The sequence below is a fragment of the Physeter macrocephalus genome, unplaced genomic scaffold (genome assembly GCF_002837175.3).
Source record: "Physeter macrocephalus isolate SW-GA unplaced genomic scaffold, ASM283717v5 random_389, whole genome shotgun sequence".
Classification (NCBI taxonomy): Eukaryota; Metazoa; Chordata; class Mammalia; order Artiodactyla; family Physeteridae; genus Physeter; species Physeter macrocephalus.
In genome coordinates this window covers 1-68618 of record NW_021145675.1, presented here as the reverse complement: position 1 = coordinate 68618, position 68618 = coordinate 1, and the positions used below count along the sequence as shown (strand labels likewise).

At 59.6% G+C, this 68618-nt stretch overlaps 2 protein-coding genes across 9 annotated transcripts; one reads left to right on the top strand and one right to left on the bottom strand.

Annotated features, from left to right (window-relative positions):
• The first annotated feature begins 1315 nt into the window (after positions 1–1315).
• Positions 1316–4092, top strand: LOC114485045 (mitochondrial cardiolipin hydrolase-like). The gene has a single exon (XM_028485425.1). The coding sequence runs from the start codon at positions 1347–1349 to the stop codon at positions 1656–1658; it is 312 nt and encodes a 103-aa protein (XP_028341226.1). The 5' UTR covers positions 1316–1346; the 3' UTR covers positions 1659–4092.
• A 10745-nt stretch (positions 4093–14837) lies between these two features.
• On the bottom strand, positions 14838–63243 carry LOC102994000 (myosin phosphatase Rho-interacting protein). 8 transcript variants are annotated; one of them, XM_055082961.1, is made up of 22 exons: positions 63069–63243; positions 58336–58420; positions 52991–53204; positions 51671–51830; positions 47644–47785; positions 46713–46817; positions 45140–45196; positions 44871–44939; positions 42598–42687; positions 38627–38736; positions 35711–36269; positions 34054–34170; positions 27715–31431; positions 24808–24955; positions 24018–24135; positions 22735–22894; positions 21753–21872; positions 20992–21078; positions 20333–20495; positions 19222–19307; positions 18663–18727; positions 14838–15521 (listed from the first exon to the last, which is right to left on the bottom strand). In XM_055082961.1, the coding sequence occupies exons 1-21, from the start codon at positions 63188–63190 to the stop codon at positions 18695–18697; spliced, it is 6462 nt and encodes a 2153-aa protein (XP_054938936.1). In that variant the 5' UTR covers positions 63191–63243; the 3' UTR covers positions 14838–15521; positions 18663–18694. The 8 variants fall into 8 exon arrangements, with proteins under 8 accessions (XP_054938936.1, XP_054938935.1, XP_054938934.1 ...); XM_055082960.1 differs by having other exon boundaries at positions 18667–18727; XM_055082959.1 differs by lacking the exon at positions 18663–18727.
• Positions 63244–68618: the final 5375 nt, after the last annotated feature.

Genomic DNA, 68618 nt, shown 5'->3' with positions numbered 1-68618 from the left:
GAGCTATTCGGAGCCTGAACCTCGTGCCCTTCTCTTGATCACTGAGGCAGCCAGGAAGGACATTCTGCAACAGCATCTGTTTGACCTGTCAATTCTGGTGGCCGCTGTGGCCGAAAGACGCGTGGGGCCTTTAAGAACCGTCCAGGCTGCTCTCAGCCCAGCTTGCACGGGCCTCTTGCCCGCTCTCCTGGTGGGAACACGCTTCATTCTTTTGCCGCTTTTCCATCGGCTTCCGTGTGGGCGGGGTTGGAAACCTAGTGCAAACGTACCGTTGACTTCCGCTCTTCCTGGTAGCCATGTGTTGTCCTGTTCTGTTGGTTCTTTTGATAGGGAAACTTGGCTATGTTTCGGCATAGCGGTTTTATTTTGCTTAGGTTTTTAGAGAACCGTAGAACCTCGGGTTTGGGAAGAACCTTAAAGGGCCCCGCGACCAGACTCCGTCTAAACCTTGATACCCCTCTGAGGGCATCCAGGCCGTCATTTGTCCCTCACTGTTGAACTGGTCTCTCTGTGAGCCGGTATTTGCCTGGACCGGTTCCGGGCCCTGGGGACACAGTGCTGAACAGCACAGTCCCAGTGGGAGGCTGACTGGAGCAGGAGTTCTGGAGGTGCCAGGAAGGGTCAGGAGATGTCGTAGGACAGCTGCCCCGCGGCGTGACACGCATGAGGGCCTTTGCTGTAGTGTGAGGAGTGGCAGGCGATCCTGTGGTCCAAGGTGGGAGTCACGAGGAGGGGCCGCCGGGTGCACCTAGGGCTCCGTGAGCTCCAACAGGCAGAGCGGCTGTGCGAGCGGGGGGGTCACAGGGCCAAAGCCGCGGCTTCAGGTCCAGGGCCGGGTGTCTCCTGCGCTGTTCCCCCCGCCAGGCTTGTCCCCCTTACAAGGTGCTGACGGCAGGGAGATCTGCTTCTGGGCCCGAGTGAGACCTTAGGGGCAAGTGAACCCAAGCAGATGGGTTTTGCACCAGTCACCACTGGATCGTCCTGGAACCAGTAACTGAAGGATGATGCGGGTCGTATGCCCTGGAGGGGGTGGGGAGCCTGCCCCGGATCAGGCGCTGGGAACAGGGCATGTTTCCAGAGGAACCGAGTCACGCGTCCCTGCCGCCACCCGGCCCTCGGCTCTGTCGTCCTCCCCATCCCGATGCCTCTGTGTCCTCCACGCCTCCTCCCGGGGATGGTGGGGCGGGTCCCTGCCTGGCTCAGCCGCTGTCACCGTCCAGACGTGATGGTGCCCGCGAAACCGGACGCAAGCACGATCAGTCATGTGAACACATCCATGCTGCAGAAGGAGCCTGAACTCTAGTGATGGGCGGTGAGAGGAGGGGCTCCAGCGTGGGGGTGATGAGATGGAGCCCCCAGCCGGGGGCTCAGTCGGGGTGACAGGCAGCAGTGACGTCTCACTTTTTGCAGGGATCCAGGTCCGGCACGACCAGGATCTGGGCTACATGCACCACAAGTTCGCCATCGTGGACAAGAAGGTGCTGATCACTGGCTCGCTGAACTGGACCACCCAGGCCATTCAGAACAACCGGGAGAACGTGCTCATCATGGAGGATGAGGAGTACGTGCGGCTCTTTCTGGAAGAATTTGAGCGTATCTGGGAGGAGTTTGACCCTACCAAGTACAACTTTTTCCCTCAAAAAAAGAGAAGTCGCTGAGACGCCTGCACGTGGGGAGGTGGGGCCGGCGTCCCTCGAGCTGGAGCGACCCTCGGGGGCCACGGCGACGTTCCCGCTAGGAGCCGCGCGCTTCCGGGGCCGGGATCCACATTCTGTGCAAGGAAAGCCAGTCCCGTTAAATTCTCCTTTGTTAAATGGTACAGTTCCCTAGAGAGTGTTGGGGTTTACGAGGAAGAGGCCATGCTGCAGCGGAAGGGCGGGTTTTTGGACCGAGTGCCGGGTGCCTCCGTCAGGGTTGCGCCTGCAGGGAGGGCCGCCGCCTCATCACGGAGGCCGATCCGAGCCCCTTTCCTGGTTCTGGGGCCTCCCCGGCTTCCCCTGACCCGTCGGTCCAGCCCTCGGGCCCTCCATGCTCCCTCAGCCCCCATCCAGCTGGCGGAACCTGGGTGGCCAGAGGGTGACGGTCCGTCCCTCCCTGCTGTGTGCAGCTCCTGGGGGGAGGGGCGGGGGATGGCCCGGTGAATCACTCAGTAGAAGGGATGAGCTCTGAGAGCTTGGTGCTTGGCAGCCCCTGGTGTGTGTGAGGTGAAGTGAGCAATCGTAACCGTGGAAACAGGAGTGTCCAGAAGCTGCTCCTGTTTCCACGTGTTAGGATTTTAATTTTTAGCATCCTCGCGTTCAGAGAAATTCGGTTGTGCATTCAGAATTGACCTTCACCGTGACCCTCATGGCTTTGCTCAGTATCACCGAGGCGAGGCGGGTCCCAGGGGTGGCCTCACTGGGCTGTCCTGGTTCCCGGGGCAGGGATGTGACATGTTCGAACTGTCCCGGAGGCAGCTCCGAAGACATCTGGACAGCAGTTGCTCCGTCCTGTCCCTCAGGCCCGGTGGGCACCCCTGGGTCTCCTCCCTTATCTCCCAGCCCCTGGGGACCCCTCCCCACATGGCGTGTTCCTCTCCACTTAAAGTTATCTCTGACTTAGAGTGTCAGATAGGTAAACCCGAAACTTAGCTTTTCTTACCCAACCAAAGCTGTGTTCTCAGATTGGAAGTCACAGATGTGGCTTCACAGTGACCGTGTTTCTACCCCTGAGCTGGGCCCGCCGCCTCGAATAAACGCACTCTCCCCTAGTCGACTGGCGTTGTGTGTTTCTGCCTTTTGTTCATTCAAATGGTGACTACTTATTAAACAAAACTTCCTTTGGTGGGGGGGGGGCAACATGCAGCTGTTTAGAAACCGTTGGCCAAGGCAGGAACCTCTCGAGGAGTGAAGACTTGGGGGTGTTGCTTGGGGGACCCCCAGTGTCTTCCGAGTGTCCGCCCGGCCCGCGCGGGGCCTGTGCCTTCCTTCCAGGAGCAGGCGGTGTCCGGAGTCCCAGCCCCACCGTCGAGGTTGATGTTGCAGAAGTTGTGAAATGAGCTCATCTCACATAGCTTTTTACTTAATGTGATTTTATTTATATTGTTTTAGTTATTGTCATCTTAGCGGTGGGAATTTGAATCTGATCTCATCAAGTTCCAGATTAACAGCCTTTCTGAAAGGAAAACAACGCTTTCTCTGAGGGCCTGGGTGCTGACGAGGCCGGAGCACTAAGATCAGCCTCCACTTCGGAGGCTGTTCTGTCCCCTTGAGGGTGGGTGACCATACGAGGTGAGCAGAGCCCTGCCCTGACAGGAGAGGCGTGAGGAGGGGCAGCTGGGCTGGGGGCAGGGCACAGGCCCACCCCGGCGTGTCCGGTCCTCCAGGAGAGCCAGACGGGTTCACGGCCGAGGCTGCGTGGTTCCCAGGTCTCCGGGTCGTGAAAGCAGGTGAGCTGAACCGTTGGCGTTTTCTTGATTCAGAAGGTAGTTCAGGCCAAGTCAGCGGCTTGTGCTGAGCGGCAGTTGTCTGGGGGTTCATCCAGTGATGGGCAGGCACACTGAGGAGACCCCCAGAAGAGTGGCTGACATGCTGCGGGCAGGGGACACCAGGCAGTGACCTGAGCACGGAGGGGGAGAGGCTGGGAAGGGACTTGTGTGGCGTGTCGTCCGAAGCTGCACGCTTCGTCCACAGGATTCTGTCACGAACGGAACCATTACAGGAGGGAATGAACCCCCAGGAGGCTTGGCAGTTGCTCCCTGAGAGGCATCGAGGTCGGCTCCCCTCTTACGGCCCCCGCCCCGCCCCCCAGGCTCCTGGCCAGCCTCGAGATTTTGGTTCAAGGTCGTCATTTTAACTACGGGGCAGTGATGCAGCTTAACAAACCTGACAGGCAAAGTTAATTAAACATTGGCACAGTTAACGTGTAAAATATTTTAAACTCATGCAACCCGTGTGGTAAAAAAAAAAATGTCCTGGGAGTAGTTTGTCCCGTAGCTGTTAAATACACGAGAATGTTGGGTTCAAACAGTGCAGTTCCGTTGTATTTAAAGCACTGTATTGGTTGTACTGAATTGGTTTTTAAAGCAACTGACTAGTTTAAAAAAACACTCAGATTCACATACCATAAAACTCACCCTTTTAAAATATGCAATTCGGTGTATTCACAGTATATTAAGAGAATATTAGTTATGAGTATATTAACAGAGTTGTTATTGTTAGTTACTATATTAACAGAGTTGTGCAGCCATCACTACTATCTGATTTCAGAGTGTTTTCTTCACTCCAGAAAGAAACCCTGTTTCTGTGCATTTCCCTGGTGTGGATGTTTTACATAAATGGAATCCACAGCATGCGGTCTCTGGTATCTGCCTCCTTTCCCTGAGTGTAGTGCTTTTGAGGGCTATCCATGTTGTAGCAGGTGTCAGTATTTTACTTCTCTTTATAGCTGAATAATAATGCATTGTTGGGCTTCCCTGGTGGCGCAGTGGTTGAGAGTCCGATGCAGGGGACGCGGGTTCGTGCCCCGGTCCGGGAAGATCCCGCATGCCGCGGAGCGGCTGGGCCCGTCAGCCACGGCCGCTGAGCCTGCGCGTCCGGAGCCTGTGCTCCGCAGCGGGAGAGGCCACGACAGTGAGAGGCCCGCGTACCGCAAAAAAAAAAAAAAAAAAAAAAAAAAAAAAAGGAAAAAAAAAAGCATTGTATGGACAGAACACATTTTGTTTACCTGTTCGTCAATTGATGGACACTGGGGTTGTTTCCACCTTTTGTCTGTTACAGATACGATGCTGTGAACATTCACATACAAGTGTTCGTGCGGACGTGTTTTTGTCTCTCTTGAGTATATACCTGGGAGTGGAATTGTTGGGTCATATCACTCTGTTTCACCATTTTAGAAAATGCCAGACTGTTTTCCAAAGCGATTGAATCATTTTACATTCCCACCAACAGTGTATCAGGGTTCCTTTTTCTCCACATTCTCACGAACAGAAAGCTATTATTTGACTTCAAAAAAAACTAGTCTTAAAAATGGAGGTATAATTGAGGTACAATATTATGTAAGTTTCAGGTGTGCGACAGTGACTCACAGTGTTTAAGGGTTATATTCCATTTGCAGTTATTATAAAATATTGGCTATATTTCCTGCGTTGTACTAAATATCCTTGTAACTTATTTTGTACATTGAAGTTGGTACCTCTTAATCCCCTACTCTTATCTTGCCCCTCCCCCTCCCATCTTCCCACTGGTAACCACTAGTTCTCTAGATCTGTCTCTTCCTTTTTTGTTATGTTCACTAGTCTATTTTATTTTTTAGATTCCATATATAAATGATATCATACAGTATTTGTCTTTCTCTGTCTGACTTATTTCACTGAGCGTAATATTCTCCAAGTCCATGCATGTTGTCGCAGATGGCATTATTTCGTTCTTTTTTATGGCTGAGTAGTATTCCATTGCATATATGTACCACATCTTCTTTAGTCATTTACCTATTGATGGACACTTAGGTTGCTTCCATATCTTGGCTGTTTTAAATAGGGCTCCTATGAACATTGGGGTGCATGTATCTTTTCCAATTAGTGTGTTCATTTCCTTTGGATATATACCCAGGAGTGGAACTGCTGGGCCACATGGTAGCTCTATTTTTACTTTTTTTAGAAAGTACCATACTGTTTTCCATAGTGGCTGCACCAGTTTGCATTCCCACCAACAGTGTACGAGGGTTCTCTTTATTTCACATCCTCACCAAAGTGTGTTATTTGTGGTCTTTTTGATGATGGCCATTCTGACTGGTGTGAAGTGGTATCTCGTTGTGGGTTTTTTTTTTTTTTTTAGTTTATTTATGTATTTATTTTTGGCTGCGTTGGGTCTTCGTTGAGGTGCACGGGCTTCTCATTGCGGTGGCTTCTCTTGTTGCAGAGCATGGGCTCTAGGCACACAGTCTTAGTTGCCTCGCGGCATGTGGGATCTTCCCAGACCAGGGATCGAACCCGTGTCCCCCTGTGCTGGCAGGAGGATTCCTAACCCCTGCGCCACCAGCGAAGTCCCTCATTCTTTTTTAATGGTTGAGTAATATTCCATTATATATATGTACCAGCTCTTCTTTATCCATTTGTCTGTTGATGGGCATTTAGGATGCTGCCATGTCTTGGCTATTTAAGTAGTGCTGCCACAAACATTGGGGTGCATGGATCTTTTCGAATTAAGAGTTTTTGTCTTTCCAGATACATGCCCAGGAGTGGGGCTGTAGGATCATATGGTAACTGTTTTTAGTTTTTTGAGAAACCACCGTACTGTTCTTTATAGTGGCTGCACCAGTTTACATCCCCACCAACAGTGTAGGAGGGTTCCCTTTTTTACACACCCTCTCCAATAGGTCTTTAATCCATTTTGAGTTTATTGCTGTATATGGTGTGGGAAAATGTTCTAATTTCGTTCTTTTACATGCAGCTGTCTGGTCTTCCCAGCACCTATCTGACTTTAATGATAGCCAACCTGTTGGGTGTGAGGTGCTGCCTCATTGTGGTTCTTTCTTGTATTTCCTGGATGACTAATGGTGTTGAGCATTTTTTCATGTATTTACTGGTCTTTTATATATCGTCTTTGGAGAAATGTCTATTCAAATCCTTTACCCATTTTTTAAATTGGGTTGCGTTTTTATTGTTGAGTTATAAGAGTGTTCGTATATTCTGGATATAAGTCCCTTATCAGAAGTACGATTTGCAGATATTTTCTCCCATCTTTGGGTAGTCATTTCACTTTCTTGCTGGTATTATTTGCAGCATGTATTATTAATTTTGGTATAGTTCAGTTTATCTGTTCTTCACCTGTTTGTGCTTTGGTGTCTTAACTAAGAAACCAATGCCCAACCCAAGGTGACAAAGATTTGCTCTTACTTTTTTTTCTGAAAGTCTTATATTTAGGTCTATGAACCATTTTGAGTTATTTTTTTAAATATATTTTCTTTGAACTTTAAAAAAAATATTTATTTATTTGGTTGTGCTGGGTCTTAGTTGCAGCAGGCAGGCTCCTTGGTTGCGGCTCAGCTGGCTCCCCAGATGTGGCATGCGGGCCTCCTTAGTTTTGGCATGCGAACTCCCAGTTGAGGCATGCGTGTGGGATCTAGTTCCCTGACTAGGGATCGAACCCTGGCCCCCTGCATTGGGAGCACGGAGTCCTATCTGCTGCGCCACCAGGGAAGTCCCATTTTGAGTTAATTTTTGTATATGGTGTGATGTAAGGGATCCGACTTCATTCTTTTGCATGTAGGTAGCTAGTTGTCTCAGCACCATTTGTTGAAGAGAATATTTTTTGCCTACTGAATGGCTTTGACACCCTTGTCAGAATCAGCTGACTATAAATTAAGGGCTTACTTCTGGATCTCAGTTATCTTCCATTGATCTGATCTGTATGCCAGTGCCACGCTGTCTTGATCACTGAAGCCTTGCCGTGTGTTTTGAAACCCAGTGGAATGAGTCCTCCAACTTTGTTCGTCTTTTCCAGCGTTGCTTTGGCTGTTCCAGGTCCCCCGTACGTTTCCCTATGAACCTTAGGAGCAACTGACCAACTTCTGCCAATAGCAGCTGGGATTTTGATAGGGATTGCCATGAATCTGTAGATCAAATTGGAGAATATTGCTATTTTAACAGTATTACATCTTCCAACGCATGAACATGGGTACTTTTCCATTTATTTAAATCTTCTTTAATTTCTTTAAATAATGTCTCATAGTTTTCAGTGTACAAGTCTTACACGTCTAAAATGTACTTGTTTCAGATTGTTTACTAGTGTAGAGAAGCGCAGTTGGTTTTTGTATGAGTCTTGTATCCTGCACACGTGCTGAGCTCATTTGTAGTTTTAATATATACATATATATATATATATATATATATTTTTTTTTTTGGTGGATTCCTTAGGACTTCCTCTATGCAAGATCCTGTCATCTGCAGGTAGAGGTAGTTTTACTTCTTCTTCCATATGGATGCCTTTCCTTTTTCTTCCTAATTGGTCTGGCTAGTCTCTCAAGCAGTGTTGGACAGATAAGGCGTGAACAGACATCCCTGTCTTGCTCCTGATCTTAGGGGGAAGCTTTCAGTCTTACATTGAGTGTGATGTTAACTGGGTTTTTCATAGTTGTCCTTTATTTATTTATTTATTTATTGGCTGTGTTGGGTCTTCATTGCTGCCTGCAGGCTTTTTCTCTCCAGTTGTGGCTAGCAAGCGGGGGCTACTCTTCGTTGCAGTGCACGGGCTTCTCATCGTGGTGGCTTCTCTTGTTGTGGAGCACAGGCTCTAGGCACATGGGCTTCAGTAGTTGCAGCACGCGGGCTCAGTAGTTGTGGTTTGCGGGCTTAGGTGCTCTGCAGCATGTGGGATCCTCCCAGACCAGGGATCGAACCCCTGTCCCCTGCATTGGCAGGCAGATTCTTAACTGCTGCACCACCAGGGAAGTCCCTATCCTTTAATATTGAGGAAGCTCACTTCTGTGCCTAGCTTGTTGAGTGTCTTTATCACTTTCCCAAATGCCTACTGGTTTTTAAAATTGCACATACATAGCTTTAAAAAAATAGTGTTAAAGCTGTTAAAACACCATTATATTAGACCAGTGTCCTGAAACTATGCTTGACAAGAATAATTTTTTTAAATGGGTGAAAAACAACGGAAACATCTTTGAACAATTGGAATAGTACTGAAAATGTTTCTTTTATGTGTCTGTACTCAAGTTTATTTTTGTTATGTTTTACAGATTCCACAAGTTGATTTCTAATAGGTAGAGTCAGACTTGAATTTGTTTGTGTTTATCTGAGTAAAAGTTTGGATTCTGCAGTCATTTTCACATGTTTTACTCCAAAGGTTGTGACAATATTGGGGGAAAAAAAAAAGTTTCTTATTTTAAATTTATTTAGTGGGTCACAACCAGAATTTTAAAAAATGAAATGGGATAGAGACGTCAGTGTGTGTCCTAGGAAGGGTGCATTATTTTGTGAAATTTTGGGTTGTGGCTGGGGTGTATGTATGTGTTTACTGGGTCATGATGGAAAATGCATTTTCTTTTTTAAACAAAAAGTAAAAATATTGTAAATAAATCTACGAATGAAGGGGCGGGTATGGGGGAGTTAGAGTTCTTTTTCTTGTGTTTCTTACTGTCTTTTTGGCCCCCTGAAAGTTTCTGTAACAGAGCCGATGTACCTTAATTAGATTACGGATGTAAAATATTTCTAACTCTTCGTTGTGTGTGAACATGTGAAGTCTCCTGATTTTAAAATGTTGACAATCCAAAAACTTAAAAAGCAGATTTTGTAAAAGTAAAAACAAACCAAAGTTCCATTATAAATCTCTAGGTTCCTGACCAGCCTTCTGACTTTTGACCTAAATGTCTATTTTGCGTCACGTCCTTCCGTTAAAGAAAATCTCGTTCACAGCATGCCAAGGGTGATGCAAAAATAAGTTTATTATGATATTGTTTATGTAAAGTTAGGTAATATTTACAGTAGAAATGATCAGCTACATCCATGGGAATCTAGCATGTCACACAAAGGAATAAATATTTTGACAAAGTAACACTTCAGTTGTAGTGAGCGGTTGATCAGAAATTTTGTTTTTAAAAAAGAGCCTCAAACTAAACCGTAAAAGTCTTGAATTGTCAGAGAGCAGCGAGCTGACCAGGCTCTTCTTCTCTTCAAGAGGCCCCTGCAGTCCCATGGGAGATGGGCCCCTCCCGGGGGCCGCCAGGGGTGGGGGTGGGGCACGCGGTGGGTCTCCATGCCACTTCAGCCTGGCGAACGTTATTGTTCAGGTTAGTACAGAAATTAAACACCAGTTAAAATTATACAAGCTTATTCTCCGAACATGTACCACCTGTGAAAAATCAGCTGTGGCAGAAGTGATCGTTGCTGTGAATTATTCCCGAACTTGTCACCGTAGAAGAAACTACCTACGCTTTCCCACTTCGTTCGCATGCTGCCCCCGCCCGCCAGTAGCGAGGCATAGTATGCTTTTGTCTCAAGTAGCTGGATTGAGACACTCACCCCGACAGAAGAGCATATTTGTGAGAAAGATCACTGAGGATTCTAACTGTTGAGGAGCCACTTAGAAACTTTACGTTTTATAAATATTACTTAGGAAAAGTCTTAATCGCTTAACTGGTTTTGAATCCTAACAGTAAGTCAGTAGATATGTTGTTAATACTAAAGGTAAATCCTAAAATCCATTTTAATCGGTTTTGTGATACAAGCATAACACAAGCATGAATTCAGTGTTCTCTGTAATCTATTCCTAGCTTTCTATAAAGTAAAACTGGAACACGTGACATAGCTACTGTAAAGGGGAGAGGGCGGGTGGCTGGAAACGTGGCGGGCAGCAGGCGCCCGTGGGTCTGAAGGCTGCTCTGCGTGAGCTCAGACTGCCCTCCCGGCTCATCCCGCAGGCCTGGACGGTCCAGTTCTCAAGGATGCTTACCAACCTGACGGGCACACCGTAGAGAAACAGCATTACGAGTTTTGCAACGTCCATGCCGTCGCACACAGCCACCCAGCGCTTGGCCGGACTCCCACGCAGCCCCCAGCCGGTGGCCACAGGTCACTGACTCGGACCCCAAGGCTTTGGGTCTCCCGCAGGTCCTCAGTCACTGTGTGCGGGACGTGCGGCTCCTCCTCCTGATCCTCCCCGGCACTCTGAATGGCTCTGCCGAGAATGAGGAACAAGTACCACCGGGATCTTTCAGGGCAAAACAAAACCGCCCGATAAACGGCCAGAGCTTTATGAAAGGTAACACAGGTCATTAAAAACACTTCCTCGTAATGCTGAGTGGGATCCAATGTACCCAAAGCTGCTCCTCCTGCCTTAGAAAGCAATGCTTGTATGGGCCAAAAAGAAAAATACCCCCCCCCACCCCAGACTTGGTCACAGAAATCCACGCAGTAACCTCTGAGCGAGACTTACACGGCTTGCTCTGAATAATATCCCGGTCTTTCTAAATGCAGAGGAACTGAGAGCCGCGCGGCGTGTGCGGGGCCCCGAGGGCCCTGGAAGGAGTGGGCACGGTGTGTCTGAGCTGCTCTCGGGGACACAGGTTGGGCCTGCTCTGCTGACGGTCTTCTGTTGATGACAGACCTCAGGGAGGGGAGACCACTTCCCTTTACAGAAGAACAGGAAGAAACTCACTGTTCTCAAAAGGGCAGAAGAATGAGACCGGTCTTTTCCAGCAGACAAAACTTGAGAGACTGACAGAGTTCATCTCCATACTGGGTTTCTGTCCTGTCTTCCTAGCAAAGAACCCAAAACACGTGGTTTCTGAGACCTCACTTAAGGCTGCTGCTCATGTACGTTTGCAGCTGTGGAAAGTATGGCCTTGCGAAAGCGTACACATGCGAAAACAGGCAAAGCTAAAGTGCAACCCCGCCTCCCGAGAGCAGGCCGAGGAGGGCCGGGCTGGGCCTGCTGCGGCGGGAGTGTCCCCAGCGTCCTGCGCTCGGTGCCGAGAGCAGGGGTGGGCGCTACGTTCCACCTGACCTCTGCCGAGGAAGACCTCTCCCAGGCTTGGGAGCCCGACACCTGCGCTCGGGCCTCTCGGCGCCCTGGCGGTTACCTCCGAGGCTCTGGAGCCGTCCAGGATCCCCTCGCAGCATGGCAGGACAAAGGAGTGCCCAGGATCACAGGTGGACAAGGTGGGGGTGCAGATGCCTGCAGTGAAAACCTCTGGAAGGAGTCGGTTCTCAGCAGCACCTCCCAAGCCCTCTCCTAAGGGTGGGGCTGCAGCACCAGGACACCGGGACCCTCGTTGGTTTCGGCTGAGTGGGGGAAATGCTAGGGCAACAGGTAAAATCTGGTCATAAAGCAAATCCCTATCCAACAGAAAACACCAAGAGCTCAACCGTCCAGGACTTTGGGGTGTGAGACATTCCGAATGACTGCGGTCTCCAGGGGAGAGAAGCTTCCAGTTAAGGCGCCAGATCTTTTTTCCTTCTAGTAGTTCATTCTTTTTAAGTATCATACTACACACTTCCCAGTCCTTTGTAAAACTTTGGCAACACTTACATTTCCTCCCCTTTCTAGGTGATAAAGGGCTAGCGTCTAGTATTTTTGTTTTATTGCGTCTTGAAAGCAAGCTTTTTGAGAACAGTGATGAGCAGACTTCTTTTCAGGAAAGAGAACTGCTGGCGGGCCGTGTTCATTTTACTCTCTAATGGAAAACAGCTGTGAGTCCCTGGAGAAGACCGTGTCACGAGCGAGCAGCGTGGGGGAAGCCTGGCTGTGGTGCTCCGGCGGGACGCCGCGGCCTCAGGGAGGAGCGGGAGCCAGTACCTTCGCGAGGGGAACGCGCACACCTGTCTGCCTGCTCCTCCCAGCGGGGGACACCCCAGGGGCGCCCGCGCAGGGCTCACCGGCTAGAGCTGGGGGACCCCGGCACCTGGCACCCAGCTGGAGAGGAGGTTCCAGGGTGAGCGCTCACCCTCCAGGCCCCTCGGAGGGGGCAGGCGCTGTGCCGCCCCACCCCGAGGATGTGGAGGGGGCCGCCAGGCGCAGCGATGGAAAGATGGTGTTTCCTTGGCAGGGAAACGGCGTTAAATCGACGTCTGTGAGAGCGCTGACACCACAGGTCTCGTCTCGTGGCCTCATCTGTCAGAAGCGCTCTCAGGCAGTTCCCCGTCTTCCCGAGCCTGGCCTGCACGAGGCCTCGGTGCCCAGTTGCCGGCTCAGTGAGCCGCTGCCTGCGTCTGGACACCGCGAATGACAGGCTGCCCGAGACTGGCCAGAGGCTGGGCCTTCCCTCGCCCTCGGTCTCCGCTGGTCACCCCAGCACAGCCATCGCTTCGTCCCAGAAAGCCCCGCCGGCTCTCACGCGCCATGGCACGAGCCCGCGAGGCGCGCTGCGGCCGGCACGGTCACCCGGAACACCGGCCTTCCGACCTGCTCAGGCCCCGGCGGCACGCGGCAGCGGAGGAGGCCGCGAGCCCGGCGCACTTGCGCTGCAGTGACGCGGCTGTTCACGGAGCCGTCAGGTGGCGCGAGCCTGTCCAGCCGTCCCGTCGGTCTGCCCGGCTCGGCCTAGCTGCGGGTGCTCGCAGGTCCCAGACGAAGGAGAAGCGTTGACAGGAAAATACCGCCGCCGTGAAGAGCCGACCCAGGGGAACCTTTTCCTCCTTGGCGACGTGGGGACGCTCCGCATGCCGGGGGAGTGCCAGGAGCACCCCGGGCTCGCGGTCACCTGCGCCTCCCTGTCCACAGCCCCCCGCGGGCCCGTTCTCTGCCAACGCAGACACCAGCTCGATCTCCGCGTACGCGTTCTTCCTTTCCTTCCGGAGTTCGGCAGCTGAATTGCTGCCTGGGAGCTTGGGTGCTCGCAGGGAGAGTCCGGAGGACGCTGCGTGGCTGGGGCTGAGGCGGGACGGTGAGATGCAGAGCAGAGACCCTTGCCGTCCTGTCCTGCCCGCTCACGGCAGCCCGAAGCTCAGACCTGGTTCCGAAGCGGTCGGCGGCCGTCACTACGTGCTGATGCCCGGCGCTGCCGGGGGTCGTTGCTCGGCTGGTGGAGCTCTCGCAGTGCGTTTCCTGGCCACCTCTGCCTGCAGGCCCCGGAGGCTGCTGCCGACACCTGTTCCCCAGGACCCCTGAGGTCAGACCTCAAAGGATAACCGATGAGGACGTGTGAATAAAATGCTCTTTTGACCTCACCAGGGGCGCTGCACAATCCAAACGCTCCCGCCTACGGGCAGACGAAACCCAACTCTGTGCGCAGACCCTGCCCTTCTGGGAGGGCCGGAGAGCCCCCAGGGGCAGCAGGGGCAGCACAGGGCAAAGCCCGCCTGACGAGGCGCATGCTCGGAGGAGGGACACGGAGCCACAGTCACGGCACCCGAACGGCCGCCTGCGCCTGGGAGAGGCCCGCCCAGCAGAGCCCCAGGGCCCCTGTCACGCTGCCCTCGATGACGCGCTCACAGACCATTCTGGAGACGGCGCCGGTCTACGTGGCAGGGGTGTCTGATGAGCAGAATTAAAGGAGCCGATATTCTCTGCTTTTAAAAACGTGGAAGGATAGCAGCGGAGGAGTGACTGGTGTGGTGTGAGACCCTGCACAGCTCGCGAGCAGGGAAGGCCCGCTGCAGCCAGGAGCTCCGAGACCATCCGGTGAGGCGCCGGCACGGGAGCTGCGCTTCTGACACACCCCAGGGCCTCTGTCCTGCCCTTCCAGGACTCTCTCCAGGCGAGCTCGCGCGTTCACTTAATCTCAAAACCGAGCAAGATGATCTCTACGTTTTCACGCCCGAAGCACCCACGTACCGAGACCGCGGTGCTCACCCGAGCAGTGAGCAGAGCGGAAGCGCGCCAGCAGGCGGCAGGGTGCCGACACATGCCCTGGGGCCAGGAGGCCTTGCCCCGCAGCGCCCGGGCGTCTGGGCTGCCTCCCGCCTGGTGCGCTTCCTTCACGCGCCCCTTCCTAACGGGGTGAGGCGTTTTCATGGGGCCGTCGCAGAAACCCCGATTTCAGAGGTTTTCAAGAGTGCTGTGGAGTGTCTGGTGGCGGTTAAGACGTTGTTACTCAGACCACTAAGGAAGCAGAGCCGTCGGTCCAGGCCCGGCGCAGGCGCCCCCCGAGCCGCATGGCCTCAGGCCTCAGGCCTCAGACCTCAGGTGAACTGAAGGAGACTTAGGAGCACGTCCCACTGGCCAGTTCTCATCTGGTTCCCACCTCTGCTCTAACCTTCTCGCCTTAACACGGGGTCTCCCGTCTCCTCTTCATCATTTGTGATCCCCGTCTGACACCACAGGCTGCAGGCCAGCATCTGCCGAGTATGAAGGGACCGGGGTTCCTGGTGACCAAGAAAGGAACGAGCGTGGGAAGGAACGAGAGGGGCCTGGTTTTGTGCAAGATTTAATAAAAAAACAAACAAAAGTAGGAATGGCTGCTTGCAACATCTTCCAGGTTGTGAAAGGTTTACCACGAGTATCTGGGGTGTGGTTCTAAGCGGCATTAGTGGAACAAATACAAAATGCGGTCCTCCCCTGAAGCCCAAAGGTGGTCCATCCAAGGTTCGAGGCCACGCTCCCCCCCGCAGGCTACCAGCTGTCAGCGCTGGGGCCGCAGCACACGCCTCCACGCCTCCACGCCTCGTGGCTGGTTCTCTCCCAGGGACCCGCCCGGGCCCTGACCCCACCGCGCACTGGGCGAGACACAGCTGGCTTATCGCAGGCTGCTGGGCCTTAATACTGACGTGAGCGCGGGGGCGACGGGGGAGAGCCGCATGCGCTTGGGCACCGGGCCCCTCGGCCGGGCTGGTGGTAGAAAACCATGGGGAAAAGCTTCGGTAAACACACAGGGAGTGACGGGAGCAGCCCACAGACCAGTCTCTCGTGCATCCATACCACAGTTACTGAGGACGGTAACAACGATAACAATAACAGGAATCGAAGGTAGAGACGAGGGCGGCGGCCGCGGGCCGGGGAGGGTGCGTCTGAGCTGCACGGGAGCAGCTAGTCGCGCTCCAGGTCCCTGGACTCACAGAGCTTCAGGCGATCTCGCACCGTCAGGCCTTCCTTCAGACTCTGGTGGAGAAACAGACAGGCCGTTTAGCCGGCGGCCCCGCTCGGCACGGGCAGCGGTCGGCGCGAGGCGCGGCTCGGGGCTCCCGGAGGGTTAGTGGGCGTGCTGGAAGGGCCACGACCCCCAAGGTGGTGGTGTTACTAGATGAGAAGGAAAAAGAAACAAGACCAACGCTGAGCTTAGGGCTCTCTCCACAAGCAGGGATCAGACCAGTGGAGCCAGGAGGGGAGACCCTGCCAAGACCAGGAAGACGCCCGCTACGTCCGCATCCACGTCTGGTCTCGCGCGGCCGCACGCTGGCAGCACCTGCTGCACCGACCACAGACCCTGCTGGACTCGCTCACTGCCCCGGGGATTTGGGAACGTGGCAGTGGAACATGTCGGTTTGTCTACTGAGACTCTGAGAACGGAAGCCCATCCTTGTCCACGTGGGACCGCGGCGAAGGTGGGGGACAGAGGACTTCCTGCTTTACCGTGGGAGGCTCTTCACAGAGAATTTCTGGATGAGAAAAGGAGCATCACCTCAGAGCACGACTGGGAACGAGGGGGCCTCGCTGCCATCGGATCTGCGTGGCAAGTCCAGGCTTCACTGAGGCTGCGGAACCAGGGCCGGCCCACAATCAGCGGGTGAGACTGAGCCCAGCCTCCACCTCAGAGCAGACCCGCTTCCCCTGGGGCCCCAGCTTCACCCAGGACAGCTCTGCTTGCCTGTATTTTTAACTTAGAGGCCACCGGTCAGAGGAAGAGGACAAGTCCACGTCCACGTCCGCATGCTGACATCCACTGACGCACACGACTGCCTCACGTGCCCTCGGGACTCTCTTCCCAAGTGCGCCTGCTTCAGGTCAGGGCTGCCATCTACACGGCCGCCGTCTACACGGCAGCCAGTCTCATCCAGGGGCTGGGCCCCATCACCTGCCACACGGCACCGCTCTAGCTGGGGACTTCCCCTTGGGTGGCAGCAAACCGCCACTGCTGCGTCCTGAGGGCAGACATGTTCCCTCCGTGCGCTGTCACACACGCTTGGTGATCTCCCTGCCGCGCAGCCGCTCACCACAGCTGTGCGGGCAGAGCCTGAGCCGACCCCGCGCTGCCCCGTGACCCCACGCTCTAGACGACCAGGTGGGGGCCCCGGGAAACGTCCTCTCTGGTCTCCATCCCAGAAAAGCCCAGCCGCTCTTAGGCAATGAGCTTTCTGACGTGATGGGGGCTGAGCCTTTCTATCCTTCTGAGGGAGGCAGGTACCGAGACAACACACATGAAAGATAGACATCCGTACACGTCAGACCCTGTATCAAAAAGCACCAGTGACAGATGGTTTCGGGGCAACTTAGTACCCGTCTGTCTTCCCACGGGAGGTGCGACAGTTTCCAAATACAATCAGAAAAAAAGGGCAGCACAGAGTCGCGCGAGTGTCCGTCGACAGCACGTTACAGGCACAGCATCACGGCTGGCGTCCCCGAGGGTGTGAACCATTAAGGGCCCCAGCTCCCTCCTTGGGCCGGCAGGGCTGTCCCCACACACCGAGAGCATTGCTCTAACGTCGCAGACTTGCCAAGGCAAACTCGGACTCAAACACACACAACTCCGGGAAGCCCAGCTCCTGGGCTCCTCCCCACGCTCATCTGGGTCCCGGCCTTGCAGAGCCGCAGGCAGACCCTCGCGGGCGTGCCTGACCGTTTCCTCCCTCGTTCCCGGCCTCTGCTTTAGCGAGCTCCTGGCCAGTGTAGAAGCTGCCATCTACGCGGCAGCACACGTGTGCCAGCACATCTCACGGCCAAAGGCCCTTACTGACAGAGGTCTTTCCGCTGATCTTCTGGCCCTTTGTCCAGAGCCCAAAGTACCGTGCGGCTTTTGGGATCTTAGTTCCCCGACCAAGGATCGAACCCAGGCCCCAGCAGTGAGAGCGCCAGATCAAACCCAGGCCCCAGCAGTGAGAGCGCCAAGTCCTAACCACTGGACCACCAGGGGATTCCTGCGAAGCACTTTTCTTTATTTCCCTCCCCCGACACACGGTCGGTCCGCCTGACGGGGCGGGGCGGGCTTGCTGGAGCAAGGCTTCCCTGGAAGGGCCCTAGCAGAAGTGTTTTGACAAACGTCATTCGTCATTTAGAGGCAGAAGGCCCAAAGCACTCACAATGAACTTGCAGCAGCTACAGTTCAGCCTCAGGTGGAAGTAAAAATCATCAACAAGAAAAGCATGAACCAAGAACACGTTTCCCTTTTGTTAAGCAGAATGTTTCTCACGTTTAAAGAAAAAAGCCCGAACTAAGTTTTGAACAGGCCTAAAGCATTTCTGGTGGTAAGGGAGCCAGGACTGTAGGGAAATAAACATATTAAGTGCAAACGGCAAACTACTTGGATTTCCTTCCGGAAACTCTCCCTAAACCAAACCCCTCAGCCCGCAAGCGAGCCGGGCGCACCTGCCAGCGTGTCCCCTGTTCTGAGCCCTTCGGAGAATCAGAGAGATCAGGTCAGCCGAGCTGATGAACCCACTAGGGAACGAGTACTGTGTGCCCCGGACGCCTGGGCCTCGTGGGAGTCGGGAGTGTCCGGCAGGGTCGGGGTCAGACAGCCTGATGTTCCTGAGCCAGCGCTCAGCCCCTGCTTCCTGTCTGTGGAGGCACCCGGGGTCCTCGGGGCTGGCAAACGCTCAGCCCCAAGCGCTCGCAGTTATCTTGCTCTACTGAGTGGTTTCCGGAGCTGCGTGTGCGAGGTATCAGCCCCCTGGCTTGCTGGGCCCGGGCCTCCTGGGCCTGTTAACAGGGCGGGGGCCGCGGGGCGGGGGTACTTCAGCAGTGGGCGGCTCCGTCAGGTCTGCTTCCCGACAGAGGGCAGCGGTGCCCCCAGAGAACGTGAGCGCACAAACCATTCGACATGCAGGTGACGGGGCCGAGACGCTGGCCCCACGGGCAGCCCACCAAGCTGGGGTGGCGGATCTCCCCTCTGTTAAGGGGTTACAGTGCACTTAACGCCCCGGAACAGGTTAAGAAACTTCACGTGGATCGTGTATGTGCCGGCTGGAGCAGGAGGAATGAAAGTAACCAGAAAACAAGGAGCTCGCTATGGAGGTGTGAGCAGTGCATGCAGGTAGCACCCCCTCGAGGGTGGCGGGCGGGTGGGTGGTGGTGAGAGTGGTTTACCTACACGACAAGGGACCGGGAAGCGGGTCGTTTCAGTTATCCCATGAGACCTGCTCAATTACGGACTGTCGGGGGGGGGAAAAAGAGCAGAAAACAAAAGACACACACACAATAAATCCTAAATGCAACATGCTGGTCACCCCCACCCTCCAACCCACCTTCCCACAGAGGGGCACGCGGGGGCGGAGGGCACACGCTGAGGGCTGGCAGGTACACGCTGCGGGGGGAAGGGGCGCGGGCAGCTTTGTCTCTCGGAGGCAGCCGGCGTCAGCATGAACGAGGGACGTGCAAGGAGCGGGCCAGATGGGGCAGGACCGACCCAGCAGGGCGCCGGTCTGAGGGGATTCACCCGAGCCCTGCCTGCTGTGGGCCTGGCCCTCCGCTGTCGCTGGCAGGAGATGGTCCCACTGCTGGGCGAGGGACACACGCAGTGTGAAGCCCCCAGAACTGGCCCAGCAGGGTAAGCGCGTGGGGCCGGTGAGTTCTGGGACCCTGGGGACCCTCTCTGCTGCGGCCCTAGGTGGGCTCTACATACCCAGGGGCTGGACCCCAGACTCACCTTGGACCTGATGCTTCTGAGCTGTCGGCTGACACAGGATCTGTCTTTCTTCAAGAAGTCAGGGTTGCTTTTAGACTTCATTATATCTGAGAAGACAAGCAGACCCGGTGCCTGTTTTGTAAACCCCCTGGGAACAGACTTGGGTTTGAAGGCTTCCAAGGCTTATCATCCTCACCCACACGTGAGACGTTTCCTTCAACAACCCAAGAGAATCCCAAACAAAGAACTGTAAAGCACTAGATCCTTGGAACAGCTCCGGGCGCTGGGAGACCTGGAGGAGGCACGCGAGGCCCCGGGCCAGGCTCCTCCTCCCCGTTGGCCGGCCGCACCACCCGCTGCCCCTGGGGTGCTGGGCACCCCTGCCGCCCTCCTCCTCCTGAGAGCCCCGGGCTGCTCAGGGTTTTTAACTTCCCATACTTAACGGCGCGCTCCCTCACTTGCTGAGAGCTGGGTAGTGACCTCACGGTTCAGCCCCCCATCGTGGAGGCAGAGCCAGCTCTGCGCTCCTGTGCGTTCGGAAGGGTCACAGGCTGCACGTGCTCACTCCTAACCCTAAATCCGCTGGCCCCCAGACTCCTCCTCGGAAGCAGCCAGCGTCACCATCCCGTCCCCGGTCTGATCTGAGCTTCGCTGCACAGGGCCTGCCTGCCTTCGGTTAGACCTGGAACGTGCCCGCCCAGCAGCGATGCAAACTGGCCAGGAGGGATCCTTGCCGGCCGAGAGGAAGCGGGTAGTGAGCTAGGGCGTCTCTTCAGTAGGCAGCATCCCCCCCGTCCCCTCCCCTCCCCCCATGGCCTTTTGCAGACTTTATGGTAAAACCCCAGGATCAGGAACCAGCGAGAGCTGCTTACAGAATGAGTGAATTGTTCAGGAAAGTGGGAAACACAGCTGGCTGTCACTGTGAACACACACACACCGAGGTATGACTGTCCCTCAGGGGCAACCAGTGCAGCGTCGGAGGAGAAGGGCTTCCCAACCAGGAGGGCCCGAGAGCCGGGCGCCTGCCACCTCCCAGCTGTTCCCTGCCAGGAAGTGATGAATCAAGCGCCAGCAGCTCCACGACTAAATCACCGCGCGTTACTGAGTCAGAATCCAGAGCTGGAGGACTCACCGTATCCGGACACGGGGGTGTTTTCCGGTGACTTTTCACCCAGTGCTTCGGTCGCGGCTTTCAGCTGCTCCTTCAGCCTGCTGATGTCACAGTCGGCCTTCGCCCGCACGATGCTGAGCTCTGTGTAGATGTCCTTGTACTTGTCACTAGCGTACTTCTTGTCCTTGGGGATACAAGGGCAGAGCAAAGAGCAGTTACAGCCAGGCTGGGTGGCCCGTCCTCCTGGGGCCAGAGCGCTTCGGGGGTGACTGAGGACGGGCCCGGCAGCAGAGAAGGCAGGTCGACCCCCGCCTTCCAGAGGCAGAAACTGGACACAGCGTGAAACAGGCATGGCAGGGCCCCGGGCTATAGCCAGGCTGGCGCCGCCTTGAGCCCCGAGGACCTCCGTGTGGCTTCAGGCTGGAAAACCCCTGTGTCTCGGATCCCCTAAGTGACTTGGCCTCCAGGGGCGCCCGCAGGAGACAACCGCGTGCTTGGGTCTTGGGTCCCTGCCCCAGCACGTGGCGGGCCCCTTGTTCCTGCCGCACCCGCCTGCAGGCTGCCGTTCTTCTCGTGGAAGTGAAGTCTACTTCAGAGCTGATACATGTGACTCCGGACACGCGTGGCCCCGCCCCACCCGGAGCCCGTCCCCCAGGTCCACGGGTGGGGACGTGCGTTACCCGCAGCGCCGTCTGTAGCTCATCCTTGAGGGAGCTGATCTCCTGTTTCAGGTACTGGATTTCTGATTCCTTGACCCGCAATAAGACCTAGAAAGAGAGAGAACTTAAGAGACTCACGTTCAGGAGCAGAGGGACTGCCAGGGCCTCGAAAGCAAAGACCGAGCCACACGGAGGCCTCCCCTCCACACACCAGTGGGCAGGCAGCTTTCTCCCTGTCCCTGTCAGGAAGAAGTGGCCGTGACCCCTCCTGACCCGAGAGCCTCGTCCTCAGCCCGGGAGCTCCTGGCACAGAGCCCAGGAAGGGGTCCTGCAGAGACCTCAGGTCAGCCTCTCCCATCATTTAGGAAGAGATGCTTCCATGAAATTTTAACCGAATGGGGAAAAATCTAAGTGCTTTCATAAAAGAACACCTTATACATAACCAGCCGTCATTCTGACTCAGAATGAACCTTCCTGATACTTGAGTAATACAGCCTTAAGAATCTCAAGCAGCTGCAGTGTTCACATAGTTATTCACTGTTTCGTTTTAGTTGGTCAGTGTTTGTCACGTGGTAGAGCAGAGGGGCGGAGGGCAGGTGAGTGAGCATGGGTTAAAGGTCCCTGTGGCCTCGTGAGGGGTCCCACGCTGCCTGGCAGCTAACTCTTCTCTTTCGCGTCCTGGCATGACTCAGGTCTTTCCAGGTTCTCCCCCTCTTGCTGTCCATAAGCTAGGGGCTCGTGTGGTGTGAGCTGGTAAAGAGGGACCCGGCTCTGAGCCGTACCTCTAGCTCATAGGCGTCCTTGCCCTGCGTGAGAGGTGAACCAGCAGCCTCGCCACCGGCGTCCCCCGTCAGCAGCGTCCGTAGCCGTGAGATTTCAGCAGCCAGGCGGTTGTTCAGCTCCTGGGGGACAGCAACACAACCAAACAGGGTGCTCTACAGAGCCGCGTGGCCGCAAACCCAGGGCGCGGCCAGGGTAGCACGCGGCACGGAGGCCTGCAGCGGTGCCTGTGCGCGGCGGCATCTCACAGTCGGCGTGGACGCGCTTGCCAAGGCCACTTACACGGCCTAATGCTTTCGCGGAACTGCAGCTGCAGGATCCATGCTCCTCAGCCCTTTCTGTCACCGTGACTAGTGTTAATCAGTTCTAGGGCTTGTGCCCCCGAGTTTCTGCAGGATCGGGACCTCCTGCCGCCCTCACCACTCGCTTTCTGTACCTTCTTTCCAGCTAGCAGGTGGTCGTCTTAGGCCACCGCAGTGACCAAGCAGAACCAGTCCTGCTGGAGTGTCCCCCCCGTACGGGCAGCTGTGGGCCCACAGAGGCCTCGAGCCTGGGCCAGGCCAACGTGGCTGTCTCCTCGGTGCCGGGGGAGGACGAGTGGTCTCGTACCCACAGAGGAGCTTTATTCAAACTACACCTACCTTGAGCTGTTCCATTAGCCAGGATTTTAAATGTACCCCCGTTTTCTAAGGAGCAGGCACATTTTGAGAGAATAATGTGACAGAATCAAATGCGAGCAGCGTATGGTCCCGACCGGGAGGTGTTTAAACACGGTCCCAGCCGTGGGGACGCGAGACCCGGACCCGTGCCGCCCAGCGACAGCGGAGGAGGAACAGACACCTCGGAGCCTCCAGACCCCAAGGCCAGCAGCCGGCTGCGGAGCAGGAGGGCTCAGCTCCAGCAGCTGCAGGGAGCTCCTGTCCACGCCCCGGTGACGTCAGACGTCGGGAGATGCCTGCAGATTGGGGCCCCAGCGCGGCGCACCTGGTTGTGGGCGTTGAGCTCCTGGTTCTCGCGCTGGCACTGCCGTAGGGCCTGCCGCTCGGCCTCCAGCGCCTGGGCCAGGTGGGCGTTCTCCAGGCACTTCTGCGAGTACTGCTCAGAGAGGACCTCCAGCTCGCGCTGCACAGACTGCAGCTCCTCCCTGGGGAGAGGGCACCGCTCACTCCTCTGCCCTCGCCCCGGGGCCCAGGCCTCTAAGAAGCTCAGAGTCCCCTTCGCGAAGCCTCAAGGACGCCGAGCCCCACACAGCGGAGCGACCGTGAGCAGAGCCCTGCACCCTGTGGTGTCGAGTGGCCAAGCAGCTCGGCGGCTCCGTCCCTGTCCTCTTACCAGCAGTCGAACAGCCCCCACTGGCGGAACTCCTCTCCCAGGGTCAGGAGAGCCCTCACCCACGCACCCCAAAACACGCTGTGTCAGAGAGAGGTCAGACCTGGGACCGTTTCTAGCACTGTCTGTGCCAACTCGATCCACCTTCAGAAAACCAAAGCCTCGTGACGTCGTTCTCGGCCACCCTGGACTCGAGAAGGGCTGGTACTGTGGAACCGACACCCCCTCCAGCCGAGGTGAGGTGCTCCCGGCCGCCCGCCCACCCACCTGCGCCCTGACTGCACCGCACGGGAGCCCGGGAGAGGGGAGACCCTGATTCTGTGCGTTGCGGAGCCCCATGAAGGCTGGCTCTGCACGGCCCCCGCAGCAGCCAGTCGAGGGGCTCCCAGTGGCGCGAGTTCCACCGAGGGCAAAACCGAAGAGTGGCCGCGCTGGTGAATGCTCCCCGTTCCCTTGCCTCTGCAAAGAGCACTGGTGCACGCACTTCGTAAAAATGTAGGGGTCGTGGCCACTTCTGCCACGCACAGCCACAGAGCATCTGTGTCGTGCGCTCCACCGCGTCCCCTCCCCACGAACTCCTGAAGCAGCGGCAGCTGACGGACAGGAAGAGTCTGGGGCAGCCTCAGGTCGGCCCTGAAGATCCGACAGTATTTATAAACTCTCCTCTGCCGTGTCTTATTCTTTACGTTTTAGTGACTGGTTTCTGTTTGACTCAGTAACAGGAGCCCACTTGGGCCATGAGAGCAGTGGCTCGCTGACCCCCAGGATGGTGCTGGGCCCCTCAGGAAGGAGGCTCTGAGCAGCCTCAGCGCCCACGGGCCTCCACCTGCGCCACCCTGGGGACCCGAGTCTCTGTGGCTCTTACAGGGAAGGTGCCGCCCCGCCCCCGAAGGACCTCCCTCCGGCCCGGCCCGCAAGGGCCACCTCCGCTGACTCACAGGTACTGCCGCTGCAGGGCCTCGATGTCCGCGTTGACACTGCTGATCTGGGACCGCTGGCTCTTCTCCAGCTCCCGTTCCATCTCCTCGCGGTGGGCATTCTTCATGGCTTCGATGGCTGTGGACAGGACGTGGCCCTCAGCACCCACGGGCTTGGGAGGTGAGACCGACAGGAAGGCGGGACGTCCCCCCACTGCTAATGCCAGCCCGTTGGCAGTTGGGCCAGGAGGATTCCCGGGGAACTCCCCCACGAAAGGGATGCAGGTGTGGTTTTTTTCTTGATGTTAACAGAAAACCAAACTGATTCAATAAATGTCAATGTTAAATCCAAGTATGAGTTTGTAGGACAAGCAGGCTTTCAGGCTGGCCTGTTCCGTTAGCGCCAAAATCTGAAGCACCACAGGATAGCTACATGAACGGGGGGGGGACACAGGCCAACGGCCCAGGGCTCAGTCCAGACGCTCTGGGCTCTGACGGACCGAGGGCCGCGGGCAGAGGTGTCCGCTGCCAGAGAAGTGCCAGCAGACGGGCCGATGAGACCAGGGGCAGCCCCTCACGAGCACCAGGTGTGCCGGCGGCCACGGAAGGCAGGAGTGCTGGCGCAGGGCTCTCGAGCTCTCAAAGGGCTCCTCAAACCAGCCTTTCCCCCAAGAGAACTGTCAAAGAATTCTCGTGGGTAACGAGGCTTCTATCTCAGCCGAAAGGCGGTGAGAAGGCCAGTCACTGCTCAGCGCCGTGCGTTCAGCTCAGGAAGACCCCGCTGCCCGTCCCTGGGGTTCGCGGCTCCCACCTGAGATGGTGGCCGCGGTCTCCTCAGCCAGGAGGCGGTCTTTCTCCTCCCGCAGTTTCTCCAGTTCCCGCTGGTGCTGCCTCTGCAGGTCTTCGATCTTCTTCTGGTGTGTTTCTTCCATGGCTGCAAACCCTCGCTCGCACGTGGCCTGCAAGGTGCGCAAGAGGCTCTCCTGACTTTTCTTCTGCTATTTACTGAACAGACCCCAGCCCTGCCCTCCGGGCCCCTGGCGCAGAGAAGGCGCGCTCTCGAGCTGAGCCCCGTGCCAGCTGTCTGGAGACTCACTCTGCTCCTTCGTGTCTTATGCTCCCAGAGCATTTAGAGAAGGGTGCCTAATTTCTGTGGTTGTTGTGAACCCCATTTCTCCGTAGAAAGAGCTGGTATCGTGGGCAGGAAAAGGCCGCAGTGGAATTTAAAATAGCCAATCCTGGACCTTTATGGACCGACAGGAGCGGGGAGGACAGAGTGAACGGGCAGAGGCTGGCCGCGTCTGGTCTGAGTTTCACAGCCAGACGCGCTCAGCACCGCCACACACTGGGCACCGAGCACAGTCACGAATAGTAATGTCTTTGTCAGCTGCAGGGAGCCAAGGCCATCCTGTGAGAGACGGGTAGCCGGTAGCCCAGTGCACGGGGCCAGGGGGCCCAGCCCTGCCACTGCCCAGCTGGCCGCCCTCACCGGGCCACCGAACCTCTCAGACATCCACTGAGGAAACCAGGCTAGGCTGTACGACTTTTCCTTTGGCAGGACTACAGAGGGGGCGGGGGGGGGGGCACTGATTAGCGCGTGCCTCTGCGAACTGTACCGAGACCCGCGACAGAAGAGCTGCTCTCCAAACCTGTCTGTGCCTCGCTGCAGCCTGGCTTGGTGTTTGACCTAGACGTGGGTGTGGGGAAGGACGCAGGCATGACCTAAGAAGGGCTCAGACCACCCCACACCCCCTCACTGCAGTAACCCAGGCCTAGCTTATCAGCTGGTCTCGTCGATGGGGTGGGTGTGAGGGGTGGCCTGTGCAGCTGTCCTGTGCGTGGAGGCACATTTCTTGTCTAAATCCCTCGCAAGATCTGTTTCAAAGTCGGGATCGTGCCTTTCACTGATCCTTGAAAACTGGAAGAATGTGGCCATGTTAATTCCAAATCCAAGTATGGGTGGGATCCCCCTCCCAATCCTGTACTTGCACATGGATCAAGACAGGGTACCAAGAAATCCAGCCTCCGTGTGTGGGCACCTCTGTCTCAGCCCCCACGGGGACTTGAGAGGCCCTTCTGAGACTCTCCAGTCAGTATTTTTCAAACTCACGGTCAGAGTCTGGACTTCCCTGTGAAAGATTTGCTTCACTGGGGAAGTGGTCTTAAGTGCTGTCTGCCACTCACTGGGCGTTTCTCCTTGCAGGGGCTCCACCTGGAAGCTGCTGTCTCCTCTCACTGCCCTCACACCCCGGGACACTGGAGGGTCCTAGCACTGCCCTCGCGCACGCTGTGGTTCAACGTGGACTCTTGGTGAACACATAGCTGCGAGGTCTTAGTTTGATTTGAGGGCTTTAGGATAAAGAGAAGGGTCAGAATTCTTCCTACAGGAACACTAAGGTGTCTTTAAAGACTGGCTGCTTCCTTGGAGAGGATGTGTGTTTAAAAAGCGATTCCTCTAATTTTTCAGCCAGTAATCCCTGGGATCAAAGTTCCTCGGCAACCGCCGTGCAGAGTCGGGAGAAAAAGCACCAGCCTTCAGCTCTCAGGAGAGGGGCCCTCGGGCCGAGACCCCCGTCTCCCCGACCTGGGCAACAACCTGCACAAGTGACAGCTGTCAGCCGGGCCCCAAGAGAGCGGTTTGGCTGTCCTTGCTGCGTGTCTCACAGGGCCCAACGAGAACAGGCACAGGACAGAGGACGCTGCCCACGGCAGGGAGCATCCAAGCCCCGGCCTGCATCACCGCCGGGGCAGAGCCTACCCCCAGGGTCAGCACAGGGCTTTCCTCCCTCCCGGGTTCGTGCCGATGGGCGTGACAGCCAGTCTGGGCCTTGTCTAAGTCGCCTGCTGCGCAGACTCGCTGGCTGCTGTGGGAAGTGGCCGGGAAGTTACTTTCAACGCGGCACTGGCATGTGCTGGCCACACGGGGACTGTGCGGCACTTTCCAACAGCCCTTGAAGCTTCCTTGGGATCCAGAAGGGCCTTCAAAAGGTTTGGAATGACTTGGGAAAAGAGCAGTGGAAATGACCTGGCAGGCACTAACGGCCCGCCTGCTTGTCGCAGCAGCGCCGGGCCGCCCTCAGAACTGGACGCGGTGCCGGCTCACAGCTGGAGGACGGGGCTGGGGACGGAGGGCACGGGAGGAGCCTGGCGTCTACTGGATGCAGCTCAAGGGGTGGCGAGAAGCCCGAGAGGAGGAGGCCCAGCGCCCAGGCTGCCCTGATGGCTCCACACAGCCCAACGCCCCAGGGCCCAAAACGTCACCTTGATGGGCCAGGGCCTGGGAACCCTGTCTACCGAGGCGGGTGTGAAACGGGGTGGGGGTGTGGTGGGAAGGTCACATCTCAAAAGCCCTGGAGCAGATAAGGCTGTGCTCCCTGCAGGAGCAGCCGTTCCCACGCAGGGCTCCCACCAGACGTCTGTCCCCGCAGAACTGGGGCGGGGAGTGGCCCTCAACACCCCACTGCAAGCATTCTAGCCTTTGGGAAGCCCAACTCTGCTCTCCTGGGACAGCTGGAAGGAGAGGGCCCTCCCCAGGTGCAGGTCTGCACAGCCTGGAGGTGGGGGCCGTGGGGCTCCCCTCTCCCTGCCTTGCCAGGACCCCACCGCAGCCGTGGAGGCCCAGCCTGTCGGCCCCTTCTGCTGTCCCGTGACTTGGAGCCGAGAGCCGCGTCCCAGCTCCGCCTGCACTGGACGCCCCCCGACCGCTCTGCTTCGAAACCTTGAGGCTCTCAAAGTCCCTCTGGCGCTCTTCCCGCAGTGAGGCCGCGCCACCCGCCAGGTCCTTGTGCTCCAGCGCTTCCCGCAGGACGTCCACCTGGGCCTCCAGCTCCTGGATGCGCTCCTTCAGCCCCATCACGGACTCGCACCCCCCCTCAGCTGGCCGGCTGGAGGACGGGGGTCCGTGGGCTGGTGGGGTGGCAGGGGGCCGCCCCTGGCAGTGGTGCAGGGTCTCCTGCAGGCACCGCAGCGCCTGAGAGTAGTGCTCCTGCAGGGCCCGCAGCTCCTCCTCATGGATGGCCTGCAGCTCCCGGATCTTGAGCTGGAACTTGTCCTCCAGGGTCTGCACCTGGTCCACAGGCTGCCTCTCCAGGTCCTGCCCGTCCCCGGCCATGGCATCCAGCTGGCTCAGGACCCTGCCGCGCGCAGCCTGCGGCGCGCCCTCCGCCCGGCTCAGCCGCTCCCGCGTGCAGCTGACCGTCCGCTCCTCAGGCCACCCTCGTGGGGCAGCCAGGCTCTCACTGCGCTCACTCTGACCCTCTTCCAGACGCCTCTGCTGCTGGTCCAGCTGGGCGACCTTGGTCTTGAGCTCCGCGTTCTCCCGTTCAGTGATGGCGATGACCTCCAGGTACTCGCTCTTCTGCTGGCGGAGAAGCTCCTCGTACTCCGCCCTCAGGGCCCCCACAGCTTGTTCGTGCTCCTGACTGGAGGCCCCCCTGCCCGACCAGGACTCCCTGTAGCCCCGGAGCTCCTTTTCATACTCCAGCCGGATCCTGCAGGCTGTGTAACACACCTGAGCCTGAATAATCGCATCTTGAACTAATAAGGAAGAATACTGGCCGAGGCCTCCCAGACAAGCGCTACGGGAGAGATGCCGGGAGGCCTGGAGAAGCTTCTGACAGTCTTGTACCGCCTCCACAGAGAGAAGTGAGGTTAAAGTGGCAGAGATCTCTCCCAAGAGACTGGCCTTAGCTTTAAGCTGCAGGGCGAGCTCTTCCTGAATAGCAACCAAGGCCCCAGAGCTCTGGCTGGACAAGGGACAGAGAGCCTGCGAGCCAGCTGGGTCCCCATGACTCGGTACTTCTTCCGGCGGGCTCCCAGTCCAGGACACCCGGACACCATCTGCGGCACCTGCTGGAAGCTGGAGGGTTTCCGAGACCTGCAGCATCACTCTCTCGAAGTCGGGTGTCTGGTAGGCCTCTAGGATCTCCCCCAGCATGCGCTTGTGCTGCTGCAGGGCTGCCTGTGTCCCCTGGAGGGTCTCCTGGATGCTCCGCAGCCTGCGGTGGAGGGACCCCCACACCGAATGCACGGCAAGGCTGAGCTCCGCCCTGACCCACATGGCGTCGGCCAGGGCAGGGACCGGGGCTGGCGGGGCGCTCGGCCGCCCACCTCCCGAGGCACTGGCTGCCTCTCCACCCAGCGTCTCCAGGTGCCGGCTCAGGGACTCGACCTGGCTCCAGAATTCTCCATCCACCAGCACCTTCTTGGCCCAGGCGTCCACTGGGGCCCCAGGCCAGGCCGCGGCACTTTCGGACTCCAGCGGCCACTCTCCGGCCTGAGAGAGCTCGAGGAGCACGTGCAGGGCATCTGAGGCGGTGTTTCTCAGTGAGTCTGCTATCTGGTCTATCAGCGCGGCCCCCAGGGCTATCTGATCAGAAAGGAGCTGGAGCTGCTCCCGCTCGCTCAGCTCCGGCGGCTGTGGCGGCTGCCGTGAGGGCGCCTTCTCTTCCTCCAAGAAACCTGCCTCCCCTGTGGGAGCCGGCTGGTGACACAGGGCCTGGATGGCACCGACCAGCAAGCTCTCCACGGCCAGGAGCCCCGCCCCTGCATCACCCGGCAGAGACCGCAGCTGTTCTCGGCAGCTTTCCAGGCAAGCCAGGGCCTGGCTGTTTTTCACCTGGAAGTCACCGAGCTCCTCGACGTGGTTCTCAACCACCTCCGCCCTCGCCCGTCTCTCCTGCTCCAGCTGGGAGGCCAGCGCGGCGACCTGGAGCAGGCTGGCACGGAGCTGCTCACGCAGCCGCGCCTCGGTGCCAGCCCACTGCTGGTGCAGAGCGAGCAGGGCCTCCTGGCTCTGGCCCTGCTGGCTCTCCAGCTTCACCGTCACGTCTTTGAGCTTCTCCTCGGTGACGTAGAGCTTGGTCTCCAGGGAGCGGATGATGGACAGGTAGGTGTCCGAGTCGCCGGTCGCTGGGAGTGAGCTGGGGGTGGCCTCTGACGACATGCTTTCCTCCGAGGGCGAGCGGTCCTGACTGGTGTCAGAGGACGTGCTGCTGGTCCAGGTCCTCTCAGACCCGTCAGGGTGGGTGTACTTTTGGCACTGGATCGTGGAGAACCGGATTCTTTGCCTCTTGAGGCCGGGCGCTCCCTGGTCGGGTTTTGAGGTGCTCGGCAGGTGCCCCTCCCTGTCGGACACTTCCGACCTTGGGGGCACTGGGCTCTCTTCTCTCCTGGGGCTGCTGTCCCTGTGCTCCTCCCCCAGGGCGGCCCCCGGAGGTGCGCCGGCGGCCTGGAGCCGTGGGCCCGCGCGTGCGACGCCGCCCTCCTCCTCGGCGTCCTCTGAGGACTCCTTGGCAAACTGCCTCACGATCTCTTCCTTTGCCTGGAACTCCGCTTCTGTTTCCTCTAAGCTGCTCCCCAAGGCAGTCACCTTAGCCAGCGCATCCTGGAGATGCCGCTCCTTCCTGTGCAGCGCCTTCTCGTGCGCGTCCCGGACGCGCCTCAGCTCCTCCTCCTTCTCGTGGAGCCGCGTGCGCACGCCCTGGAGCTGGCTGGCCGCCCTCCTGTAGGAGCGCTCCAGGCTTTGGTAGTCAGCCTCCCTGCCCTTCAGCTTCTCCCGAAGCGCGGCCACGTCCCCGCCGGACAAGGTGACGCGGCCCATCAGCTCTTGGAAGCGCTGCCGGATCAGGTCCCGCTCGTCTCGGAGGCTCTGGACGTGCTCGGCCAGCTTCTGGATGCTGGCCTCCCTCATCTCCAGCTGCTCCTCCAGCCGGCGCACCGCCTCGCTGCCCTCGGACTTGGCGCTCAGCTTCTCCTTCTGCAGGGCCTCCATCTGCTGCTCGTGGTCCTGGAGCCGGTCCTCGAAGGCGCTGGCCCTGTCCTCCGCCTCCTTCAGGCTCTGCAGGAGCCCCTGCTTCTCCCGCTCACAGCTCCCCAGCAGCAGCTCGTAGTTCCTCTGCAGCTTCTCCTCCATCAGCTTCTGGGCCCGCTCGCTGGCGCTGAGCTGCTGGCTGAGGTCGGCGATGCGCTCCTGCAGCCTCTGCACCTCGTTCTGCCGGTCCCGCTGCAGCGCCTGCTGCCTCTCCAGCTCCCGCAGCTCCTGCGTCCTCCCCAGCAGCAGGGCCTCCGCGCTCTGGAGCTTCCGCTCGCTGGCATGCAGCTGGGCGTTGAGCGCGGCTTCGCCGCGCTGCCGCTCCTCCAGCTGCTCGCGGACCTTGTCCTTCTCCAGCTTCAGCTCGCCCTGGAGCTTGGCCAGCGCCTGCTCCTTGATGGTGAGCTCGGCGGCGGCATTGCCAAGCCGCGCCTGGAGGCTCCGGATCTCGGCCTCGTGGTGCCGGATCGCGTCCTTGGCCTCCCCGTAGCTGCGCTTCAGGGCCTGGATCTGCCGCGTGATGAGCTCCTGGCGCTGGCACTGGGCCTCCAGCTCGCCGTGCAGATCCTGGTTGACTCTGTGGAGCCTCTGCCAGGCGCCGGACGGGGAGGTGGCCACTTCAGTCTTAAAAAAACCGATGAAATACGGGTTAGTAACACTCGGCCTCCCAGTTCTGAGTGTCACACCTCTGGCCAGGGTCAACCACAGAAAGGCTCCTTGGTGGGTCTGCCTTTTATCCTCTGCACAATTTTTTGTTCATTAAAAAAAAAAGAAAAACTAACAGATCGTCTCTCTTTTTTTTTTTTTTTTTTTTTTTTTTTTTGCTAAGTAGCTGCTTCCAGGTAAACAGAAAACATGGACATTAACATCAAAACAGCTCTAACCGAATAGCTTCTAGGAGAAATAAACCAAACAAAACTGAATAATGGAGCACACTGATAAGCAAAACGAAGACTGAGGGACAAGAGACTCCAGCGAGAGGGAGGGGCAGGAGCAGAGCGAAGCGTCCGTTTGTTTGTTCTGCAAAACAAAAGGCTCACACAGCTCTGGACCACAAACCCCACCAAAGCGCAGGACCCGTGACGATGCCACTTCCTTCCGGGACAGGGGAGAAGGAAGGGAGGCACCGCTGGCGGATGTCAGCGAGGTGACATCCGAAACATTTTCCTGTGGGAGGTGGAGCCCGTCCTCTACAGTAACAGGAAGAACTAATCTCTACCTGCAAGAAGACAAAACGAAGGGGAAAACGCAAACCATGGAGTAAAATATGAGCGTTAACAAAACAAACAAACCTTTGTGGCATTCAAAATAAGAGAGTGAAGCATGCAGAAAATAAGACACAATTGAAACAAAACTCCCCAAACTAAAAGGCGTGCAGAATAGACAGAACTAATTAACGCAGGAAAAAACGAGAACGTGAAAGGAGCGAGAACAGCTCAGCCTAAGAACTGGCCTGCCTGGGGCCCCCTCCAGGTGTGCTGGTGGGGAAGCCACAGGTGTGACACTCAGTTACGGTAAGTTAGACACTCCGCGTCCACACCCTGCCAGCTCCTCCTCCCGGCCACCAGCGCGGAGCCCCCCCGCCAGCTGCTGGTCCTTCTCACCCTTAACCCCAAAGCCCCTTGCTCATTCAGACTTGATTATAAGAATTTTCAAAGCACATAGGGAGGTTAAAAGTAAACCGTCCTTGGACCTGGCGGGGAGGTGTTAACGTGTCAGCTGACGGACAGGCTTCAGTGTGGGCTCATGCAATCGTCCAGGTCAGACACGGGACAGGGTCGTAATGTTCAAACTCTGCTGCCAGGATCTTTACCACCTGGTGTGAAATGAGTGTGTGTAGGATGGCGGCCCAACCAGGGTTTTAAAAAGATGCTTCCCAAACCTGCGGGGTCTGCACAAGTGACTCAGAAAGTCCCGGAGTGAGACATGCAGGAAAGAGGGGTGCCCCCCGGCACCAGGTTCCGGTACCTCAGAGTCTGAACTGGGCATGGCCACAACTATGGTTGAAGGGCTAAGGAGGAGGGCCCAGGGCACACGGGGTGCCCAGGGCCATGCCCAAGGCTCGGGGGGGGGGGGGGGGCGGTGGGGAGGAAAGGAAGGCAGAAGAAACGTGCCACGAAAAGGGCATGGAGAGAGGCAGGAGGGCAGACTCTGCCCAGAAGATCCACTCGGACCAAGGAAGCCAGTGTGCTGCAGGCTGGAAGTGCTGATGCAAAAACTTATCACAGAGATCCTGGGTCCTCGAGAGTCGGAAGAGCCCTCGGGGACGAAGCCTAGGTCTACACAGGCAAGGAGGCTGATGCTGCAGGCGAGGGGGCACCAGGTTCTGGTCAGTGCAGGACCCTGACTTGAATGCTGTGCCTTCAGCTTTGGCCAAGAGCTCGAGTTCTCTGTCCCATCGCCCTGTCTTGCTTCCCCCCTGGCACTCATCTGTCAATCACCTCTCCCCACTGCACACTGGCTGAGGGGGCAGGAGAGTGTTGTTTTATACCCCAGAACTAGAGCAGGGCCCGAAACGCTGCTGAAGAGTTGGCTCACACCGGCCTGCTCCATCCAGGTGACCTCCTGCCTGGCAAGATCCCTGTGGCATGCCCGCTGCTGCCTGGGGGTGGGGGTGGGGGGGTGTGGCACTCTGGCACAGAGGCCTCTGCAGGAAGACGCTAGGTTTGGACTCTCAGCTCAGGACTCAGGCTGCTGCCCGCCCTCCTTCCCCTCCACGCCACTGGGCAGGTTGGCTCAGGGCTGGGCGGCCATGTTTCCCCCTCAAACTTCAGCCTAGGCAGAAAGTAAGAAGTGGGGCCACTAGGCTAGTGGTAACAGTCCCAGGCTGCCCTGTAGGTGTGGTACAGACACGGTCAGGGGCAGGGAACCAGTTCTAGATCTGCCATGGGCTTGGCCATAAGGAGGCATGTGGCTGTTACTCAAATTCTTAAATTTGTAAAATGGGACTAATGCTGCCATCGTGAAACAAGTTAGAAACATGCAAACATGTGATATTGATAATAAATATATACTGGACTCTTTGGAAAACATCTAGAAAAACCCTTCGACGTAGAGGGCTCAGGCAGATCCTCCACCTTGCTGCACAAGGAGGAGACCCAGGCAGCCCACTGCCCAGGGAGCCCGCTCCAGTGGCACAGGAGCCCAGAGGCCTGGCGCTCGGTTTTGCACGCTCCTAGCCTGCCTGGGTCCTGCACGCTGAAGTCCGAGGGCACCTGGAGGGCTGTGGCGGCCTCTCAGCCCTACCTGCAGCACATAGCCCTCCCGGGCGCTCTGCTCCCGGCCCAGAGCCACCCTCAGCTGGTCCTGCAGCAGCCGGTTCTGCTCTAGAAGGTCTGAGGCCTCCTTCTGGCTCTGCTCCAACTGTTGGCAAAAAGACACACGTTTTTAAGCAAAATGGCGGTAACAGGAGCAGCAGCACAGCACGGGCGCTCGGTGGTGCGCCCGATTCCCGCTGGGCTGGAGCTCAGCGGCGCCTCCGAGGGCCTTGCAGGCGGCCACACCTGGGTGGGTGTGCTCGTCGGGTCTTCACCCAAGGTTCCAGCTCAAGCTGTGAATCGACCTGGGCACCCACATAAGCTCCACACCTGCTTGAGGATCCACCAGGTGTAGACCCCACCAGGAAATGAGGACTTCGTGCCCCTGTCAGAGGGGAAGACCGCCCACTGGGTCCTTTGGGTGTCCTCAGCGTGGCCAAGCACGCCCGTGCTGCCCCAGGGCAGGCCTCCCGCCAGGCTCTACCCTGGCTTCTGGGGAAAACCTGTTTGACCGGTTGGATATGATGGATTTCATATGAAATTCTGTTTGTGAGAAGGGCTCCTCAAGAATGGAGCTGCTTCACACTCCTGCTGTCAACGGCTGTGAATCCAGCCGTCATCCATCTGCCCCGTTCCGGAACGTTACCTACACGCCCCCAGCTGCTGGGCCGTGGTAAGCAGGGAGCTGGGTGTGCGGCAGACTGTGCTGACTGGCATGCGGACCTTGGTTTTCAGACCTTGCTGTCTGAGACTCAGGGTCCAGCGTGTGGCCTGTTGACTGTTTAGAGCAACGTGAGTTTGAACTGTTACTTTTCCGCATCTTGCCTCTGTTACTGTATTAACAGGCGTAGAAAATGGAAAAAAATCCAAGTGTCGATGCTAGTGACAAACGTCAGCCTCGCGAATCTAACCAAATAGGAAGAGGCTGAGAAAGGAAGGCAGGCCAGGGTGGCCCGTCTGAGATTTAGTTAGCCGCTGAAGTCAAGCGCACACTTGAATCACATCCTGGAGGACTCCTGAAAGGCGGGTGTAACTCCACCTCCTTGGCCGTGGCACCTCTGTTCAGACTCACAGATCCACGGCCCAGCTTTTACAGATTTGACTCCTGGGTGCTTCCTCATGAAGGGAAATGTCACGTTACAAGTGCCGGGACCGCCCACCCACCTCTGCATCTGGAGGAGGCTCACGCCAGCCTCGCCAGCAGGCCCGTCCTGTCCCCCAGTACCTAGCATCAGCCCCGCCTCCTGCTGCCTGCCCTGCACCCGTCCGGTCCCACTGACGGTCGCAGGGCTGCCTAGTCCAGACGGAAAGCTAACTCTGTTCACGTGCCTCTTCTGCCCCAAGCCTCTAATGCGTGGCGGGAGCAGGGCAGACGGGGCCCCACCTGGCCCGCAGCCCACCCGCCTCATCTCTGGCACCTCCGGCTCTCAGTGTCGGCGCCGCTCCTCTGGTCTCCGGAAGGGCCCGGTGCCCTCCCCGCCACCCCCCACCCCCCCACCCCAGCATGCCTCAGGCCTGCACTGCACTCAGCCGGGAGGGGGGAGGGGGGGCTGTCGCGTGTCTGTCTGTCTGCCTGCCTGAGGGCCTGCAAGCCCCTGGGGCGGGTTAGGCACGGAGCTGCCCCGCCTGCGCCGCCCGGCCATTACCTCCTTCTCCAGCACAGAGGTCAGCTCGGGAGTGGAGAGTCGGTCGCTTCCATCCTCGGAGGAGGACAAGTGCAGAGGGGCGATGGGCACTTGCTTCTCCTCCCGGAGAGGGGTGGTCTCCACCTGATGCCACCGCTGCTCGATCTCCACGTGCACGTTCTGGGTCCTGAGGTCGGTGGTCATGGGCGGCCCCGGGCCCCGGTCGACCTCCATGCGCAGGGCCGTGTCGTCGATGCTGGGCCCGTCGGCTGCATCCACCGCCCCAAAGCGCTTGCGCCGTTCCTCCCGCCGCCGCGCACGCTCCCTCTCCAGCTCGCCGGGCTCCGCCTCGGGCCGTGGGGTGGCAGGCCCCGGGGTGCCGGCTCTCTCCTGGGCCAGGGCCTGCTGGATGGGGCGGAACTCGGCCCAGTCGAAGGTCTTGGAGCGGCCCTCCCGCCTGCGCTCACGGGCCCGGCTCCGCTTCTGCTCGGGGTCTGGCTCCCCGGGCTCCCCGTCCTGCTTCTCCCGCAGCCTCGTCTCCGAGGGGGAGCTGCTCCGGTCTTTGCCCTGCGGCAGCGAGCTGGGGTGAGGGAGACAGCTGGTCAGGCGGGGCTCCCGGCGACAGGGCCCAGCTCCCTGCTGTCACCACACGCCTTTTTCTATGCGGCTGTGGCTCCCGCAGGGAAGGGGGAGACTCTGCCTTCAACCACTGACACGTCTGTGGAGGGAACCCCAAGTGGCACTGAGTGGTGACGGCAGAAAAGGAGCCACAGACAACGGCCCAGAGGTTTCCCGCAGGATGATACTGGGGGACCGAGAGCCCCGTCAGGCTGCGCCGGGCACGGCCACACGCACACAAGGCCACGTGGGAGGTACACCCCAGGGCACGTGGGCACTGGGCCGGCGGTGATGGCACAAGCGAGACCAACAACCGCTTCCCTCAAAAGGCTCACGGGTTTTTAATAAGCAGGTAAGTAACGCGGTCAGGTCTGTGTTTTAAAAAACCACTCTGGGTGGCCGGCATGACAGACGGATCAGAGTGATGGCCCTGGGACCACCCGTGGGCCAGTGAGCTCGGTGGCCCAGGTGGTGCCCACGAGCCGGCACCAGGCAGGGGCTCGCTGGACAGGACTTGAGAGGACTTGGAGGCCCACCCGGGGCAGAGGTGAGCAGGAAGCAGGACGCCTGAGGGCACCTCCGCCTGCCCAGCAGCTGGATGCGCCTCCCCCCACCTCCCCCACAGCGGAGGTCCCCGGGCAGGGTGCTGTAGGGCACTGGTCGTGGCTGTCCGAGGCAGAGGTCTCCGGGCTCCAAGGACAAGAGCCTGCGACCCTGGTCCGAGCCGAGTGGCCTCTGGTCCCGCCCAAGCCCTCAGAACAGGGTGGGAAGCCCCCCAGCGCGGCGAGGGCTGGGCCTTGGGGGCTCCAGGGAGCGCCTGTGTTTAAATGGGGGCCAAAGAGAAGGGAGCCTGCAGAAGAGGCACCCTCCCTGTCCCGGGAGGCGGCCCTGGGAGCTTCCAAGTCAAGACCACACGCTTGCACACAGTTTCTCCAGAACGGACCTTCTCAACAACGCCACTGAACTGAGAGCTGGCCCAGGCCTCCGACTGCATAAGCCATTGGGATGGCACAACAAGCCGGACCCGCCACTATCCCCAGGAGAGGAAGCCGCTGCGACTCCCCACCAGACTTGGGGGGGCCACATCGCGCAGCTCGAACCCACACTTCTGACGTCTGTACCCGTTTCCAATAACTTTCCTGGGACGTGGCCTTGTTGCACTAAAAAAAAACCCGTCTCTTCCTCAAAGTAGAAAAGCCCACACGGAACAAACTGGGCGAGGCAAGCACCCCGGCTGTGAGGCGGCTGACCCTGGAGTACACTGCTCGTCAGGAGGACGCTGTCCCCACGGGCTGCGGCCCCAACACGGAGGGGAGGCGCCTCTCCCAAGCCATGTGTTGCCTGAGTGCGTCCTTCCTGCCCTTTCTGAGGCCAGAGCCACACACCCGCGACACCCCAAGGCTGACGAACCCCAGCCGGGCCCCGACCCACCGCACGCGGCCTCCTCGAAGTGCCCGGAAAGGGCTTTGGTCTCTGCTCCTGGTCGTAGAGACTCAGGAACAACCAAGTATTCTGTTTGTGCAATAAATGAAGGAATGAACAAACAATCGAACAGACAACACAGGACGGAAGGACTAGGGGAAGAGTCCTCCACTTAGGGTCCCTTCCTGCCTTCTTGTTCAAGAGGTGCAGGTCACTAGCCAGGAGGCCAGGACTTGACCAAGGTGTGAGGCTGCCCTAGGCCAAGGAGCGCTCCGTGGCCACCAGGGTCGCCCCCTGGGCACAGCCTCCAACACAAGAGAGTCACTCAAGAAGCATTTCAACGACCGGACCGAAAACCGCAAGCAAGAGGCTCTCAGAACCGGCGAAGGCGCCGAAGCCATGAGGGTGAGGGCGGCAGAGTTCTCGACGTCACAGCACCAGCCACACACAGGGAGCTTCTCTGCTTTTTGTAAAATGAAAACTTCAGGTTTCTAACCATCAGGGCAGGAGGAGGAAGGCGTGGGGCAAATCACGAGGTTACGAAGCATGGATGTTGAACACACAGGGAACAGTTTCCCAACTTTGGCCTCCAGCACCAAGAGTTGCAGAGAGACCTTTGTCACAGCTGCACAGAAATCCAACAGGTTCAGGGGTGAGGCAGAAGAATAAAGAAAAGGCGGTGCTAAGGTGGCCTGTGAATGCGGCATCCGGAGCCGCCCTCACCCAGCCGTGGCTCAGGGCCCAGGCCCTGGGGAGCTTCTCCCGCCGGCCAGGCCTGAGGGGGAAGGGAAACCTGAGGCAGAAAACCCAGGAGGCCAAGTGGAGAGTGAGTGGGCAGCGGACTGAAGGATGGGGGGAAGGCTGTGCTGGGCCCCCTCGGGCACCCTCCCGGCTCACCTTGTCACGTCTGGGGCAGAGATCGGGTGGACGTGCTTCATGATGGTCTGGATCCAATTCCGCCGGATTCCAGACGTCATAGCAGAGAGGGTGAAGGCGCCCTCCTTTGTCTACAGTACAGAAGACGAGGAGTTAGCAGTGACCGGCACCTCCCCACCCCTGAAGAAGGCCCCGCAGGGAGGCCGGTGGCCAGGTGACCGTCCCAGGAGCGCGGTATGTGCCCCACTCGGGAAGAACAGAGCTGGAGGGCAAAGGAGAGAGCAAAGCCGCCAACACTGTCATGGCAGTGGCTAACCCGGGCGTCCCCTCCCCAGGGGACCCAGCAGGCCTTTACCGACACTCCCTGCTCTTTAAGGAGCTCGCAGACTGGAAGGAAGGAGAACGTGCGTGCGGGAGCAACGGGAAGGGGCCAGGGCACGGCGGGGCTGGCAGCTGGGCAGGTGGGCGGGGAAGGGGCGCATGACCCAGGCGGAGGGAGTGGGCCTGCGGCGTGCAACCACGCACAACAGGCTCACAGGGTGACCGGGGACAGGAGTGGCAGGCACGAGGCTCAGCGGTGGCTGGGGCCCGATGGGGCCCGTGTCTGTTGGGCTGAGGAGGGGCAGGGAGACCTGCTGGGCGGCCGGGCTGGCCGTTCAGGTGATGACAGGGGCTTCAGAGAGGTGGAGGAGGAGGTGGCGTGCACAGTGCTGCACTGACAGGCTTGGGGCGGGGGCACCTCAAAGGGGGACAATCCCTGGACCCCCCCCCCACTTGGGTGAGTTGGTGGGATGCCAATCAAGGCGAAGGACATCACAGGAGGGGGCGGCGCGGGCAGCGGGTGACGAGCGGCCTGGAGACACAGTCCCTGTGGCCCTGAGCGGCCCATGCGGCTCCAGCAGAGCTGAGGAGGGGTGGAGTTGCGGGTGGTGGCTGCACAGAGTCCACTCCCCTGCCTCTGAGCCCGTGGGCTCCTGTCTTACAGAAGTGAGGGGGATCAGAACTCTTCAAGCTGCTCAGGCTACTCATAAGCGCACCCACGAGACGTCAGCAAAACAGCTGATGGGAAGACACCGTTAGCAAGACGGGTTTGGGACGGGAGCTGGCACGGCCAGGGGCCAAAACCAAGAGAGCATCGGGGCACTGCAGAGCACAGCACAGCACGGGGTGACCTCAGCCCACCCCAGACCCCGCCTGATGCCCCATCTAGACGACAGCCCACCACCCACGTCTCCACTCCTCTCTCCCTCCGCTTCCCCCCAACGCAGGCCGACAGTGGGGGCGTGGCCTCTGGGCTCCCTGAAGTGCTGGCCCCTCAGCCGCCTCCTGCTCCCGGTGTGCTGTTTATGGAGTGTGACCTCGGCCACCTTCTCCCACAACCTCAGCTCTCACCTGCCACGAGTTCTCTCCTGGCCCCAGGCCCACACGCTGGCTGCTTATCTACCAGTCTCAGAGGGCCCACCTCGGCCTCAAACGTACCACGGGCCAGGACCCTGCGGGCTCCGCCAACTCCCGCACACGGCTCGCCGCGCTCTGGGTCTCCAGCCCTTGACCCTGCCCCCCCCTCTCCCGGGCACCCCGCACTTGCCAGACACCTGGCCTCCCGCCCCTCCTGCCCCACCAGATGTGTCTCACGCTCAGCTGCCTCCACGTTCTGGCGCTTTCCACAACTCGGGGCAAGGCTGACTCTCAACTCGGCACTCAGGGCTCCCCCATGCCACCCCGCCAGCTTCTAAACTCAGTCCCCTGGTAGGTGCCACCAGGTCTGGTGGCCAGGCCAGGGACAGCTTTGCCCCTCGAGATCCTAAAGCTCCCTAGTGACCCAGGCCGAGTCCCTGCAGGAAGCTGGCTTCCCGTGCTGGGCGCCATCTCTCCCGACTTAGAACTCCCAGTCCACGGGGCTCATGAGAAAGCCCCCAAACTCATAAGCTCACTGCCCCCCACCCAGGGTAAAGTGACGAGGGGTCAGCCTGGTGGACGACATCAGCCAGGCAGCACAGGTGACTCAGAAATGCCCCATCTGTGTGCAGGAGGGTCCCAGATCACGGCCTCACTGCACAGAAAGTGACCCTAGAACATGATGATGTAACCTGCTCAGTGATGGGAGTGGACCCACACCCACAGGACGCCCTGCTCAGAGAAGCCTGCCCTTCAAGATGGGGAGGCGAGGGGCTGCCCTGGGGGCACAGTGGTGAGGAATCCACCTGCCAGTGCAGGGGACACGGGTTCGAGCCCTGGTCCGGGAAGATCCCACATGCCGCGGAGCAACTCAGCCCGTGCGCCACAACTACTGAAGCCCGCGCGGCTACGGCCCGTGCTCCGCAACAAGAAAAGCCACTGCCATGAGAAGCCCGCTCGCTGCAACTAGAGAAAGTCCGCGCGCAACAACAACACAACCAAAAATAAATTTTTTAAAAAAAGATGGGGAGGTGGGGGGGGCCCGGGGCGGCGGGGGGGGACTCAGCGTGCAGCCCACAACGCCAGAACTTGGCACCGTCCCCAAATCTGTCCGCATAGAGGAGGCTAGAGGTCTGGCTCACTGAGCATGCCTTTTCCTCCTAAAGGGACAAGGGGCAGAAGGGCATCACGGTGGGGCTGCACGGGCCATCAGATCGGCGCCACCTTCAGCTATGACTTGGTGCCCCCCACAGATGCCCTGCAGCCTGGTGGACTGGGGGCTGAATTTTTCCTTTTAATGAATTTATTGGCCTTCAGATCTGAACTCACTCTTCTGAGTTTGGTTAATATTAGTCATTGCCACATGCTGCATCTAGGCTGAATCCAGAGATGATACAGCTGAGTCTCTGGGCCCAAATGTCAGCAGGCGACGCTGCAAGAGTCCCAGCCGGGGAGCCCCAGTGTGACAGCTGTCAGGCCGCTTGGTTCCTATCGCACACCTAAGACTCTCATGGGGGAAGAATTAGCTTTCCCCAAAGAGAGGTCTGGCCTTTGCCCTGTGCCATGGTGATGCACAGTGGGGCTGGCCAGACCAGAAAGACCAGCCATGGAGCGAAGGGCTGGGGCTCTGGCCATGTGACATCAGCCAGGCTCTGGGGGAGAGGGGGCGGGCACTTGCATCTGACCATGTCGACAACAGTTCAGTTGATCAGTTATGAAGCCTCTGTAAAAACTCTGGACACAGAGGCTTGGGCGTGGCACCAGGCCTGAAGCTTGGGCGAGCTTCCCATGTTGGAAGCTCTGTGTGTCATCACACGTCAGCGCCAAGAGGAAAACACGTCCCCAAGGACACGAGAGCTTTGTTTAGGGCCCTCCTGTTCGGTCCAGTTCGCCACGCGTTGCCTCCTTGGGCTGGTACCAATCTGTAGCCCTCTGCTAAAATAAATCTACAATCCTAAGTACGGTGTTTTCCTGTGTTCTGTGAGTCCTTCTGGCAAATTATCAAATGTGAGGGTGGTCTGGGGCACCCTCAGACTTCCAGGTGGCATCAGAGTGAGGGCAGACACGGGAGCCGGTGCCCTCACCACGAGCCCGGCTACCTCTGAGCAGCCCCTGAACCCCGAGCTTTGATGAAAGGGCCAGTGAGGACTGTTTCACCTGTCCAAGCAGATTATTTTTTTGAGGACGGGGCAATGCCTTGCCCGTTGGAGTACTTCACAAGATTGTGGGGAGAAAGGACTCCAGGGAGTGGGTAAGTGGACGAATGAAGGACAGAGCAAGTCCATAAAAACCCAGCACCCTGAGAGTTAAGAACTCAACACTTTCACTCTAACTTCCCACATCCCACATCCTTCCAAATGGCCTGAACTCCAGCGTTTAAAAAATGGAAGAAAAAGAAAAGAAACTTCGGTAAAAAAAGGCTTTTAGACAGCCTTGAGAGAAAGATGCTAATGTCTTAATTTTTGCTGAGACCACAGACTGGGGGTGGGGTGAGGAGCTCCAGGACAGAGGAAGGGACAGGATGAGGCGCCAGCCGGTCAGGCCCATGGCCCCACCCTCGCACTCAGCCTGCCTGCAAACCCCACCGGGCTCACATGGATCTGGAAGCCATAGTTCCTCTGCACTGGGTACTCCGTGACATCGTAACATGAAGACAAGTCGATCTCCCCATCCAAGTCGGCCGCCTGCGGAGAAAATGAGATTTAGAAAGTAAAGGCCCGTGCCCCATGAGCTGTACATACGCTCACAGGCAGGGCGCTGCCTACCCCACACCACCTAGAAGCATCCACACCACCATTTTCCACACATCCTGTCAAAGACATCCCATGCCCGTGGTTCTCAAACCTCCTTTACACTCTTAAAAATGGAGGGTGCCAAAGAGCTTCTGTTTATGTGGGTTGTATCTACTGATGATATTTGCCATATCAGAAATTAGGAAAAAAACTGAAAAAAAAAAAAAAAGTATGCATATAAGTACACAAACCCATTTCATTTTTTAATAAAATGTATCATTTTAAAAAACCAGCAAGAGATTTTTGCAACTCTCTTTAATGCTTAACTTCCGAGGACAGCTGGGTTCTCACACCCGTCTGTCTCTGCACTCAAGTCTGTTTGTTGACATATTTTGGTTGAAGCATATGAAGACGGTCTGGCCTCACACAGATATGGGGTTGGAAAAGGGAAGTGAATTTTAACAGTCTTTTCAAAAAGACAGTTGTGGCTGTTCTCCTTTGACAAGTGGTAGTTTCTTGAAGGTGAACTGCGAAGGAGATGCTTTCTGTCCTCTGCCGCATTAGAACCCATGGTTCTACCCTGCTCCTTGAGGGGGTCTTTCACCCACACATGATCTGGTGACACTGTCTCATCCTCTGGAAGAGCCCCCAGATACTGACGTTTCCTTGTACAGGAGCAAACACTTCATTTGTTATTATCACCACCTGTTCGGTCAGGAGAGTCTGTAAGCTTGGGGGCGACTGTCAAGTTAGTGATGGTGAACACACGTTTTCCAAAGTTCCACTTTTGCTTGGAAGCTCAAACTGAATCACTGGTAACAGTTCTGTCAGTCGTTTCCCTTGAAGGAAGAGACTCACTTGGTTCATTTGTAAGAAAACGTCTGCCGAACACCCAAACCGAGTGAGCATTTGTGTGTCGTACATTCACGCAGAGACGGTGGGCCGTGAGGAGAGGCGGCCGGCGGGGCAGGCAGTGCAGACAGCAGGCGAGTGCTCCCCACGGGACGGCCTCACGCCTGGACAAGCAGCAGAAGCTACCTCGGCCAGCCTCCCATCTCACATCACAGGATGTTACTGAAGTGGTGGGTGTTCAAGGTTTGAGACTTAATAAAATCAGTACCTTTCCTCTTCTGTTAAGGCCCTTTCTGTAACGTCACGGTGTGTGGCAGTGAAGGATGCACGGTGGCCAGCCACCTGCTCCTGCAGCCTGACCAGGCTGAGGCACCCATCAGGGCAAAGGCCAGCACAACGGAAAAAGTAAATGGCATCACAGTTTTATGACACTATGTTTGTTACGGAAGAATCCCTGAACGGGTCTCCAGGGGTCCACAGACCACACTCTGAGAACAGCCAAACACCCACGCTCCTGGGGCCCCTGACTTGAGGCTCCCCCAGAGACCCACCACCCACACTGCTCTGCATGTGCCCGTGCGTCACTAACGTCCTTCCGCTGCAGTCCAGACAGAACTCAGTGTCAGGGTATATAACCTAGTAACTAGTATATACCCTAGTGTTGGACGTTTAGGTTCTTTCAGATCTCCTGCTGTTATAGAAGTGCAGGAACCACTAACATGGAACACATCTCTTTCTTCACATGTGGGAGTATTTCTGGAGGATTTCTGGAGCGGAATACAAGGGAAAAGGTGCAGAAACAGACTGCCAAATTGCTCAAAATAGATGATTTTGTTGTAGGTGAAGAAACAAAGAGCCCCGTCTGTTTGGTGTTCGACCGTGGAATCAGGACTCTCAACCAGGCTGGCCAAGTTCACCTGCCACATCCACCCTTGTCCACAAAACAAGGGACAAGATTTAGTTCAGTTCTTTAAAGACTCAATTCACCACAAAATCTCCGTATAGAAAGAACAAAACTGCTCATCCTGAGTTTTAAAACAAGACGTCTTTCAGTGTTCTTCCAAGAACAGAGACAAGAAAAGCCACCGGAAGCCCCGTACCCGGGTGCCGAAAGCAGGGTCTGGAGAGCCCACTTTGCAGCAGGAACCAGCCCCGGGAACATCAGACTCCTCTGCAGATCTGGACTGGGCCACCCGTCCACCCGAAGGGGACTTTGGCCCAGGAACAGCAGTGCCACCTGGACCCCCCCTGTCCCTACAGAGGAACGGAGCTGAGACACTCACCTCCTCAGCCACCGAGTCCCTGTAGAACCTCAGGCTTTGATCAGCAAGGACAAACCAGTGTTTCTTCCACTGAAAGAGGAGGGGAAAACCAAGACTCAAGTCCCGCACTTCCCGCTCCGAGGCGGCCCACAGCCAGGGTCCTGGGGCACCTCACTGGGCACAGGTAACGCAGAGGGCAGGCGGCCCCTCCCGCTGGGGCGCCGGGGGCCAGCTGAACCTCACGCCTGCTCCCCGGCGCCTCAGGGACCACGGCAGCTCTGGCCACTCACCTGGCCGTCCTCATATTGCCTGGTCAGCCAGCCTTTCTTGAAGTTCAGCAAGTCGGGCTAAGAAAGGAAGAAAAAGGAACAGTTGAGAGGAAAGCAGCGGCGTCCCGGTTCTGGGTAAAGGGTGACCGACAAGGCAGGTGTCTCTCCCCCGATGAGGGGGCCCCGGAAAGGGGCTTATCCAGCTGCCAGAGGAGCCCCTGTGGCCCCTCGCCCTGGCAGGGGCTGCGCGTCTTCGAGGAGGGCGAGGCCGGGCACGGGGAGCGGGCGTGGGCCCCTCGCCCCGTGAGCAGCACAGCGGGGCTGCCCGGCTGCTGCTCGCGCAGGGCCGCCCGGAAGGCATGGAAGAACGGCCCAGACAGAGTCGGCCGGCATTTCGCGTGGAGGGAGGATGTGCAGCGACGGCTGAAAGGAGAGCTGAGAAGTTCTCACAGAGGCCACAGGGAGACTGAGAGCAGAGGCCACGCCCGGTGTGAAGCAAGACGCAGCAGCAAGCCTGCCAAGACCCTCAGGCCGCTGACCTGCCAGGATGAGTCTGAGTCTGAGTCTCCGTTTCCCTACAAGAAGCAGAACCAGGACCGCAGGCACTGAACGGGGCGCTGTCCCTGCTGTTCCCTCTGGCACCTGTACACCGGAGCCTGAGGAGCAGCCTGAGAGCACCTTGGGGGCCGCAGGCAGGCAGCCCCCTGGGCTTGGCCCGTGTCACACATCGGGGCGCAGGCAAGGCCAGTGTGGAAAGAGATGTGGCCCACTGCTCCCCTCGGCCCGTGTGCTCTTCTACAGCCATCACGACCAGAGCGGGGCTGTGACGTCTTTTTATATTCTAAGGACCCAAGGAGGGTGCAAGAGAACACATGCCACGTAGCGGGACACCCATCAGCAACACGTGTCCTGGAGCGTCTGCTCCAAACCCGCGAGCGAAACCCAGACTCCAGGCAAGAGAGCCTCTGCCCTGGCCCCACGGCTCCAAGTCAGGTTGCCGCTGGAGGCCCCACGCCTGGGAGGGGCGGCATCGGCCCCAGGCTCCTCGGAAGGCTGAGGACAAAGCAGAGAAGGGCCCACACGAGCAGCTGTCCTCACTCCTGGGACGCTGGCCTGCCACTCGGGGCTCCCCGAGGGAGCGACGGGCCCGCTCGACCCGCCTGACCACTCCGTACCTGCACCCGATGGCCACGGATCCCATGCCCTGGAGCAAAGGCTGGGCTCCCTCCGTGGTGACCCCGCGAACAAGACAAGTGCCCAGCAAGAGGGGGGCTCCCGACTACAAAATGTCACAGAAACAAACACCCAAAACAAAAAGAACGGAGGTTCGTCCTGTGGCCCTGAATCCCCGGAGCCAGAATTCTGCAGCTCTGGCCAGATGGCCTCCTCCGCCGGGGACCTCAGAGCTCAGGATGCCCACGCAGCCCAGAGAAGGGGCAGAAACAAGGCACCTGCTTCCCACGCACGGACGTGAGGGCCCGTGCACAGAAGGGACGCCAGCGCAGAGGCACAGGCAGTGGCAGCAAAGAGCCCAGGGGACAGAAGCAGCAGGTGTGGCATCTCCAGGCCTCGGAGCGCGGGCGCCCGGGCTCACCGTCAGGGAGGGCTCCGTGGACCTCCTGTCCAGTGACTTGGCTCTTCGGTGTGGAGACAGGGGGGAGGCCGAGGCGTCCGGGAGAGGAGCTTCGCTGGGGAGGTCCTGTGGCAGAGAGCAGCCCCGTCAGCACCGGCCAGCCCCTGGGCAGCCGGAGCCGCGGGCGGGCCGGGCTGCAGGGCCATGTTCCGGACGAGGAAGGGGCGCTCTGCCGTCTGGGCTCCCTCAGCACCTCTGCCCGTGCGGACAGGACCTGCGCCCAGACTCCTAGTCCCACGCCTCCAGCTGCCCGCGGCCGGGGCCGAGCCGCCCTGGCGAGAGAGCAGCCTTTTCTTGCGGATGCACCAGCCACGTGGCTCTCCTGGCCCCCGTCCTCCCCCGGCCCCGTGCGGTCACAGAGGGAAGACGCTGGGCTCTGCGCAGTGAGCACTAGGGCCCCTCTGAGCCCAGAGAGAACAGGAGGAAGACGAGGGCAGACTCAGGGGGGCCACGAGAGGCGGGTGGCCCAGGAGAGGTGGGTTTCAGAAGCGGAATCCACCTTGGGGACTGGGTGGAGAGAAACTGGGGCTGTGGCCACCGCCCGAAAGAGAGAGGAAGGAAAGTATTCAGACTCGCGGCCCGACTGCCTCAGAGAGGAAGAGACTGGCTCTGGTTACGACCTGGGACCAAAAAAAAGCTCACGAGAGCAGCTTTCAGCAGAGACGGACGGAGCTCCGAGAGGAAGACGCAGAAGACAGGCCTCACCCTCAAGACGTCCACTCAATGGGGAAGGAGATGAGAGACCCAAGAGACAAGCAGGAGATGCGAGCGGGAGGCCGGGCAGAAGAGCGTCGAGGTGTGAGTGGGGCTCGGGGGGTGTGGGGGCCGTGTGCTGACCTTGCCCCCGCCGCCCCGCTCGGCCTCGCTGCCGCCCCGGAGCCCGAACGCTCACCCGCTTCCGGGGGAAGGCCCTCTTCTCGCTCCGGCCCTGGCGAGTGTCGCTTGACAGCGAGGGCCCGGCTGACATGTTGGTCTCCATGTGCTCTGCCTTCTCGATGTCCAAGGCCTCAAATTTCTCTATTACCTGGGACCTCCTGAAAGAGAGAGCATGAGGCGGCTGAGGGGGAGACGGGGTCCCCCAGAGCCCGAGGGGACGTGGTCTGGAGCCTCAGAGGGGCTCCCGCAGCCAACACCCCACGCCTGGCTCACCCCAGCCTCCGGGCTGCCCTCGCGCAGGGCCCCGGCAGTGCACACCGCTCGCTCAGCCAGCTCGCCCCGGACACCCCTGCTCCCTCTCCCACCTCCGCTGAGGGGGGCCTCTTGGGGGGCTGCCAGCAGCTCACGGGCAAGGCCCTTCCCTTCCGCCAGACGCTTCCTTGCCCTCTGCCTCCCAGCCCCCACCCTGGAGTCCCCGCACGCTCTGTCGTGCTGACAAACTCGGCAGTCACACGCTCAGCGCTCGCTCGGCACCCTCTCCTGAGCCAGAAGGATCAGAAGGCAGCCAGCACCTCGGAGGGCACGCCCCGTCCTCATCACATTCCTCAGCAGATCTGATGCGGCCCCCACCCCAGGGCATCCAAAATTTAGCAAGAAAAAGACCCACGAATTAACATTGTTTCTGCCAACAGTAAAAAGAATCAAAACCCAAATTAAAAACAAAGCAAGTTGATTTCGTGTGAAAGGGCGGGCGGCATCGTCAGGCCATCTACGGCTGGAGACGGAGCTGAGATGGGAGCGAAGCAGGCGGAGGAGGGGCGAGTAACGTCACACAGCGACACAGCAGGAGGAGGTGGAGAGGGGCAAGACCTGAAAGAAAATAAGGCTGGAGAATGAATAAACAGAAAAGGACTGCTTGTAAAAATCAAATCATGGTAAATCAAAATTATCCAAAGAATTAAAGAAGCAAAACCCGAGGTGATCACTGAGGAGCGCGACCAGTGAGGAGCTGCGAGCAGCCGCATGGGGGACACGCCCTCGGGGGCTGCCCGCGAGTCTCCGGCCAGAGGCCTGTCCTCTCAGAGATGCCCAGGCAGGCGCCCCGAGATCGCCTCACATGGAGGGCTGTCCTTGCATCGGGATGAGCAGCAGAGTCGAGGGCAGCTAGTGAAGGGCCGCTGGGCCCAGAAGCCTAAAGTCTAACTCCAGGAGGAAAGGGGGGAACCGGCCCCCATCCGGAGGCCCCCGGAGGCCAGCTGGCCCTCGGAGGCGCACAGTACAGGTGGCTCTCAGGGCTTCTTCCTCAGGAAGGCAGAACTCCCGGGGACCCGGCTCCCTGTGAAGCCAGGGCCTGCGGTGCTCTCAGCTCCCGCGGAGTCTCCTCCAGGGACAGAGCTGTCCCCAGGCAGCCTGCAGGGCCAGCAGCGGTGCGGCCGAGGGGGCAGCAGGGGAGCCAGCGAGCGCGGGAAGCCGGGGCAGCGGGAGGGCCTGAGAACCACGGGGAGCTCTCGCGGGTGCTCGGGCTGGCCGGGCGGCTGAGGTGGCCTGTCCCCAACTGACCTGCCGGGTTTAGAGGCCACTCCAGGCCCGCTCACAGGCCTCGGTGCCGCCACATGCAGAACGAGAGCTCTTCCAACTGTCCCCGGGACCAGAAAGCCCCAGGAAGGCCCTGAGGAGCAGCGCCCGGCGAGTCACAGGCGAATGGCATGCTGCGAGCCAGCCACGGCCGCGAGGGGGCCCAGAGGAGCAGAGGGGCGGCGGCACCTGCTAGGGAGTCAGCCACGCTTGACTCTGCCAAGCAGGGCCTTTGAAACTTGGGTCCACTGAAGCCCTGCAGGTGTGACAGCAAAGGCCTCCCAGGTGGGCCGTTGACGGGACGGAACCCGACCTCTCCAGGCTGCCAGCCAAGGCGCAGGCAGGACCGCGGGCAGCTGGTTCTGGGGTCAGTCACCAGCAGTTCAACCAGGGCCATGGCCCCCCACGCTCAGTCGGCAGCAGATCGCCATCCGAGAAGGATTACTTCCGGGCCAGGGCTTGTCGGGAAACCCACCCCTGAGGTCCCCGAGTCAGGCTCCCGGGCAGCTGCCACTCTGGGTAACTGTGGCCGGCATCCTGCCAATGTGGGGTTCTTGTTCTACGCCACCAGAGACAGGAATCCAATCCAGCACTGGGAGGGGCGGCTACTCAGGACCAGAGAGCAGGCCTCGGAGAGTGACAGCAGCCAGTCAGATGTCATGAGGGTCAGTAAGAAAGTGACGTGACAGTGTTAGGATGCAGCGCAGAGGGGCCCCAGGGCAGCCTGCACCAGGTGAAAGCACATCCCCGTGGTAGTAAAGAGCAGGCGGAAGCAAAGCCCCAGAGGTGCCGTGTAGCCTGGGCTGCTAGCTGAGAGGGAACTCCAAGCCAAGCAGGTGTGCTGAATGTTAATTCTTTGGTCCCCGCCAAACCAGGCCAGGCTGTGGCTGCCCGCTCAGGGGCCTCCAGGATGCAGCAAGAAGCCCCCACCCCCCCACCGCCCGGCCCACTGGCCGCCTACATCTGGCAAGTCCATTCACTTATACTTCTGGCAAGTCCATTCACTTATACTTAAGTGCGCTAAGGACAGCCTCGGCCCTGTCCCGGGTCCATCCTGGGAGCAGGGCCCTCCTGTTCCCAGGTCCGGCCTGGGGGTTATGTCGCGGCTCTGCTGTCCCAAGCAGTTCCCGTGAGGAGTCGCCCTGCTTCTGCACCCCCGTCTCTGCCCCTGCATACCAGGGTGGTCATACACCTCTCAAGGTTACTAATGAACCAGGTAGACAGACACTGGAGGGCACCCCCCCAGTACAGGTCAGCTCCCCCCTCCTCAGCACTGAGGCACCTTCTGTTTCCTTCTCTCTCTTCCTAGTGCTGGAGGAGACATTTGGGAGAGCAGGTGGGTGGTTAAGAAGCAAGGGAGCAGGAGAGCAAAGCAACCTGCTCCCAGCCAACCCCTCGAGCGGGAGCCCAGGGCCACCCGGTCTGTCCCCACAGCTCGCCCCAACTCTGAGCTGGGCTTGGACGGGGGGCGGGCGGCAGCAGGACACTCCACAGACACTTGTGGAACTTGGGTCTGAACCTCTTTCTTACTTAGAAAGCAAGTTCTTTGGAAATGTAATGAAAACTATGGATTTCCTTTTCCCAGAACGTGAATCATTTCGAGAGGTTCACATCCCGCCAGCAGCCCACGCAGCTGGGTGAGAGCCCTGTTGCTGGGTAGATGCTCCATTTACAGACTCAGGGGTGGAAGCTCCTACTGGAAGGGGCGCTGGGGTGCTCTGGTCCGGGCCTGGGCCTGGGGGCCTCCAAGACGGAACCACGCCAAGATCTTGCCCCCCACTCTCCAGGGGAACGAGGGAAGGGCCCTCCTACCCTCAGACCACAGTCAAGTCCCACACCTCCACCAGCCCTGGCCCAGGCCCATCTCCAAACCCTGTCTCTCCCCAGGCACTCATGTGTGTGTGTGTGTGTTGGGGCGGGCAGGAAACGTGTAACAAAGTGTGTGAGAGGGTGTACGAGAATGTGATGGAATGCACGAGTGCGCCAGGGTGCACAGGTGGGTGTGTGTCCAGGAGAACGTGAGTGTGCACGGCAGGGGCCGCAAGGGTGGGGGAGTGTGTGCACCCACGTTTGCGAGCACACGGCCCTCCAGTCGCCCCCCCCACCGCCCTTACCTCCGCTCGTTGCCAAACAGACGGGCCACCTCTTCCCTGCCAGGGCTTCGGGCCCGAGTCCTACGCTCCAGCCGCCTTCTCTCCACCTGGAAAGCTTCTCGGTGGCTGATCCTGATGGCCTTAGGGACGTCGGCCAGGGTGGCATACTGCCTGCTGGCTTTAAAGGCAGAGGCGCGCCCCGGTCTCTCTGCACCCCGCCCCCCAGCGCTGCTGGAGTCCACGTGGGCAGGGGGCCGGCTGGCTGTGTCCAAGGAGCTGAAGGAGCCGCTGCAGACGGTTCGGCCAGAGGGCTGAGGACCTGGGGGAGGAGGGGGGCGGCCAAGCTCCCGGGAGGGCGGGCCGGAGCCACTGTACCTGTTGGTGGGGGTGCCGGGGCTGGGCGGGGAGAGCGGCGGCGGCAGCTGCTGCTCTTCGGCCTTTGCGTCCTGCTTGGTCTTCTCCAGGGAGAAGTAGCCGCTCTCCACCCGGACCTTGCGGCCACAGTCCACACGCTCGCTGCTTGTGGTGCCCTCCTCTGGAAGAGGGCACAGGAGACACGCTGGGCCGGCTGCCACCTCTGGTTGAGGACTTTTCCAAAGGGCACATGGATCCAAACAGGCCACCTCTCTACCTCCCACCTCCGGAGGCTGGCATGGCCACCCCAGGGCAGAGCCCAGGAGAGGAACTTACCCTTATCTGCCTCTCCCTACCGGGCTGCCCCTGACAGACGGTCAGGGGGTCCCTGAGCTTCTAGTCTGGGGGCTCCGCTGGGAGAGCAGGATTCTCCCAGGAGAGATGTCCCACCGACAACTACTTCCTACCGAACATCAAGGAGGAGTCCAAGGGACAACTAGCCAAGCAACCTTTTAGTGCATTTCTGGAGGGACAGGCAGAGAAGCACCTTGGCAGGAGTGAGAGGAGTGAACGGTTCTGGATGTGGATGGGCGTGTGCTACCTGGGGAGGACTGAGGGACCTTCTGCCCAGAGCCTGTACAGGATGCATTTCCCCTGAACGAGCTGGGTCCCAACTGTCCGTGCACCTCTAGCGGCCTGGACAGGTGTAAAGGGCACAGCCAGCCCGTCTCGTGCAGAGCCCTCTAGGGCCTGGACGAGGGAGGCTGAGGCTGCCGGCCCGCTTCTGCTCAGGCAACTCCAAGTGCTAGGTGGAGAAGCGCAGTCACGCCAACCATTCCCTCCCCAGCATCCTCTTCCCCTGCTTCACCCAGGCGCCTGGGCAGGATGGGACAGAGTGCAGGACGAGACAGCCCTCACTGCTGCCGCTCTCAGGACACAGTGGGCTTCCAGAGATAACGGGGACTTGAAGACGAAGCAGCCACAAGACACAGGAACCAGAGGCCCCCTTGTACACAGACCTCGTTACAGAGCATCCTGATTCTCACGACACCTGCCTGGGGCTCACAGAGCAGGTGCTGTCTTCCTCCTTTACAGATAGGACTAGAAGAGCTACAGGGCAGGGGTGGGGCAATGGCTGGAGGCCAGCGACCAGGGTCCCACACCAGGCCGGGACCAGCCCGGGGCTGACGGACACAAGGTGAGGGACCCTGAGGCCCGGGGCTCACGATCGGCTCAGAGGCCCCGAGTCCCAGAACCGGCTCTGTCGGGAGGCCCGTTCTAGTGCTTCAGGCTGGGGCACCAGGACAGGTGGGCACGAGGGCCAGCCCGGCCACCACTTACCGTCTCGGCTCTCCAGCCCTGGCTCCCTCAGGGTGCCGGCCACAGGAGGCTGGCTCTGGCTGGGACTCTGAGCTGGACTCGGGCTGCTCCCATCGGGCTGGTCCTTGGCCCTCATTTCTTCCTGCCAGAGTGTGGACTTGGTGGTGGGAACCTTCTCAGCACTGGGGATGCTGCCGCTGCTGCTGGTGACAGCCATCTTGGCCGGCCCTGGCTCCTGCAGGGGAGAGCGGTGTCCGTGCAGGCCTGGGAGCACACGGTCTGAGCTGCCCGGGTGCCTGGCTACCAAGCTCAACTACACCATGTCAGAGGCCCAGAATGCCAGAAGGGAAGGCTCAGAACAGAGATGTCCTGGTTGGGCTGGAAGCTTCTTCTCTTCTGCAGCCCCAGCCAGCACCCCAGGTGGGAACCCAGGCCAGAGCTGGTGCTGCCCCGAGGGAGAAGCACTTGTGCAAGGGGTACTTAGCCAGACACAGAGTCCAAGGCCAGAGCACACAGAGAACCGTAACTCCACACTGCAAGCCTAGAGCCCAGACAGGGCAGGGCTGGGACCCCAGCCACCCTGCGGCACCTGCTCAGGCCCTGGGCCCAGGTCCCTGCCCACCCAGGGCACTAGGGTGCCTGCTGCTGAGGGGCTGCCAGCAGAATGGCTCTGGGCGCCCCCAGAAATGAGGCACGTCTCAGCTGTCTTTCCCCAAAACACAGGGGCTGCCTGCTGGGCTCTCGGGGCGCCGCACCCTCCAGCCCTCACCAACCACCCCGCAGGGGAGGCTGCCAGGGCTGAGAGGAGGCAGCAGCCCACGCTCGCCCGGCCAGTAAGAGGCGGAGTGGGACTCTGCGCACCTTCCACCCCCAGGCACCCCAGGAGCAGGAGAAAGGCCCAAGAGGGGCTCCACGGTGGACGGGCGTCCCTGAGCGCCACCAAGAAGCCCAGGCACCCTGTGTCCCAAAGTGAGAGACAGGCCTTTCACCAGGTCCAAAGTTTCCTTAGCTCGGCAAGGATCTCACGCCTCCTGGGATGGGATAAAGCCAGGATGACTCTTCCCACAGACCCAGGACACACCTGACCTCCAACTCAGGCAGAGCCATTAGCAGACCTGACTCCCCAGCTGGAGATTCCCGAGAGCTCTGACCCACCACGGAAGAAGTGGACTTCTTGGAAGAACATGGCGTGGTTTCTGACAGTTTCCTGAGACTAAAACAGAACCAGCTCCAATGACCCGAGGAAGCCTGGCCCTGGGGCCCCTGCTCCACACCCCAGCAGCGACGCTTTCCTAAGCGGAAGCCCCTCTGGGTACCGCTGCCCTGCCCCCTCCCAACAACCTGAGGCCTGTGCTCAGAGGCTGGGCATGGCTCTGCCGGGCCCAGGGTGGCGCTGAGATTCCTCCTGCAGAGCTGGGCGGGGGTGACCTGAAGACCTTGCTCTGTGAATCTGTCCCCTCTGTGGGGGGGAGGCTGGACCAAGGGAGACAGAGGCCGCCAAAAAGGGTCAAGGGGGAGGGGCGGCGCTGTGCCCATGATGAAAGGGGCTTCCTGCCGGTGCTCTCAGCCCCACGCCATGAGTGTAGTACCCTGGCACATGCACACCCCCCCTCTCTGATGCCCGGGGTGAGCCCAGCACTGGGTAGGGGGTGGGCTTGCAAGGACCCCCAAGAGGCAGAGGAAATTCCAGGCCTGACATGCAAGGGGCAGTGACTGGGAGCTCAGGGAGCACGTTTCCCAGCACCAAGCGCTCCCAGACCTGCCTCCTGGGCCTGGGCCCCCAACCTGCGCAGGGCTGGCTGCACCCACAGATCCCTCCCAGGCTCCCACTTCTGGGGACTCATCCCAGAGAACAAGGGCCCTGGGGTTCTCTGGACGGCGGCCAAGGTCCACAGGGAGCTCTTTTCCTCCTTTTGGTAGGCCTGCTTTCTCCTGCCTCTATGCCAAGCCTCGCCGAGTCAGCAGGGACAGGAGGGCAGTCTGGCAGCAGGAACAAAGCCACTGTGGCTGGCAGGAGAGGGGCTGGTTTCTACGTAAAGTCGCTTCTCTCCAGAGCAGCTGGGTGGACAGCAGACTTCGCAGGGGCCGGGCCAGGGCCACATGGCACCACCCCCACTCCCCATGCTGTCACCATCGTGGGAGGGAGGGTGCTGGGGCTCACGCCAACACAGACCCCTGGTGCCTGTGCGAGAGGAAGGAGGGGAAGCCCAGGCTCCCAGGTGCCGTCTCTGTGTGGCCAGGACAGCTGCGCGCCCAGGGCTGTCAGTGCCATAATAAAGGCTGTGCTGTTTGGCTGCTCAGAAAGGGTTTTCAAAGCAGAGACGAAAGAGGAAGCAGGGCAGGAAGGCAGGCCCCAGTCAAGGGGCCTCTGAAGCCTCCACATGCTAATAAGCAGGCCCCTCTGGAGGGGGTTTCACAGAAAGCCTTGCCTTCTACCTCCGGGGCATGGAAGCTGAGCAGGGACCCAGTGAGAAGGAGGGTCCTGACCCGGAGTGGGTGCCGCAGCAAGCACCCCAGTGGAAAATAAGACACCCGAGAAGAGGTGGCAGCTGACGACACACGTGTGGGCCTGAGGTGGGCCGTGCCCTGGACCTGACGTGGGGCCTCACTCATGGAGCAAGGTCTGCTGTTTTATGGGTCTTTGAAGAAAGGCCAAGCAGCAAGGGCCAAGAGCCTGAGCAGGTAGGGAGACAGAGGATCCAGCCTCCCAGGGCTCTGCCCAACGATCCGAGCCCCTGGCCTGCACACGGGGCTGGGAGACACATGGCCCCCGGCCTCACCCATGTCCCAGCTCTGGGCTTTGGGGAGAGGGAGGTACGGGCCGCTGGTCACACCCTGAGTGGATGATCACTCCTCCTCTCTAGGCACCTCGTTACCAGGAAGTCTTTCCTCAAACAGGCTGAGCAAGAAGCAGCTCCTGGGAGCCTGTGCCTCTCAGGCTCCAGCTTCGGAGACTCTGGTCAGGGTCAGCCTGTCTCCCACACTGCCCTGGGCTCTGCTGGGACCCCCGCCCCCGGCAGAGAGGATGTCTGCTCTCCCCCACAGCCCAATCCTCATCCTCCCTCATGTCTGAGGGGTGCCTGTGCGCTCCAAGGCCCCAACTCCCAAATGCCTGAACACCCTCCTCGAAACAGGACCCTGGGCTCCCCTGCCCGCCTGAGTTCCTAGAGCGTGGGGTGCAGCAAAGGGACACCTCCAGCCCCCAGCTGGTTTGATCCCAAACTCCAGGGCCATGAGAAAAAGGCTAGGTATGGCGTCTTGGGTTCTTGTCTCTACGGGGGCCCCTAAGGCATTAGGCTTTCCCCACAGCTCCATCTTGAGCTGCCGAGGGGAGGCCTGCCCAGAGACCCTCCCCCGCCCCCCGGACCCAAGTCTCCTCTGGACAGGCCCCACAGCCCTCCACGAGACTGACGGACAGGGGCTTGTCCCTGATGAAGGCTCACAGCTTCCAGAAATCAGCGGCCTTGAAGGGGATGCTCAGGGGAGCCAGGGCAGAAGAGAGACCCTGCCAGAGGCCGAGCAGAGGAGGCTGGGACCTCAGTACCCTGGGCTCTAAGGGACCCTCGGGGAAGTGGGTGATCTCCCCACCCTGCAATCACGTGGCTCCTGCTACCAACCCAAAATGTGAAGCAGCATTTGGGGGGAGAGGATGTCACAGGGGAAGGGACAACTGGGAAGCAGGGACACAACCAAATTCCCCGGCCTGTTTGAAAGTGCCTCCTGTACGTGTATTTGCCTTATTTGGAGGCAGGAGCTCTGCTCCAACACTGTTTCCAAGGCATCGCTATGGAAACGCAATGGAACCCTGAACACCCTTACTCCGCCTGGGGTTTCCTCTCAAATCAGGAAGCTTTGGGGGATTTGCCTGTGTGTCTGCTGTTCCCCAGCAGGAAGCTCCACTTTCCGTCTCTAGGAACGAGTGCAATTCCATTTTGCCGACTTCCTGCCAGGGACACTACCTTCCAAGGGGATGCTGGCCTGGGACCCTTCAGGGAGGGCGGGCACACAGGGCAGACAGGACCGTCGGCTGAGAGCACGCCGGGGCCACACTCCATCAGCAGGAGGGCCTGTGCAGCAGCCCAGGGCAGGTGTGCCAGGGGAGTCTGAGGGGGCGTGCAGGAGAAAGGGGACCCAGGCCAGCACACACCTCCCTCTCCTGCCCAGACCTCTGTCACTCAGGGAAGCCCAGAGGAGCCAGCAGGGACTGATGAGCCCCAGAGGGTAGCCAGGTTCTCCACGGGAGGGCTGTCAGGCTCTGGGGCTTGCGAGATGCCCGTGGGACCCCTGATCACCATCCTGTTCGCTCTCAGGGGTGCTGTGAGGCTCAATCAGGCAAGGCAAGAGCACTGAGTAACAGAAAAGTTTGGGACAGAGAGGAAAGGAATCACAGGTACAGTTGGCCCTTTGAACAAGCAGGGGGTTGGGGCGCTGCCCCTCTGAGCGGTCAAATATCCAGCACGACTTACAGTATCCGCGGTTCCTCCATGTCCGCGGCTCCACGTCCACGGGTTCAACCAACCGTGGACCGTGTAGTCCTGCAGGATTTACTATTGAAAACAACCCACATAAAGTGGGCCCACAGAGCTCAAGCCCGTGTTGTTCCAGGGTCAGCTGCACTGAGCACCCAGGACGGGCCCAGCACTTCCTTCCACGCACATGGGAAGCCGAGAACTGGACTTCAACAGGCCCATTTTGCACATCAGCTCAGTGAGTCCCTGAATCCCTCCAGTGCCCTGAGCCCCTACAGGCCAGCCAGGGAGGGAAGGGCTGGACCTGGTGGGACCACCCCAGCCACCTCGCACTCTGGTCTCACGGGATCTGAGGCAGAGGCACAAAATCAAGGCCAGTGCCAGTGTCTTCCATTTACGGTCAGCCCAGAGCAGAAGCGGGGTCCCCCAAGAGCCCCTCACTTGGCCGGGACACTCTAGGACCCCCCTGCCCAGCCCCCCTGTTCAGCCCGCTGTCTGAAGAATCACCTCTGTGTGGGAAGTGGAGCTGAGCTGAAACCTTTCCTCCCGGCATGCTCCTGGCTCCCCAGCAGCTGGCAGGACGGTCGGGGGAGGGACACGCACTGTGCTACTGCTGAGAACCCCGACTGCGGGGTGGATGCCTCTGGGGGCAGCTCCACAGCAGGCCACCCTCTCCCAGTAGGGGTCCTGCCCTGTGGCTCGGAGAGGAGTGTGCAGCTCACAGACCAACAGAAGGAAGGAAAGGACCCCAGGGCTGATGGCCACCTCACCCCTGACGTGACCCCTTTCCCTTGCGCCCTATTCTAGGCTGGGTCCTGAAGCCCCCCAACCTCCTAGGGCGCACTCTCTTTGCCCCAGTTCCACCAAGGGGACGCCAGCTGGCAGCCCCGCCCTCACCTGTGGTGTGGGGGGCTCCACCTTCCGCTTCTTCTTCTGGTTCTGCTTGTTGGTCCTGGGATAGACCGTGAGCATCTCCAGCCACCTGGGGAAAGAGGGGAGAGCGCCAGTCAGACCCTGCTCTCAGGGGCCAGGACTCCGCCGTGCCCACCCAGCCTCCAGGCACCAGAGCAAGGCAGAGCACCGCTCAGACGAGAGCTGTCACCGCCGGGGCAGGAAGCCCAGCAGCGCAGTGGGAGGAGCACAGACCGAGCCGAGGCCACAGCCAGGCGCTGACCCCACGGCGACCACAGTGCAGGTGGGGAGTGCCCTGCTGGCCTGGAGACGGGGCGGGCTCCACCCTGGTGCAGCGGGAGGCCTGAGCGCAGGCCCCCGGCGAGGACTCAGCACTGTTTCTATTACTGACCTTTCTCTGGGGCCCGGACTCCACTCGAGGAAGGAACCCAGGAGTCTGCTACTGAACTTCCCCACAGCGGGTCACTTCAGGGGGCTGCGCAGCTGACCTCCCAGACTCATTCACCCACCTCTGGGCCCAACTTGCACAGTGAGGGCGCTGGGCACCTCGGTTTGGGGGAAGGCCCAGCAGACCTGCCTAGGGACCCATACCAGGGCCCACATGCTGGACCAGCGGCAGGGAAGGCCGGGGGAGCGTGGAAAGAACAGGGACTGAGGCAGGAGGCGTGGATTCACAACTGGCTCTGCTACCCTCAAACCATGACCCCAGGTGGCTCCCAGGCCTCTGGGCTTAGGTCTCCTGGTCTCTGACGCCAGGGGCTGGATTAGGCCGTGACATGACCACTGCTTGCCTCACCGGAGCTTCGTAATAGCTGGGAAGGTTGGAGGAAGGGGAAAGAAGGAGGTGTGGTGGCGAGGGGCAGCCCCAGTGCTTTCTCCACAGGGGAAGGTACTGCAGGAGACACTGGGCCACTTCTTCCCAGAACCCCAGGGTCCGTGTTGGGCCTGCTGCCAGCCTAGGCTGACGACCTGGTGGCGCTGGCTGAGCTGCTGTACAAGGCAGGGTCTGCACGGTCAGGGCCCTGGCTGCAGCGATGACCAGCACCCCAAGCCTGGGGCAGGGAGAAGGGCTGTGGTTTTTAGTTCTCAGAGGTGCTTCTTTAATTTGCAGGGGAGGGGGGCGGGGTGGGGGCTGGTCACAGACGCCTTCTGGGACAGCCTCGGGGGCTGCGCTGGTTGTGCTGCTGACAGCTGGCAGCTGGGAGGGCAGGATGGGGTGTGGGGCATCCCAGCATCCGAGGTGAGGCCTAGCCCAGCGAGAGCAGGGGATTCTCAGTGTGCTGAGAGAATGAACAGTCCCTGCACTGTGCAGACCTGAGGCACAGGACCTGCGCCTGGGGTCCTCGAAGCAAGAAAGGAGGCCACGAATGAATCTGCATAGCAGCAGACGAGCAGACTCTCCAAGGCCCTCCTTCAGGTAACCTAAGGAGTTCAGGTGCTTTTGGGGTTAAGAGACCTGGTGCTTTCTAGCTTGCCACGGGGGCTGAATTTCCTTTGGGAAGGTCACACCAAGGAACCACGCCTGCAGAGGGCCCCTCTTCAAGCTTTACCGGGGAGGGGAGGGGAGGAGAGACTGCTCGGCAAAGTCACCTCATCCCGCAGGGCCCCAGGAGCGGGGGTCGTGGCAGGGAGGGGCAGAGCCTTCGGGGTGCCCGGAGCCCCTGTCTGCTGGCCCAGTCGCTCTTGAATGGCAACACTAACGAGCCGGGCAAACCCGTGCACCTCGCAGGACAGGGCCTCACGGGAAAGGAGAGAAGATCTGCACCGCGGCTACGCTGCTGACTAAGTGGAGCTCCCGGGGACTCAGGGATGGAGCGCAGGGCGAGGGTGGGCCCGGCCTGCCCCGCTCAGCGGAGCCGTGGCCAGAGGCTGGGGGATGCCCAGTCCAGGCACAGATAATGGGCCGTGTCCCCCATACTGGGGTTCCTCATAGCAGCCCAGCAGGATGTGTCTGATGTTACCCAGATGGGTTACAGACGTTAAAATACGCCCAGGAAAGAGATGAGTGCGCGGGGCGAAGGCACGCGGCTGGCGTGGATGCGGGAGCCAGGGGCACGGGAGAGGGGCTCCTCAACTCCGGGGGCAGACGGGTGCCAGGGGCACGCGAGAGGGGCTCCTCAACTCCGGGGGCAGAGCTCAAAGGCAGCGGTGTGGAGCAGAGGGGCAGCTGGGACCCAGTCCCTCCAGGGGCACTGAAGAGCCCCCTTGCCAACTCCTGCCAAACCCCACCTCCTCTGAAGAGCCAGGTGGAGCGGCACCTCCTGCTGTGAGGGGACAGGGAAAGAGACTCGCCATCAGCTCTGGGACAGACGCGGCTGCCTCTGGCCGTTCGGGGGTCTCCATTCAGAGAAGACCCCGGAAAGAAGGCTGAAGGGACTGTTCTCTACTCCTCTCCCTTGAAGTCAAGCACCTCTTTAGGGACCCATGTGGGGGCCCCAGAGCCCACAGATGAGGTTACCCAGCAAGGAGCCTTGCCAGGCGCTCAGACCCAGGAGACCAAGGGCAGGGCAGAGGAGGGACAGAAGATGCAGACACAGTCTGTCCCCAGGGCACGCTGCCCCAGGCGACTCCCTGAGGAGGCCACGTCCCCGCGGATGGGGACGACGAGGAAGCTGCTGCCCAGGGTTGCAGGAGCGCTCGTACTGGGCAGGAAGCAGCGAGGCCCAGCCCAGGATGAGGGAAGGGGAAGAGTGTCAGGTAACTGGCTCCGGCTCTGGGTTCGCCACCAAGCCACGACACCAGGCTCCAGCCTCAGGACCCCCAGGGCACACAGCTGGTATCTCGCCCGCTAATGACCTTGTCTACCCACGCTGCACAGGAATGGCAGGCCCTGTACATGCATACAGAAGTGACCGCGGGAAAGGGGCTCAGGGACTGAGCCGAGGACCCTGCCAAGTGCCTGACGGAGGTCCCATCAGAGAGGCCAGAGACCACGTGGCATGCCACTACATCACTGACCTGGGCCCCAGCTCACATGCTCCCCGTTGTCCTGGGGACCTCAGACACCCCTTTCCCATCCAACGTCACCCAGACCCCTCCCTAGGACCCAGCTCCCGAGTGGCGGGGAAGAGATCTCCTCAAGGAATCCAGTTGGGCAATGGAACCTCGGCCAGGCGTGCCTGCCAGACAAGGCCATGGCAGCAAGTGTGAACCAGGACGTGCAAATGGCTCCGTGCTGTCACTCACGCCTGGAGTGATTAGGCTCCCTTCATTTCCGGGGCCTCAGTCTCCCAGCCGCAGAACGAGGGCTTGTAAAACCCTTTACACTCTTAAACCACGAGGTTCTAAGATGAGGATTAAGGAGAAGCAGTGAAAGTGGTCCTTCTGTTAGGCCTTAGAGTCAGAACCACAAACCTGCCTCTGCCCAGGGGAAGAGGACTTGGGGTGAGCTGGCACCCAGGAGGGGGCCTCTGAGCCCCTTGGCAGCACAAGTCTGGCCTCTGCTCCACGCCCACCTCAGCAGAAACAGGGTCTCCTGGCCACGCTCTCACTTTCTCACTCAGCAGCCTTGGGCAGGCTGCAGCTGAGGCCCTGAACCCCAGGCCAGGGCTCTCAGCAGCCTTACATCTGTTGAAAGCAAAGTGTCTGACATTCTAATTCCCTGTCTTCTGTGCTGTAATAATCAGCCCAGTCCCCCAACCCCTCTGGTTCACTTTTTTCCTTTTCACCTTAAAGGACAACGGGATTCTTCATGACCCAGCACCCGAGCTCCCGGCGGGGCCGGGGCACCTGCTCGCTGTCATGTACCATGTCACGTACCGTGTCACGTACCGTGTGTGGCTGGGCGCACAGGACTGGTGGCAGGTGCCCCAGGAGCAGGGCTCCCCAGAAGGCAGATGTGGCAGGGCTCAGAGCACGGAGCTCAGCCCGCTGGCCTACTGGCTGCCTGAAAATCTGGGCCCCTCTACTTCCTAGGGCTTCCCCAAGCCTCTTGCCAAGACATGCTGGGGGAGTGGGTGGCCCAGAACTCTGTCCCTTCCACTCAGCTGAGGAAGGCAGTGTGTGAGGTCACCCTGCGGTGACTCCCATAGGCAGGCACGGGGCACACGAGGGAGACCCAGGCCTCCACTCGAGGGCCTGCTGCTGGTGGAGGAGGACGACACACACTTGGACAAGCCCCACCCTTTAGGAGCGCCAGCTGACGGAGCCACACGCCTCGCAGGGGAGGGCTTCCCAGAGACCTCACGGCTTGGAGGACGGAGGGTCGCTGCAGACCGGGGGGAGGGCGGGAACGAAGGCGAGGAGCTGGGGAGAGGCAGCAGGGGGCGTGCGGCGACAAGCAGCTCAGCAAGGAGGGACAGGGCGGTGGGGGCGAGGCTGCGGGGCTGAGAAGGGCCCCAGGGGCTTTCAGGCAGGAGGGAGGCGAGGTCGGATGCGCTCTGGAACCTGAGCCCCTCGTGGCCTGGCCGAGTGACAGACGGTTGGAGCGCAGTGAGAATGGGAGCCCAGAGAGAGGCTGGGAAGAGGCGCCAGCGCCAGCAGAGGGAGGCCGCTGGGGGAGCGGGACGTGCAGGGACGGCCTGGCCAGTGTGTGCACATGGGGATGAAGCAAAGGTGGGTGGGGGGTGAGGCCAGTGTGGGTGGAGAGAGGGACTCGGAAAAGGAGACACGGGGGCAGAAAGTGAGGGCAACGCCAGCCGTCGTGCCTAGGAGGCCTGGTCCGAGGAGCTGCTGGCAGTTGGGGGCACCTCTTCCCAAGACGTGCAGAGCAAACTCACCCGCTGATGATCTCCTTGGTCTCTGCCCGGATGAAGTGCTCCTTCTCGGGGGTCAGAATGCACAGGGAGAACTTCTGGCCCGTGCGGCCCTCGCCATCCACCACGTCTGTGCACTGGTTCATGTTGATGGTGCCCTGAGGGAGGGTTGTGGGCTGCGAGGGGAAGAAGATGGGGCAGGGAGTCCGTCACCCCGGGGGCAGAGGAAGGCAGCAGGGGGGGGTCCCTGCTTCCCATGTCCTTTCTGAACCTCCCTCTTCTCCTCGGTCACCTGGACCTCTCACAGCTGTGCCGACAGCTGATTACAGCAGAGGACAGGGTGTACGCTGCCTCGGCCCGGCCCTCACAGCCCGCCTTCCTACCGACCCATCCCCAGGAAGGAGCGGTGACAGGCCTGCTCTTCTCAGAGGATCTCCAGCTGGACGTTCCTTCCCACTGGAGAACAACAGCCCAGCTAGTCCTGGAGGAGGGCGGGGGGCTGGGGGTGGGGACAGGCAGGAGACGCTCCTTTAAGACAGCTGGGACGACAGAGGCAGCCAGGAGCCTGGCCTCAGAGGGCGACTGATCCCAGAAAGCAGGGAGAAAAGCTCCGGAGGAGGTGGCTTCAAAATAGCAAGGCTACTTTCAGAGGCAAGGAGGGGGCCACAGAGAAGCACATCTTGAAGGCGGGCTGTGGGGCAGGCAGGCCACCCTCCAGGGCTGCCCGTGAGGAACACTGCCAGGCTGCCTGGCCAGGGCGGAACAGATAATAACTTCCCCCCTCTTTTCTATCAGCTAAGCTATTAGACACTGATATTAGGGAGAGAAGCCCCAAAATAAGAGAAGATGGTTTTAAGAAGTTCCTACTGAGGGGAAGGGTGAGGACCTCCCCCAAACACAAGGAGGCTTATGGGGAGGAGGCAGGTGGCCATGGGTGCCACCACACCGGTGCAAAGAGCCCGCTGAGGGCTCTCACAGGGAGGCGAGCCCCAGTTCCGACTCCCACCTCCACCTCCAGGGCAGCTGCCCCACGGAGCCCTCTCCAAGCGCCCGGCAATTCCCAGGTCCCGGAGGAGCAGCAGGGAGAAGAGGCAATGGTGGCTGCTGGGCTGGGGGCTGCCTCGTCCGTGCCCCCTCTCTCCCTCCCACCTGCCAGCAGAGGAGGGGGGGGGCCGAGCTCTTCTGACCCACCGCCACCTCCCTTCTTATTCCCTGGGGCCGACCCCAGGAGCCAGACCCAAGGGGCACTGGGTTCCCAGAGTTGTGGCCCCGATGCGGCCGCGGGCTCGCTGGGCCACCGCAGGGGAAGGACTAAGCTTCCTGGCTCCCAGAAGCCTTTCTGTGGGGGGCCTCTGGGATCAGCCTGTCCTCCTTGGGCCCAGCTCAGAATGGAGGTGGCAGGGCAGGAGGGCCGGCCGTGAGCCCACAACGGGGCAAGAGCACGCACCCTTGCTGCGTGTTCAAAGTGTGTCCCGTCTCCGAAGTGCCCCCCAGGTGGGGACGTGAGAAGGGGCCACACCCACGCCAAGCCCAGCGCCCCTGCTGAGTGAAGTGACCTGGTAGCCTCTCTCTTGGGGGCCCCTGGACAGCCCCTGAGCTGGAAAGGGAGCTTGGTGGGTTGTCCTCAGCCAGGCAGGGGGGGCCCTCGGGAACAGCGGACAAGGGAGGTGGCCTGGGTCCCCCGCCCCGGATGAGTGTGTCTCCCCCCCACTCCTGCCCCGGCCCCGGCCCCTGCTCCCTTTAGAGGGTCTAACACTGGGCCTTCCCCGGCATCGTGCCAGTGCCCTTCGGAACCGTCTCTGGCTGGCGACCTCTGCCCTCTCCGGAGTCAGACTCGCTCAGGCGGGAACACTCAACCCCCGCTGGCCCTGACAAGGCACACGGCCTCCATGAGGCAGGCCCTCAGGGAGGACCCTGATGCCATGAGGAGTAAGGCGCGAGCTCGAAGCACAGACATGCCTGGCACACCCCTTCCCTGAGCGAGCCGGACAGGAGCAGAGGGGCTCTTCCTCCCTCACCCACCGTGCTGCCGGCACAGGCGCACGGCCCTGACGAGTCGCCAGTCTGTTACACACACAATACACGCAGGTAAGTTCAACGGGAACCATACAAGACATCATCCAAAGTTCTAGAGTTTTCTTCTCACTAGACCACCTAGCGGGCCCCCTGGAGGCACACGTTCCTCTTTAGAGACCACTGCCCCAGGGCTCGTGGTACCAAGCTGCTCACTGGCCCCTTCTGCACAGCGAGTGGGTTCCCAGGTGAGGTTTCCCTGCTGGCCCTGCAGCTCCGTGTGGTCACGGGACTCTCTCACCAACTGCACCATGAGACTTCTGGCAACCTCCCCCTGACACGAAGGCTCTACCTCCTTCCAGAAAAGCTTTCAGAAGGACTGATGAAAGGCAAAGACATAATAGGCTAGGGCTGAAGGACATGAAAGTTTCTTTAGCACCTCTGTGTCAGGATCTTCCAGTTACCACCTCTTTCATGCTTCCTTAAATGAGACTTACCACAAGGCGGGCATTATCTAACCCTGTTACACAGGCAGAAGGGGGAGCAGAGAGTAAACAGCGGTCATAAACAGAAGGGGGAACCGGCAAACTGGTCCGGGTTCACAGGGACCTGACCTTGACAGCTCCTTCGGGATCTCAACAGCGCCACCCAGGGGAAGAAGCAGCACCCGCACGCCGCTGCGCGCTCACTGACCGCTCCCACCACCCGCACCTGCCCCTTCACTGCTCTGCCTTCAACTGCATCTCTTGCTCTCACAGCTCGGGCAGACTCAACCAAGGGTCTCCAGGGAGCCCCAGGCAGAGGTCTGACCCTCCCCACCTCTGTCCAAGAGCAGAGCACGCCCACCTGCATTCTCAGCAATGGGGAGAGAACACACTCCACATAACAACCCGTTTCCTGGCTAGGCCGTCCTGGTGCTGGGAGAGCCAGGGTGAGTATCTAGGCTGTAATGCAGCCCTCACCCCTGGCACTGTCAGAAGAGAAACCAGCCCAGTCCAACGAGCTCCTGGCCCTCATCCTACAATTCGAGAGGTCAGGAATCCAGGCCTTCTCCAAGGCTGGGCATCACCTAGTTTTGCTCATTTCACTTTCCAAAAAAGGGATGGCTGTCAGAAGGCCAACCGATGCGGCTGTGCTGCCAAGTTATGGGTTCAGTCCTCAGCCAGCAATGTCACTGGATGGCCCTCCAGCCATCTGGGGGCCTCTGGTCCTCCTCTGGCTCCGACACTGCCCCAGCTAAGATGGCAGAGCTGCGACAGCACTGAAGACCCTCTAAGAATGAGGTGGCCAAGCAGGAGAGCACAAGACAAGGGCCTCTGTCTGGGGATGTGACCACACTCTGCCGAGAACCCAGTTTTCCTGCCTGTCATCTGCTCGCTGGCCCACAAGAGGCCCACTCAGGAAACTCCTGAACAGCAGCCTCACCCCCTGGGGACCGGGACCCTCGACCCCTACCCTTGGCCCAAGCAGGTGCCATTCAGGGAAAACAGGCCTTGTCCATTTCTTGCTGGATCCTGGAAGTTTGGGAAGGAGTGAGCTTCTAAGAGCCTGAGAGAAAGAAGAGGAAAGTTGGACAGAAACACAGAGAAGGGCCCTGGAGACCTTTCAGCAGGACTGTCCCACCAGGCAGCTGTGCTTACAGACCCAGAGGGGAGGCAGCTCAAAGGCGAGACTCAGATGGGATGGGAAAACGGAGACCCACAGAAACAAAGGGCAAAAAAGCACTCTCAAGGTCGGAAGGTACCTTTCAAGGGAGCCCAACCCCATCCACACTGTCTGAGGTCCTAGCTTGCTTAGGCCACTCCACCCCGGTCCAAGGAAAGACCACATCCTTCCTTTGGGATTGAGGAGGTGGGACCTGAGTCCTCTACAGAAGGAAGGTGGCCCTCGGGAGCATCTCACCCAATTGCAGGCCCCCCCAGAACCCCACGTCCTGGGAGGAACAGGTGCTGGTCAGGCTCCCAGAGACCATCTCCTGGCTCTTCCTGCTCCCGCCAAGCTGTGCACAGAGCCCCAAGTCTGATGTATGACGCGTCCTTCTCTCAAGAGGCAGCTCTGGTGACCACCCCAGCTGCCACCCAGGCCACAGTCCAGCCCGGCAGCCAGCACTCTCCAGATGGATATCCCCAAAGCCCAGGTTCTCCAAGGAAACTGTGAAGACTCTTGGAAAAGGGGTCTTGAGGCATACCCATGAGATCACGATCCCACCAGGACCCGGAGTGAGCCAAGCCCCTGCCTGGACCCAACAGCTCAGGGAGGCCTCTGCCGATCTGGGCCAGGGGCCCCGGAGCAGTGGGGGTGGACGAGAGGCCAGGAGGCGCCCGCCCAGCAGGACTTCCTTCCTCCCATTCCTCTTGCTGCCAGCAGCCAGCTGTGCCCAGCCGTGCTGCGTGCTTCCCCCACGCTCCAGGTCGTGGTCCACGGGGGGGCTCACAGCCATCCTGCAGAGCAGCCCAGGCCAGCTGTGCCCACAGTCTCACTGCCAGTCCCCAGGTGTCGGGTCTGTGTCCTTGCTGTCAGCTGACCTCCTCCCAGGGAGCCCTGACTCTGCACCCTCCCTGCCCCTTAGATCTGCAGTGTGAACCTGCCTGCTCCAACTCACTGCTCTGGAGGGTGTCTGGCCAGCCAGGCCAGGGGCGATGGCCCAGGGGACCTGCCACCTGGCCGCCCATCACCCCAGGACAGGAGGGAGTGCTGGTGCCAGACACCGGCCTCGCTCCCAGCCCCTCCTCCCTGCAGAGATTGGAGGGGCTAAGCTAAACTCTGTGCCTTAGGTTTCCAGAACCCACTGGCCAAGAGGAGCCCCAGCCTTGGACCAGAATCCTAGCTGTGCCACCACCACCTCTGTGACCTTGGGCAAGTTGTACACTGTGAGCCTCAGTTTCCACAGGTATAAAGTGGGAGTAACAATATCCCCACTCCAAATGTAAAATGGAGTAGCTGCTGTGGAAAATAGTGTGGAAGTTCCTCAAAAAGTTAAACATGGAGTTACCTTATGACCCGGAGAGGAGACATTAAGTCACTGCATTTTCCCTGAGTGCTGCCATGGGAAGAAGGGATGCAAGTGTTGGCCACGTGTGCCTCCTACCCTGGGGCACAGAGGGGGCCACGGGGTGAAGGGAGAGAGCTGACCTGCTGGGCGGGAAGGACCTCCAGGCCTCACGGACCACTCTGTCCCTGAGACGGGAGGGAAAGCCTGGCCTCCTGCCTGCTGGCCCTAAGATGCCCAAGAAGTGGCTCTTAAAAATGACGGGCCACACCAAGGGGTTCACCGGAGGGCGGCGAGCAGCTCACATCTGTCCTCCGTGCCTCGCCAGCCCCCATCTTAAGGCACTGGGGAAGGTCCAGGTCTGGTTCCCCGGCCACACTCTGCAGGGGGAGCTGGCGGAAGGTGGGGGGAGGCAGGGCTCTGCCCTCTGCCCAGCACTGAGCCCCTCCCCGGTGCAGCATCCCCGCCCTCCTCCCCATGGGCTCCCTGGAGCAGGGGTTCCAGCTGTGAGGGCTGCATCCCCCTCGAATCAAGTCAGGAAGGTGGGAGCCCTGAGCCTGGGATCTGCTCGG

Excerpts from the sequence above, each read along its gene's own strand:
- LOC102994000 (XM_055082959.1), bottom strand. The coding sequence starts at position 63,190 with ATGAACCAGTGCACAGACGTGGTGGATGGCGAGGGCCGCACGGGCCAG. Across the intron at positions 45,197-46,712 it reads CCACGGAGCCCTCCCTGACG|CCCGACTTGCTGAACTTCAA; the intron begins GTGAGCCCGGGC and ends TTCCTTTCTTAG. Across the intron at positions 36,270-38,626 it reads TCTGCCCCAGACGTGACAAG|CTCGCTGCCGCAGGGCAAAG; the intron begins GTGAGCCGGGAG and ends CCCTCACCCCAG.
- LOC114485045 (XM_028485425.1), top strand. The coding sequence starts at position 1,347 with ATGGAGCCCCCAGCCGGGGGCTCAGTCGGGGTGACAGGCAGCAGTGAC.